Here is a 60,768-nt window from a genome sequence, read left to right on the forward strand (position 1 = left end):
TTTTGTTCGTCTTTGACAAGGTTGCATAATGTCCAAAACATACTCCGTAGTGTGTGGTTTAAAATGTATATGTTCAGGACGAAAATGAAAACACCCCCGCTTAGCAAATGGTATCATCCTCTTCTCAACCGCTACTTCTCCTCTGTACCTGCACCGCTCCGCAGCCCAACCGTCGCCCAGCACGACACGCACGCAGAGTGAGAATCCATTTAGTTGTAGTGTTGTGAATCAACTAAGTAAGTTGCTTCTGTGTCTCACACTTCTTTCCTTTTACAGAGAGTTGTTCCGATTCCGATACCATATCGGTGAGTACTGGAGTCCAGGCACCGTTTACCAGTTAGCTCCGTTAGCCCGGTTAGCTCCGTTAGCGCCATTAGCGCGGCTACAGTCGAACTGGAGGGGTCCGTTTTTTTAAACAAAAACAGCAGCGCAACAAATAAACTGCGTACCTGTGTAGTGTGTACGTGTGTCTCTGTTGTTAAAGTTTATCGTTACTTTGAGACTCATTTTAACAATCGGGAGTCATTAAAACATGACGTCACGCGTGTCTTTTTTGGTCAGTCGTCATGGAAACATGAAGCCCTGCCAGTGGTGCGGCGTTTGGACCAGAGTGAAAAACGAGCTGAAAAACGAAACGACATATCACTCTATACCACCAGCATGTGCGAAAACGCTCACTGTGGCTTTTTAAATGAATTGTTATTTATTCCTAGATAATATCTGTTATTTTTCAGTTGTGTCTGACTATCAAACTAGACAATAAAATACATTCATGCAGGCGTAGTAGTATATACTACACACACACACACACACACACACAGAAGGTAACACACAGGTATGAGATGTGTGAAAGATAACTCCTAGCGTTACTCTCTCTCTCTCTGTGTTTGTGCGTGGCCTGCCAGTGACATACGACAGTTCTCTAAAAGAAAAAAGACAGGTCAGATGAGAGACTAGGGACAGTCCATAATGACCTCTGTCCTGTTTTTTGTTTTTTTTCTTCTGAAAAGTGTTAAGCTAAAGTAACAGATCTAATCTAATGACTGTTGATACAAAAGGAGGCACATGGAGTTAACGGTCAGGAAAACCAGCTGAGTGAAGAAGGTTTTGTGTTTGTTACAGGGGGTGTCTGTGTGAACTGTCACAATAAAGCTGGTGTTCTGGAAAGGTCTCCAAAAAAAGAAAAAAAAATCTGGATTTTGGAGTTAGCTGAACCAATGTTAAAATGATAAAGTTATTTTTCAATAGACATATTTTTTGTTTTTGTGTGAAAAAAGGGTGGATGGTGGCAGTGGGGCTCATTGGGTGCTCAGCACCCCTATAGCTCTGACTCTAGAATCGCCCCTGGATGTAACTATAAAGTCCACGGCAACGAGGAATACAGAAATAAACCCACCCGTCTGACAGCTTCATGAATCAACCCATAATGCAAAAATACTTTTGCTCACATCCCATGGAGAAGAAAATGTTTGATTGTCATTACAACTGAAATCTGCTTCATCTCCCTATGACTAATGGGGGAATGAAACATATGATCTGTGTAAAAACTGTTCTTTCAGTGGTAGTTTTTATAATCTTACAGAAACTATATTATAGTTTTACTGGAGATGTGTGAATATGTCTGAACATGTCTCTCCCCTAAACATTCTCAACAATCTCACGCATCCAATGTTGACCACCAATTGATGTTTTCCACTGGAGGAACTTAAAGTAACTTATGTAAAAATTCTGCAATAAAATGTCTGAATTTGACTCAACCTTTGTTGTGTATTTTGATGAGTTGTGTACTTGTGTTACAATGTTTCATACAATGTTTAAACCCAGAGAAACCCAAAGGTTACTAAAGGCAACGTTGCATTTCATTAGGTCAACTGTTGCTATAACTTCTGGAATTGAATCAGAGGGACGAAGTAAGGAAACACAGGAAAACATAATGTGACTAAAAATGTTATAACATTACCTTGTCCGTGAACATTTTCAGCCTGAGTCACGTGAGATAGCCAGCCAGATTACTTTACTATACATAAGCCGTAAGCTAGAGAGAAAAGTCAGGCACGCAGGGTGTGCATGTCTGTGTGTTTGGATTCAGGTCAACCTCTCACTTAACTCAGCACTCACCAGAGACTCTGGCTCTCTCTTCTTTTCCTCTCTTCTCTGTGATTTTGTCTATTTAGTGAAGTACATTTCCCCTCCAGAACCATTTACTGTAGCAATCAACATTACAGTACATAAACACCCGACAATGGCGGTCACCTCTGCGTCTCTGTCTCTTTAGTTTAATCCATCTAATAACTGACCTGTAACAAAAACACATTGTAGTTTTATGTGATATTACGTGCTTGTAAGATTATAATTAGATCTCACAATATTAGTATTAATATGGCATTTATAAAGGTTATTATGCAGACTATTGTTAGTCTCTCAACCAGCAAGATGAGCTCATAGTCAGTACAATAACTCAGTGAAACCTTCCTGATCAGGTAAGAGTGGGTCTATTAACACACATTGATTCAAGGAAAATAAATAATTGCAATTTATGTAAAGCATTAGCAAAATCGGAAAGCGTTCAGTGACCGAACTGTAAAATGTACAGAAACCACAAACAACGACTTTACAGTCAAACATTAATTTACCACAAGACGCAACAACAACAACAACAACAACAACAACACATATGCTAAACCATGGCAACAAGACACTGCACAAAGACAAAGAGGTTCGGGAGTTGGACCAGGTGTAAGTGGAGCTGTGTTCAGCAACACAATAGAAGCGAATGGAGGAACCTTAAAAAAGACTGTGTTTGCATCGTTCAAAGCTGAGAGCACTGAGAGTAACCGGAAAGAAACCAGGAAATCTAAGTTTGGACTTACAGTAGTGTTTTCTTATCCTAGCCGACACTTGTTGAACCTGTAAACCATCAACCATATTATTCAACCCTTGGAAAGTTTGTATACCTGACGAGGCTGCAGGGGAAGGAGGATGAAGAGGGAGGAGGTGTTGCGGTGATTGTCCAGTCAGCCTTTGCTGGTGTGGGGGCCTGCATCTCTCGCTCTCTCTCTCACTCTGTTTTATGCACACTTTGCATTATTGTGCGGGCAGTCTTTAGTTTCTTCATTCCTGACTTTGTGGAGTCAGGGAAGAAGGTTGTCTTTGCAGACAACAGGCTGGCTGGGACGTTTCTCAGTCACATGCAAATTAAACCAGAGTTGATAAACCTGCATGTTGGACTATTTCTTGAGTTGCACAGTGAATTTGTGGAGTCTCAGCTGGCTGCTGGGCAACCACACGATCATGACAACACTCCAGGAAAACTCTTCTGTTAACATTTAACAAACAGATTTTTGAATTCTGGCCATCGCATCACATTTAGTGGATGGATGTGAAAGTGGTATAGAGCTTCTTTTCTAATTCTCAGAAGAAAGCACATAAGCATTTTGGAAAAATTGTCGAACTATTGCTTCACAACTCAGAATATGGGAAAGTTTGTGGTCAAGTCCTTACAATCAAAAACAACTATAAACTGTATTGAGGCTTTTTTTCAAGCACCAGTCTCAATGAAAAAATAAAAAGACAGCATTTAATACCAGAGATACCAGATTCAGCGGGGGAATTAAGGCCACCCAGACAACATCACTTTATGATGTGAATACGTGCTGTGCGCAATAAAAAGGAATCCAAGGATAATATGTTTCCTTGTTCATACCACAGAGGAATTAAAAAGAAATCAGAAGAATCTCCAAACAAAATAAACATGGTATTATTAATGTAGCACTTTTCTTAAAGTGCCAAAGTTTTAAGTGTGGTAAGTGACAGAAAGCAACAAAAATCACCCAACAAAATCACTGTTTCTGTTACTGTTTGTTACAAAGATTATGGGCCCCCAACCACCAACATGTTCCAGCTCATTTGAAGTTGGCTTTGAAGGTATTAAAATCACTGCCTAAGGATGTTGTGTTTGTACTGAAGTAGGCTTTGCAGGTCAGGGGGATGTTAGAAAGGGCAGTGCAAATCTATCCCAACTTTGAAACTGGAAACATTGCTTGTTATGTTAGTTAATCTGTGTCTATGTGCCAGAGCATGTATGTTTGTGGTTACAGATAGTCAACAGTTCACTGCTTTCAGGGATCTTCCCTAAAGCCCTGAAAACCTCAGTAACAAAGCCACATTTTAAAAAAAAACAACCTTGATCCATCTATATTAAACCACTACAGGCCTATATCCAACCTGCCATTTTTTTGTAAAATCAATGAGAAAGTTGTCTACAAACAACTCAGCTGCTTTCTTAAAGTAAATAATTATCTGGACATTTTCCAGTCTGGATTTAGGCCTCACCACATTACAGAGACTGCTCTTATCACAGTTCTCAATGACATTAATCTCACCATAGATATTGGTAAAGTCTCTGTCCCTTCTTGCTCAACCTAACTGCTGCATTTGACCACAACATACTTATTGACAGACTGGAACGCTGGTTTGGTCTCTCAAATGTGGTCCGGGATTGGTTTAGGTCCTTGCTTCAGGACAGAGACTATTTTGTGTCAGTTGGTGGCTTCACATCAGAGCATCCCCCAATAATGTGTGGAGTTCTGCAGGGGTCAATTCTTGGACCTCTGCTGCTCAATCTTACATACTTCAATTAGTTGAATTTTTTTTTTTTTAAATTCACTGTTTCTTATCATATGTACGCAGATGATACACAAATTTACCCAGCTGTGTCACCGAATGACTTTGGTTCATTAGACCCCCCTCAACAGTGCATTGCACAAATCTGTAAATCTGTCTAAATCAGCAATCAGACAGCTTCAGCTGATTCAGAATGCTGCTGCCAGGGTAATGACCAGGACCAAAAAAGCTCAGCACATTACTCCAGTTCTCAGATCACTGCATTGGCTACAAGTTTCTCACAGAATCAACTTCAAAATTTGCTTGCTCGTCCATAAATCAATGAATGGTGCATGTCCAAAATACTTAGCGATCTCCTGACTGAGTACAAATCCTCTCAGGTCGGCTGGTTCTGGATAACTGACTGTTCCCAGAGTCAAAACCTAACATGGTGCTTTTAGCTTCTATGCTGCCCAAATGCGGAGCTGGAGACTGTGCTGTCTACTTTTGAATCTTAGCTAAAGACCCACCTGTTCTCCATTGCTTTTAATACATTTTCTCTTAAATCAATATATTTGTTAGTTTTATTGCTTGTACTTCGCGTGCCTTGATTACTGTTTTATTGCTTTTATTCTGTGTCATTTTGGCTGCTTGCTTCCTATTACTTTTTTTTAAATTTGTTTTCTATTGTTATTGTTTGTATTGTATACGTACAGTTGATGTATGTCCCTGGGTGGATGTTGTTGCCCATTTAATGTAAAGCACATTGAGTTTAAATGTCATAAAATATGATATAAAAATAAAATAGCCTTGAAAATATGTATGTCCTCTAAACACTGCGACATACTCAGAACAATCTGGAATAAGGGCAGCAATAAAATTTGCAATAAAAAACGAAAGCCAGTTCATTTGCTGCCATTGCAGTCTGCTTAGAAGCCTCTAAAAACGTAACTGCTTTGTCTCGACAAATCTGAAATGTATATATTACATCCAAACATGGCGAAACACTAAGATTTATTTACTAAAAATTATAAGTACTGCAATAAATATACAGTATCCTAAAGTAATTCACAGGTGAGTCCATAAAACCACAGAGTGATTCCGTTCATAGAGGTATCCCCCTTTATGTTGGATACATATTGAACACTACTTACTGCTGGTAGGTTTCTGCAAACCATGTATATATATTGATGCTTTACATTTCTTTATGTTGCAACTTTGTTTCTTTAAGTTCAGTTTGCAGTTTATGTTGTGACAATGCTATGCTTATGGTCTAATGAGGTTTAGGCACGGTCACCAGGATATAATGTTGCACCTAATCCCTAGATCACCATCAGTGCAAACAGCTGAGAGTAAGGAGAGGTTAAATACACGACAGCCTGACAGCAGGTGTAATTAATATTACTTTTTGTGTGACATGAGGATATCTGACAACACTCTTCCTTCCCTCAAAATGCATTGACAGTGCCAAATAGAAGACACAGATGCTTACGTAAGTGAAGCACATTTTACTCAATTAAAAAAACACCTTTTAACACCTTTGTTGGGTGTAAAATCAGAAACTGTTTCGAAAGAGCTGCAAGAGACACATCATGAAGATTCAAACCCACAACATCCCTGTTACAAAATCTAAATAAACCAAGTAATGAGATAAAATTGGCTGTGAATCCTGGGATGTCTAGAGATCCATGAAAGAGTCAAATGAACAAAATCAACACCCTGCTCTCATGTCCCATTGTCAATCAAGTGTTTTGGAACTACTTAACTTTTTCACAAGGTCAAAAGAAGGTGACTCATCACTCATCAGTTCAATCAAACAATCACACGATAACATCTTTAAGGTTTCCCTTTCATGTTGGTGGAGGCCTCATTACTGGCCTCACAATTACCTGCTAAGCTTCTGTAAATCTGTATGAGAGCAGAAACTAAATGGAAACATTAAATTACACACAGTTATACACAGTTGCTTCATTTGTTTTGCTCCTGTTCGTGTTTATTGTCGGCAAAAGGAGCTCAGAGCATTTTGATTCATTCAACTCGATTCATGCCAAAGACGCAGACTTACTGGATAACTGATCTTACTCAGATGAAACTCAGCCAGGAGGCATTTTGCAAGTTAGAAAGAAGAACTTTAGTTATCTCCTCAATGCCCTGGTGCCTAAGGCTATTAGTCATTACTGTCACAGTTAATGCACTATCTTAAAGATTTATTGAGTCTGCAGGAATGCTCTTTGCATTGTGAATTGATCCCTATTGTTAATGTTTAAAATTGAATTAACCCAAATCCTACCCACCTCAATGCAACCATTCTGAATGACTCACTGAGTCAATTATTTCCCTAGAGAGCTGGGAGACCAGGAACAATCAGATGATGCCAAATTTAACAGCCGATCCATATGTATGTGGGCATGTTTCCATACTCTCTACCATCATCGGCTATAGCTTCACCAGATTATGGCTTTTAAATGTTTTCTAGTCGCGCACAATCTATGTACAGCCCAGAGATGGAGATAAAAACAGTCTTTAAGCTCTGGTTTTCATAAATTAAATGAACTGCTTAGATTATTTAAGAAATAATGTTATTCGTGTAGGGGTGGGATAACTTGAAAGTTGGTGGAAGTCCAGCTGTGCAGCAGACCAACAGGGCTTCTTCTGCAGGGTGTATTGCAGGCAGCAACAGGTCAATAAACGGAATGCAGGGGGTTTATTCAAAAGAAAGGGGTCACGGTAGGGAAAGACTCCTGTCTGATGAGTTTGTCTCAGATCTTTTGAAAACAAAGACAACTGCCTGCTGAGATCTTAAAGTATTGATGTTTAAAGAGAAATGAAGAAAGAGAGAAAATGTTCTTGAGGCTTTGCGGACATAGAAGTGAAGTTTGGACACAGAGCCCATGTGCAGTACACCTTGTATAGATAATATAGATAGTAAACCGCAAAGGAACAGTGTCAAGCATACAGTGGCAGTTGTTAAGATATTGTTGTCATAGAGACAAGACGCATGTGCACCTTTTTTTTCTCTCAGCACACAAACGCTTCATCTCAAGGCTCCTGAGCACACAGCCAGCGCTATTCTGCATGAAAAAAATGGATGTGGACACTGTGGACCTTAGATAGCAGTAAAAATGCTGTTCCACTGACCTTAGATAAGGTCAGAATAAATAGTTTTTAGTCACTTTCTGCTGCTTCATGATAGCAATGCACCATCAATGTGCCTGACAGTTTGGATACTGAGTTTGTGGGAAAAATAACACCCATACTGTGACTTCATTTGATTGATGTTTGAAGGTTACTCAACAGTACACATAATTGTAACTGAATTGTATCTTTGTGGTTTTTGCCACATGAGTCTATGACATCAGTAGGAGTACGAGTTCTGCAAGGGGTTCCTGCCAAGACGTTTCTTATTTAATCTCCTGCAGCATAATCCTCTGCAGATTAAAGTGCTATGATCTCCCGATGATGGATTTAGTAGGTTGGTCCCTGTGTAATGTGTGGGGGCGTTTGTGTGTGACACATTTGCATTCATCAGCTCATTCTGACTCACCCTGTGATTCACACTTAACGTCTGACTTTAAAAAAATGTTTGTAGCCTCAGGTGGCAAAACAGAATCAGTGAATGTGACTCCCTCATTTAACTGCTGCTCTGTTGTGTCAGACATTTAACTCTCCAGTGTCAGAGCTGCACAGTGGCAAACAATAAGAGAACAAACGTGATTAACTGCAGCAGTTGTGAAAAAGAGTCAGAGAAGATCAGAGAGCTTTTAAATTAATAATACTTGTATTTTGTATACAATGAATTACAAGTTGTTTTAGGGTGCTTCAACGAGGTACTGCATTTGGTTTAAAGTATGTTATCTAATGATTAACATTGAAGAGTAAAACAGACAAACAAAAAAAGATAATGCAGAGGTTTTTTTAAAATTAGGAGATGGGTTTCTCCATTTTTGGGGGGCAGCTGTGGCTCAGGAGGCAGAGTAGGTTGTCCAGTAATCAGGAGGTCGCTGGTTGGACATGCCGGAAAGGACGGCTCCCCCGGCTACAAGTCGAGGTATACTTGACCAAATTACTCCTGATGAGCATCAGTGTATGAATGTGTGTGTGAATGTGACAAATGTTGTAAAGCGCTTTGAGTGGTCAGTAGACTGGAAAGAAGCAGTACAGAAATGCAAGTCCATTTATTATTTTTAGTGTATACAAAGAAAGAAAAAACAGAATTTTATTTATTTATTTATTCGTTTTATTTGTCAGGGACAGTGCATATTGAACATTGCTGTAAATATGCCAGAATTAGCCAAGAGGCTAGTTTTCATCTGTTGTCCCTGGCCAGATGTAAAGTGGCATCCTAAAATGAAGACGCAGGTTTAAAACAACAGTTTCAGTATAAAACATAAGATAAAAGTAGGACAAAGACATAAACAACAATAAAAGCAGGACAAATACATTAGCAACAATAAGCAGAGCAGAACAAAGTGCAACAGAGCAGGGACAGACAATAGACGCATACATAAGCAGGCACACATATGACATGCACAATGCAGCAATTTTGCAAGACAGACAAACAAAAACATACAAGAGCAATCACAAGCAGACTAATCTAAGGAACAAGACAACAATGATCTACTGTATGTGGAGGAGCAGAGCAGTTAAGCATCATACACATTATCTCTATTTGACTAATGCTGACAGATTTGATTGCCAATCAGCCATTTTTTTTAACTGTTCAGAGAACGACCTGTAGGTGGTGAGTTCTCTGATATGAACCGGTACAGTGTTCCACTTGTGAGCTGCTTTAATCGAGAAGGCGGATTGACTAAAAGCAGACTTTCTTAGTGGGATTATGCAATCTCCCCTCGTGACTACTCTTGTTATCTGATTTGAATTCTCTCTTTTCCTAACAAAGCAACTGAGTGGGGGAGGAGCCAAGCCATTAATGATTTTATAGATAAGACATATATTAGCATGTTTGATCAGGTTTTCCCAACTCAGAAGGTTTTGTTTTTCTAATATATGACAGTGGTGGAAACGGTTTGGTTTCTTGTCGAGAATTTTCATAGTTTGTTTATATAGTGATCCAAGTGGACCCAAGATTGAGTTGCTTGCCTGTGACCAGCTTGTTAGACAGTAGGTAATGTGTGAAATGATCATAGCGTTCATGTTCATGTTCAATGATAAAACTAACTTTTAAAATAAAAATGTGTTGCTTTCTTTATGTTGTATTGATGTGAAATTTGGTCTGTATTCTGTGTCCGTTTTCTGTGTTAGTGTTTCTTATTTCACTTTGGTTAAATACTACTTGTGTGTAAATTTGTTTTTTTGTTTGCTTTGTTACCCTGTTCTTTGTTGATTTAGTGTAATATGTCATCTTGTATTGCATTACGCTGCTCATTGGAAAACATATAAACTTACTGAACTTACTAATGAAACGAGACCATCAGAGAGAAGATTGACTGTTTCTTTTTGGTTATTTTTAATGCCTGCATGACACCAGGTCGGATAAGTCATAAAAGTTTAAACTATTTATGGCGGCGTGCTGAGGACAAATTGAGTGAGGCCTCACAGCCTGAGGAAAGAAGTGGCTCTGTAGTCTGACACGGCACTAGAAAGTTTACTTTCTTTGACCATTCACATACTGTATGACAGTTAGTGACACAAATGGAAACAATACTTCATTGGCATCCTGCAAACAGTTGTGTTTAAAAAAGAGAACTAGTATTAATTCGTCTTTCATCGCTTTCAAAACAAATGCACATGCTAGCCAAGGCATCTGTGTTCACAGGAGCCAAAGGAATCAACCAAAAAAAAAAGAAAGTTCTTTGTAGCAGCTTCAATAGTAAACTTTAAATGGGACATAACTCTGTAGAGAAGCACCTTCGTGAGGAATCACCATGCTTCCTTTTAGTGTGAAGATTGAACCTGTTTGAGGCTTCTGCTCGGTTCTTGAAATGCTTCAGATTTTCTCACTGCTCTTTTCCTCAGTTTCCCTCTGGGATCAATGATGGATCATCTTAATATCTTAAATTCACTTGTTGTGCTACAGTTTGTCCTTAAGCAGACAAATGGTTCCACTGGAATGTTTTTGATTGTTTTGGAGCCTTATTATCTGCCTTGATATGGGTGTTCCAACTTGTGTGTACCGGTCTTTCTCCATTTTCTGTCATGCATGAAAGGATGCAAACAAGCTTCCCATGCTAACCCGGAGAGTCTGGACCTACAGTACATGTCTAAAAATAAATGTTGAGAATATGCGAGGAATTTGTTGAGAGGGAACATGTCAGGAGGGCGAGTCTGTTAAAAGTGCATTTAAGCAATCATTGCTTTTTGTCAGTGCTCTGATTCCAGTGTTAACAAGTTGAACTTTGGACAATTAGTGTTATTGATATTTCTCTATTTTCACATTCAAAAGGAAATTAGTGGTATTGTTGGTCTAAAAGGATCGATTAACCCAACTTTTCCCAGTATTTACTCATTACATTTAACAATCTAAACATGAACTGCCATGTCTGACATCAGAAACTGTAGATGTGTACACTCAGATACAGCATGTGCACATATAAAATCACAACACAAACTGTCAGCTCTAAGATAACAGAACTACTTTTAAGAACATTTTGTGCGTCATGTCACACATTATACATTTTTGCATTGTTTTTGTCATTTAACATCGTAGCAGAAAAGGACGAAGTCAGATGACTGTTGCTTGTCATCATAGTCAGGTAACCTCTTGTAGTTGCAGGAAAGAATAACCGTTTGTTATAAAATATGTTAACTTACTGTAAATCACATAGGTAATGTAAGTTATGTACGATATGTAGCTTAAAGTCTACAGTGGCTTTTGGTTTCACACGGGATATGAACAGGTGTCTCCAGTTCTGTGTTTGTTTGATCCATCACCTTACATTTTTTCCACAATGATGTTTGTGCCTAAGATGACACTCAAAAAGCTAAATGCGGATGGTGTTTACGCAAAAAGACATGACTCAAGATATTAAGAAATCCGGTAGTTCTTCGTACGCTATTTGGTCAGTTATCCTTGCATGCAAGATTGAGACTGTCTTCCCAAAAAAAGAACCACGTAGCTACAATCATGAATTGTACTGGATCTGAGAGAATGTGTACTACACAAACAAAATTAAATTATTCTTCCGAACCCTAAAGGGGCACTATGTAGTTTTGAAGAAGAAATTCAAACTCAGAATTTTAATATTTACCACTGTTTGAAGCTAGAAAAGTGGCAGGGTCCGCCAAAAATAAATAAAGGTCAGTTTGTTCAGTCATGAAAACAAAGAGAGTTTGTTTATTTAGATTGTTTACGCCTAAAAAGTCAGTGAAGATCTTTCTCTTCTGAATAAAATTTCTTACCCAAAACTACATAATGCACCTTTAAGAGTTTAGCTTGTAAAAAAACTGGTGACCAGACTGAAAGAGGAACATTTTTCTTTCGAGTCCAGCTGGGGCCATTCACTTCCGTCCTTCCCTGTTTGTCACAGTTTGTCAGAGATTCTTGCTTCTGTGACAGTGTTTCTGTTCCAGATTGAACATGCATGCTTGACACTGCCAGCAGCTGACCTTTAGATGGAAGACGTACACAGGAATAAATTCATGGTGGCACTGGCAATCACAACTAATGAAGTCTGAACACAACAGAAATTCTACTGGCTGGTGCACAAAGCAAACATTTTGTAACAAGATTTATTTTTATGAGTTTGAAAAGCTCACCAGAAAGAAAATATAACTCACTCGAAGTGTTTTCCACAAAAAACAGTTTATTCCGCAGCATGTAGCCCGAAGGCATTTCAGCCTCAGTTATGTGACTCGGCACTGACCCAGTGATACAGAGACAGAATTCATGATTTGCACATAAGTGGTAAGCTGTTCTAGCTGTGATGCAGCAGAACATCATTTAATTTGACACTGTCACCGGGATCCAACCGTCACCTTATCTGAACCCTCGTTACGATTTCCTGTGGAATGCATTGATGGATTTTCTGCAGTCGCTGCTTTGATAAATCCTTCTATGGACCTTTGTTCTAATGCTCCTCAGGATCATCATGTGCTTTGTGGTCAACATTGGATAGGCATTCATTTTTCTTTATCAGGGAGCAGAGGTTCCCTCCTTGCTACTCTGACATGAATACCAGTTTCCCCAAAAGCTCCTCTCTGATTGGAGAATGAATACTGCTGTCAAGGTAAGAAGCCTGTACATTCCTGTTTGATTTCCTGCTCTTTTATTGAATATCTTTTATGTTCTCAACAGTCACTGTAGTAGACCTCATGTCTTCTTCATGTCTAATGCAAAACAACAACACTGTGAATGTGACTTGACAAAAGTTTACATAAAAGCACTGAACACTGTATAGTCAAATAAAAAATAATAATAAAAAAAACGTAAGAAAAAAGTAAAAAAGTAAGAAAGCGACATCTGCCATCTTGTTGAAATGTGCCAGATGTAGAGGCATTTCATCTGAAAGATTTCTTTTCCACTCTAGGCTCCTCACTCTGGAAATAAAACCTTTGGAATGGCCTGCAACATGGTGGACCAAGGATACAGCGATGATTGAGTCAACTTGGGAAGTACCAACTGTGTCCTTTCCAATCACAATGTTTCTAAATCCTTAATGAAAGGGTTTTTGTGGAAAGTAGGCCATAACCAGAGTTTTTTTTTTGCCGTAGCCACAAACCTCCTCTCACCTTAACCATGCCAATTTTACATGTATAGTGTAAACCAATAGTGGCATTGGATAAATATAGAAAAATGTTGTCACTGAACATTGTGCAGGATCTTTACAGAATCATCTATCAGTGTTCTTAAGAGAGAGTAAAAAATGGAACCAGTGAAAATACTCTTATTTAGATTTCTTGAAATAAGTCTGAATCAAGGCCCTATAACTGAAATGTTATTTGTTAAATGATTGTGTTTTATATTAGGTGTATTTAGATATGTTCACTAGAAATTAGACACACATACTTGGTAAGATTTTGAGTTTTGCTGTGCAACACTTGTTCTTGGTTAAGGTTGGGGTAAAGTATGCAGTAAAAACACTGTTAGTCTCCAGGGATTGAATGCAAGTCAACGCAATGTCCTCCTCAGTGAGGAAAAAATAATAAAAAATGTTGACAGCGCAAATCTGTTGCAGAATCCCAAATCCTTAGAGATTACTCCAGTTTTTTTTCCTGGCGTTGTTGTTCCACCACATAATGATACCATTGGGAATCCAATACCACCACAGCCGACTGAAATAAAAGTAAATGTGTGTGGCAAAAGGTTACATGTTTGAATATCTTGTGCCAAAATAAACATGTCTGTTATACAAACTTCGATGTCTGACAAATCATATTTAAGTCATTTAGACATGCTGCATGGTACCAAACCCTAAAACACCTATCTGCCTTAGCTGGTGTTGCATTTGAGAAAAGGCCGTGAATCAGAGTGGTCACAAATTCAAAGTGTCTCGTTGATGAATTTATGAACAAAACAAGGTCTAATGGTTGCTGAGTTGTTAAATGTTACTTGGTTTTAGATACAGATTTGTCATTTTTCCCAACACTGTTATCAACTTTAAGTAATTAAGCCTCCAAACTTTAGTGTCCCTTTTAGAAGAAATTAGTGTCAGGCATTTGGGAGAAGACATTCAACATTCTGTAGCAGCACATCCGATATTTCCTAACGTTAATCATTTGTTCTCATGAGTCAACTGGAAGTGTTTCATGCTCAACTATACCACAGAATTGATCCAACTGTGAGTCACGTAACCTCATCTTAGTCAGCAACCTTACATTAACGAGCAAATCTATTTAAGTGGACTTTAGTTGGTATTTAGCAGAAAGCTACTACGCTGCCATAGATCCTAGAGCCTGGACATACTGTATATTACATTGTAGACGTTAGCATCTCCAAGTCAATCTGCCAGATGATGCTGTCCTTATCTATGGTATTCATTACACATTTTTTGTGCCGCATCTGAGAAAGAACAGGTGTCTTTCATGTCATAATACTAAAAGAGGGAGATAGCCTTTGTTTGCATTTTAGCTTTCAGTATTATCATGTTTCCCCTTTGAAATCAGTCAAAAGGGAGACTGAATAGGGAAGCGGCGCGTTATTCAAGTCTAGATAATATGGCAACACCCATCCAAGTCCTTTTGTCGGTGCATTTGCAAATAAAGTGCCCCGCGGGAGACATTTGGTTTTGGCAGAACTATTGCATTACTCTTAAAAGTCTGGAAAGTGAACAAAAATGTGTTCTTTCATTTGTGGATATTGAATATTGTTCAAGACCTTTCAAGGACACAGAGGAGGCAAGAATTTCAAGTCAAACTACATGTGCCTGAAGAAGCAGGTGTGTCAGCGCAGAAATATACTGTATGTCTCTGTAGTTGCATACACAAGGGGTAAGCACAAGAATAAAGCCAGTACAAAGCATATTGTCCAACATTATGGAAGCTCCTGTGTGGTTCATTCTTCATTCTGATTAATATAACAGCTCACCAGATGGTCTGATCAAACCTACGGCAGACCTCGTGCGGGGGCGAGGCGCTGACCAATGTTCCCTTCTGAGCGGAAGCGCGGCTGCATAGAAACGGGATCCACTCCAGAAATAAAAGGCTGAAGTTAAGTGATTCATCCTCAAGTAGAGCTGAACAGGCCTGAAAGCAGCATTCAGGAGTCACACTGTGGAGGGGTGACCTTAGATCAGATGACGGGGGTGGAATCGTCGCGCACTCTCGCTCCCCACTGAGGTGACACAGAACAAGAGCTCTCAAGGCCCCCTTGTCTGACCGATTCATCCGCACGCCTCCCCCCACCTCCCTGCGGTCACCTCCTCCCACGGAGCTGATCCATCTCCCTCTATCACTGTCTGTTTGTCTCTACAGTATTTTGTTCAGTCTCCCACTCTCTCTGCCGAGCCATTTCATTCACTCTGGTCACATTTCTGACTCATTTGGGTTCATTTATGAATTCCATGGCACATATGATGCTTACACAGATTTTTAATTCTACCTGGAAATTGATTTATTTGTAAGGGACCATGGACTTCTTACATGTTCTGGGCTACCAGGCTCAAATGAATAGCCTGATATCAATAAGGTTTCTTTCTAAAAATCATAGTCATACTACAACACAGAGTTGTACAACAGAAGCCAAATTGTGGTTTGTCAGGAGTCTCACGGCCTGAGGAAAGAAGCTTCTCCATAGTCTGGTGGTACGGCAGCAGATACTTCTGAATCTTTTGCCAGACGCCAGCAGGGTAACCAGACTGTAGCTGGGGTTGGTGTCGTCTCTTTGTATCATTAGGGCTTTGTGCTGACGTATAGTAACCAATGATGTTCTGAGTGCTTTTAAACACCCGCTGTAGGGTCTTGTCCTGGGTCGTGCACAAGCCATGCCAGTTTGTGATGTTTCCAGTCAGGATGCTTTCTATTGGTTAGGAAGTAGAGACTTTTCTTTCACTTTTTATTTACCAGGGTGGTGCTGTGCTATTACCGTGACAGGTTCTCTGTGTATTTATAGTCCAGGTTCCCAGGAACCTGGACTATAAATACTTTGCTAGACTAAACTGAACACCATCAGTCAGGTGCACCCTTCATTATAAGGCAATCACAGGATTATTTAGCAGTTAATCCAGCAGTAGCATCGGTAGTAAGACCATTTAAATTTTCTTCTTTACAACCAACCCCGTTTTCTTGCTCTCAATATCCATCATCTCCATTAAACTCCTGTCTCAATCAGATAACAAACCATAACGTAGGGTTGCAACAATATTTTCACGGTAAGATAACCATCTTAGAAAATGTCATGGTATCACTGTAAACAATGACACTAGTACAATAAAACTGAATACCATGAAAAGGGTCACTGCAACCCATCTTGAATGTCAGAAAAACTTATCTGCAACACACACACACACACACACACACACACACACACACACACACACACACAGGTAGTGTTACCAGGTAAAAACACATTAAAATACTTTTTTTTGTACTTCCTTTTATGCACATTTGCTGGAGCCACATAGTGAAGTAAATGCAAGAGAGAAGTCAAACTAATTTGGCAAACTAACACTAAAATTGAATGTTGAAGACAGACAGACAGACAGACAGAGAGACAGATAGATAGAAAGATAGTGTGGTCATGAAATATGCTGCTGTCTGGTCCATTTATGGCAGCAGTGACATCAATTCTCAGGTCAGTGAAAGCAGTTAAAAGGTTGCGTGCATGGCGGTGTTGCTGCCCTGTATGCAGGAGGAATCAAACTGAAAGAACGAGAGGAATTCAGACTGCAGCCGTAACTCAATGTACTTATATTCATGAATGGTCCGTGCCAGGGTGGTAAATCATAAAACCAATTACAATTTGGTCTGCGACCTGCATTTAGTCCATAGGAAACAGTCTGTGGTGGATGGGTTATCCAAGGTGCTTCGTTTACATAAACGGACACAAATATAACCCTTTTATATTAACCCTATATGGCCGACGGATGGGTAAACTTATCTCTTCTCCGACTCCCTCCCCCCTCCTCTCCTCACCTTCTATCTCTACCTGTCTCCTCCTCCTCTCCAGCTCCAGTGCATCTGAGGGGGGCCTTCTCCATTTCCCTCCTGCCCAGAAAAATCAATATTGGGAGGCGGCCTGAAAGACCTTTCACAGGAGTATTACAGCACAGCCTGGCGCTCTGATAAGCCTCCTGTTACGTCCTCTCGGGACGGGGCTGGCCAGCCTCGCGCTCCCCACCTGGGGGGGAAGGCATTCTCCTCTGGCCGCAGGGAAGAGCGCCATAAAGGGCAAGACGTGGATCACAAGTCTATTGGTGTGGGCTATTAGTAACCTTAGAGCCCCTGACCTGTGACTAGGGTCCTGTGCTGATTCCCACACACACACTCACAGACAGAGTAGGAGGGGAAAAGCACAAAAAAGACGAGTTTATGACGATAAAGAGCTTTGTCACGCATTCAAGAGAGTAGATAATGCGTTTTTGTGTGTGTATGTGTGTGTGTGTTGTTGTTAATGTATGCGTCAACACTGGAAGCCAGAGAGCAGGGCATTCACAACCCTCATGACTCCCTTTTAGCCTGTCGTGATTCTCTTGTTGCCGGTCCTCCCACAGACATGCACACCTCGGCTCGTGCACATACACACCTGGACGCACCCGACAAAACGCACACCCACATGCCATTCTCGTAAACATGAGTCAGATGTCTCTCAAATGTGAGAAAAATGTGCACAAACAGGTGTGACACATGCTGACACTTGCAGTGAGCAGGGGAATCGAAGAGTTACAGTTACAGTACATGACAGCCGAAAGTGATCATTCACCTGCTCTTCTCGCATTCAGAAGAATCTGCTTTTCAAATTCAACATATCTCCAGCTCAAAGTATGTTAAATAACCCTGTTTTCGACTAAAAATCACAAGTTCTAATCAAATACTGATAAATTGTCAGAATAAATGTCAGCAATGTACAACACTGCTTTCAGTCTGGTAAGGTTTAGGCACAAAAAACACTTGGCTCGGGTTAGGGTTAGGAAAAGATCATGTTTTTTCCTAAAATATCTGCTTTTCTTGCCACAAACACAGCAGAAGCAAAAAAAAAAAAAAGGTGGAGGGGAAGGTAGTGCCGTTATTACAAGCCAACAAAGTGCTGACAAACAGGCAGAGGGCTGACTGCAGGTATAGTCACTGGATATTGTTAAGGACACCAGGAGCTATTTCCAGTGGTTTTAGTGTCAACAAAACCTGGTGTATTTTAAAGAGAGCTGCAGACATTTCCAGTGGTGTTTGTGGTGACCAAAACCAGCTTTTTTTTCATGGTAAATTGGAGAATCTCCATCCATGAGTGTGGTGACCAAAACTGGTATTTTAAGCCAAACCATGATTTTTTCTAAGCCTAACGAAATGGTTTTCTGCCTAAACCTAAACAGAACATAAGCACCACATGGTGACAAAAAAATAAATTTAACTTCAATAAATGCAGAGTTACAACATAAAGAAATATCCAGCTTTAACTTATCTGTGATTTTGCAGAAACATGATTGGGTTGGCTAAACATACTCCAAAAATGCAGTGAGATGGACAAGAGAAACAGGCAATTGGCATTTCAGATACAGTGTCTAAAGTTTATACATCTGAATTTTGGCTTGTTGATCCCTTTACCAAAAGGACCAATATTACACCAGGCTACGTGTCTGTGGTAGATACAAGAATACAAGACTAACAATACAAGTATACAGAAATATGTTCCCGAAACATGTTGAAGCTGTAAACTTACATCATTAGTAGCGGCATGTCTTAGCCTGCCAGGTTTATTTGAATGTTTGGTGAACAATATTCATGTTGGCATGAATTAGGATCAAGTGGCAGATCTCTGTTTAACAAACAGGGTTGCAGCATGTTGTTTTGTACAAAGTTGGCCGGACAACTTTCAAACTTTTGAGTGAATTTTCTAAAAAAATAAATATTATTACAAACAGACTCAAATTATTTTTGTCATTAACAATTTCTGTATTATAAGTGAATATTCCAGGAACACATATTTGAGCCGTTGTCAGAGGGTTGTGGTGTCTCATTGAGTTTATTAACCATTGGCATGTAATGTTGGCTGTGAAGACTTTCAAGCTGTTGCTACCATTGTACAGTTGCACGCATTGTTGTTTCTGGATTAGACCAAAAGTAAATCCTTTTTCAAAGTGACTTCACTTGAACTGCTGTTTGTCAAATAGAGTACTTTGCTCTTATTTGCTCTTAATCATTCTCAGAGCTGTTATCTAAAGCAGAACTGGTGGGGAAAAAGCACGACTGAAAACACATTTTTCAAAATATAAAAAAACAACCTCCTTTTTGAACACATGTCCAAGTCGCATTCATGAGTACATAAGGGACTGATCCATCAAGTGCACTCGCACAAAGATCCATCACGCTGGGGTCCAAGTTCAGCTGGCGTACAGTCACAAAAACAAAAAAAGTTCTGGTTGCTAAATGCTCGTCCTTCATCGGTTTGCGCAGCTGGGAGTCGTCTGAGGGAAATGACAGGAAAGTGGCAGCTCCTGGCTGTGAGGTACAACCCAGGGAGATTATGAAAGTTGGTGTCGGGAGAGAGTCCTTAAGGCCATGTTTACCAAAGAGAACTACTTCCACAGTGGCTGGGGTCTTTATGGGGTCATTTCCTGTTCTAAAGTGATGCCCAGCAGTGAGCCATGGATATGATATGCCCTACACAATCAAACCCTTGGGTCCTATCTGCTTTGCTAGCACCCTGTAAACTTTGGTAAACTAATTTTTAATCAAGGGAGGGATCTTGCTGAGCGTGCTTGATTTGTTTTCAACACTGCCTGGTTTGGAGTTCATACAACTGCTCTGACACAACTGTTGCCACGGGTACTAACTCATAACATGCTTTTCTTTTTTTTTCTTTTTTTCTCACGTGTTATCATTCAAGGCCAAAGTTGTTTAATATTTTTTTAGCCATGGTTCCTCATTCTGTTTCGTCGCAACTATGACCACAATCAGAATCTCTAATCAGCTTCCTCTTACAGCACCAGGGGAAAAACCTAAGGCCCGTGTTCAAGAGCTTGAAGTCTTGAAGCTGCGATTGCTACCAGGACATAATTATTTAACTGGCAGTCGAATCACTCATGGTCATGGGAGTGCCCCTGAACCAATCATTTGTTATGTGTGATTCCTTAAACTGACACAGCATGATGGAGGAGACCTGTGTGACCTTGGGAAACAGCTGAGCAACATATCGTCCATATACGTGCTACTGGCTGACGTCAGTTGACTTGTTGGAGTCACGTCGCACACAGCACCCAAAATCATGCTTTCTTATGCCCATTCAAAGTGACACAATTGCACATTCATCGTAACATGTCTGTGAACAATGGACTTTTCACAGCCTTCCTGTTGTTTCCTGATAGCGAAGATGAAATCATAACATTGGTCAGTGTGATGTATGTCCTTGGCATCCACAAAACAGTTGATAAAGTACATTTATGGAAATCCCAAACCACTGGCCAAGTAAGACAAACATTTGAGTGCCTATGTTTGAATATTTAGCTGATAAAAAGTGATGTCAGTGTCTGGACAAAATGTGGTGAGGTCACTATGTATCAAATTTGAAAATCCTGACAGTATCACCTCCAGTGGTGGTATGAAAAAAGACACTGTGGCAGACATTTTCTCAATACAAAAACCATCACATGAAAAGGCCAGACTGTCCTCATCAGAAAAACAAACCATATAGGTCAACTGAGCAGCTTATCATGACCCGTATTTATGTTTCTTGTTAGGCTGCAACCTCTAGTGGCCATAGCAATTATTACAGCAGCAAAGGAGGAAGTCAGGCGTAGTAGTATAAAGAGCAGAAAGTCTGCACGGGGAAGGATGGTTGGGTCAAACAAGCACAGGTCTTTCACCCATGGGACGTATGTTACCTAACTGAAGATACATAACAGTTATTTTAAGCCAAACCACAATATTTTCCTAAACATAACCAAGTAGTTTTCATGTCTAAATCCATCCAAACTACTAGTGTACGACGCAGGTACAGTATGCGCAGCAGTGGTAAGCTTCAAGTTATGTTTTTTTGGTAACAGTGATATACCGTTCTTTTGGGAGTCAGTGTCAATCAACCTTTTCATTCGTATATGTGTGAGGATGTGTTAGAAAAGGCAATACACAGTTGCAGTCAGTTTGTTGTTCAAATGTGCAGCTTTAGAAATTCCTAAATACAAAGGTTCAATAACTGAGCCTCGTGGTACACCGCACTTACTCAATGATGTAGAAATAATGAGAAATGGATACATTTCTGTCTGTCAAACAACCAAAGGACAAGTCCAGAACAGTCTGTAAATGCAGCAAAACATTTTCACAATGCTGCAATTGACTAGAGTAGCACTTATGAGCTTAACATTCTTTGCAATCATCGCATAGGTGGCCTGACATATGATCGTTTTTTTTTTTGTTTGTTTGTTGTTTTTTTTAATCATGTCCCCTTCACCAGGGTTCTCCAAATTGTTTTCCAAAAATGAGTAATTTGGCATAAACTGTGTTTTTATAGAGTAGGTTTGGGACACTTCTGACAGGAGTCTGGTTGGTATGTTGTCCAGAACGGGTTGATGATGGAAGGTCTATCATTATATCCATTAGCTCATTATGAGCTCTTCAGTTCTTGTTGATGTCAGCAAACTTTCACTGCAACAAAGGCAAAGCATGATTTACTCAGGGGATACTTTAGAGGGATTTAAAACGTTTCTTTAAAGAATAAGCTGCATATGTTTTTCCAGGATGTAGGTTCACCTGTTGAAGCGGTCTCCAGACCATGACAATGAAAGCAAATTGTGAACTAGCTTTATGAGGTTAACTGAAGAGGCATTCATAATGCAATCAATACTTATGAAAATAAAATATATTTTATCAAAATATAATATAAATATAGTTATAGTTATATTTATTATAATATGCATCTTTATTATTCATCTCTTTCCATTAAAGAAGAAGAACCGTTATCCCTGAAGTTATAAAACAGATTGGATGTAGAAAGTAGTATAGTACTGGCAATCAAAGAGCAAAAGTCACAGCATGCCACATTCTTTCTTGTAAGAAATACAATTTATCAAAACTAAGAAAAATCTCTGTGTTTATGTTGAAGTTGTGGAAAAGCAATAAAATACTCAAGGTTGTGTTAAACTGTGTGATATTGGCAACACCGTGAGGCTGTCTTCGACAGAAGGCTGACTGAGGCCAAGTATCTATTATTGCTTTGTTAAACCATGGTCAAGGGGGACTTGCATTTCACAGTTATATGCTTCTGGGAGAGCTGAAGGGTGAGAGATGTGATTTACCAGTTTTTAAGAGAGAGCATTGTTCTCTTTATTAACTTACCAACTTGACTCGTGACACATTGTTCTTGGCAGTTTTTCCAAGTTATCCTTGGAGCTCAGTGTGATTTAGTGAATGAAATGTGACAACTTAAGAAAATTAATCTAGCTAAAAAGGCAGTCAAGCGGGAAAAAAGACCTTAAAAAGCATATTGCTGAGGAGCAAAAGCTTTTGTTGGATAAACTCTAAATTCTCATTACTGGATTTTGAAAAAAAAAACAAAAGGTTGTTTAAAAGTCTTAAATCTCTGGTGAGGAAGGGCTGCATGTTTTCTTTCAGGAATTATAAAATCGTTTAAAATAGAAAATATCACCATCAAACCAAACAAAACAGTAGAGCAAATAGCCAATACTGCGATAACAAAAGTACCACAACTCAATTCAATATTGCTGTGCATGTGAAAGACTCGTCCTACAGTTCAATCCACTTAAATAAATAAATAGTCTGTAATTTCTTATTATGAGTTGGCTATGATGTCGGGGTAAAGCTGGTAAAACTGACATACATACATAGGGCAATGTTTTCCCTAAAATTCAATTCAGTGATTTAACTTTTTATCTAATATGACTTTACTACAAATATAATTTTAAAAAGTTTGCAAAAATATTGGTGGGGACAATTCTGTCCTCCCGAAATATTGGTATGTGCAAAACTATCCCCTTGGTTTCACTTGCAGTTTGAAACTTGTAGATTTCTTTCCCTGAGGCAGTAACATGTCTGCAGGTGAGCTATTTTACCTAAAGCACGTTTTCAAAGTGAGTGTGCCCCAAGTTTGATCCCACTTTGAAAAAAGAGAAAGGCTTGATCAAAATTCCTAAAAAAATGACAAACAAACCAATAAATAACAGTTGGATACGTGTACTTTATTCATATCTCATATATGTTTCTTTACATTTATACAAAAATACAGAATACAGTAGAGTTTTTACCCAGAATACCAACTGGGCAATAATTACATTTGCTTTTTGGCACCCAGACTTATTTCCTGCCTAGAGCCATTTGATTCACCCACTTAAGTGGGATGGATTGGATCACTCGAGCCCATAAGCACTGTTCAGGATGCAGCTCTGCTCGCTCTCAGACCACACAACAACCCACATAGGAACAGTATTTAAGGGCAGTCATTCTCTCGACTAATGCATGAAAATGCTCGGTTTCTGGCCTCCATGCATCAGACATACACACTGTTTGAGGCTCTCGCAAGGACAGGAAAATGGGAGACCATGTTATTTATTTTTTTTGTTCACAGCTTAGACCTGTTGCAGCTCATGATATTCCTAGACTATGTATAAAAAGCAACTTTTGACATAGTATACCTTGTTTGTTAGTTTGTGTGTGGCTCGATTAGCCTGTGTGTATGTCAGAATACTGGGCACTGCATGTAATAGTCTTCATGTAATGAAGCGAAATCTAAAGAGTCTCAGGTCTAAACTGACAGATAGATAGTATGCTCGAATATTGTTCAACAATGCATTTTTGAATAGAGATAATTGGTTAAAAGCTTTGAAACAGCAGTATTTTACCACACCAGTTATTAAAGATATTCCTGTTCAAAGTACTGTTGCTGTGGACTATATGAACACCAATGTGGTATACTCATTCTAACACAGACTTAGCTCTAAAATGCCATAGAGAATATGGCACAGGTAATATGTTGCCAATAATAATGATAATAATCGTGAGTTTTCTTCAAAAATGCATTTTTGAATAAAAAAGGTTATCTTGCAGTTCAACACAACAAACAATACTTTACCACACCAAAGAATTCCAGCCATTGATGCTGAAAGGTACTGTTGCTCTGAACTATATGAACACCAATGTGGTATACTGTTTTTTTTTTTTGTTTTTTTTTTTTCTTTCAAACACAGATTCAATTTTGCACAATATACTCTTGGGTCCTATAAGAAAATTTCCCAACAAATAGTCCCAAATACACATGAAACAAGCAGAGTTACCGGTTGAAGTGTTTCCTAAAGGTCACAAAGGCTAAAATGTAACGCGTGGACAGAAGTGTCACAACCACTGCAGTTTATTCTGTTCCAAAAGACTGTCTGAATCATAACTGGGCACAGGTCAAGCAGACTAAACTGGTAAAAAAGAGAGAATGATCGGGGATCATATCTATTGGGTTATTGTGGTGAGATTATTCTAATCTGCCCTGTAATGATCTCTCCACTTTCTGCTACCACACGGAAATATAGACAGGCTTTGGACATTTACACATGGAGTCAATCACACTAATCAAACAAGGCACAAAACCAAGAATGGACATGGTACAATGTAAGACCACAAACATGATAGAAATACTCAAACTAGATATAGAAACAGATGTTTGTGTCCTGCAATGTTGTAATTGTCAGCTATTCACAGCAGGGCAGCCTGATGGGAAAGGTCACAGCCAGCGTGTCCTGTCTACACTCCTACCTCTTTGACTGATTGTCATTAATACTCTTGATAATGATTTAATACCATCAATTATTGATCTACTTCACTTTGCGTTTGGGCAAGGCCTTGTGGGAGTCGACCCCCTACTTAGATGTTTTCAAACCCTTTTCTCCTCACAGCTCTGATAAGATATGTTATCACTGAGATCAGGAGCACCTCCAGCACTGAAACTTCTCAGAAGATCTCAGTGAGCATAAGGGAAAGCAAGCAGGGGAGGGGCACATTGATTTAACATTGGAATGAGCCTGAGGGCTTCTGTGGTTGCTGTCGTTAGATACAAGTGGATTGAACAACCTCATGCCAAGTGTTTGTATTTGACTTCCAGTAAATGATCCCCTGCCCTTCATGTGGATCTTTGTATAGCAGAAAGAAACTCTAAAACTCACCACGCTTTGTTTAAAAAAAAAAAAAAAAAAAAAAAAAAAAAGACTTTGAAAGTTATACCATTGTGTGACAGTTCAGTATGTGAAGGAGATGACAATGCACTTCCTTTGACAGTGTATTATGGCGCAACTTTAAGGCAAAATTGATATTTAGGTCTGCATGGCATTCCCACGTGGCGAGCTTTGTGGATTGTGAAAACAACTAAGGTGCATGTCTGTACGTTTCAACACCAGTGGAATCATCCTTCAGCATTTCATTAGCATTTGAATCTTGATAAATGCACTAACCAGCTTTGTCAGATTGTCTTTAATGGGTTTTATTATGCAAGCACAACACTGATACTGGACAAAGGCAAAGTCAGTGTGAACAGATTACACCATGTGAGTTAACAGTCTAGACTAATGGGTGGGAATTGTGAGTATATTTGGTCATTCAGTGAACAGTCAAGATTTAATAGCTTCATTTAAGAGTTTACATCATATGGTATTTGCATATTGAGTCTAATTATTTTTTGAGTTTCTTCCTTTTATACATTTTAGTGATTTAATTTGTTTTCCTCTCATAGAGGAATGGCCGTCCAAAATCTCTCCTGTAACAGTATTTGCCTTGCAAGCATAAAGGTGAGATAAGTAAAAAATAAAGGCAGTGTTGAGCTAACATTAACTATGGGAGGCCCATCTTTGTCTTATGTGTATCGGACACCTACGCTCTGAATGAACTTAAAAAAAAAAAAAGAAGAAAAATCCTGTATCCACAGAAGTCATCCCTGATACTCGTGAGCAGAATGTCATGGCAGATTTCAATGGTCTAAATGTACGTTAGTCAAAGCAGCATATCTTGCATAAATGTGTGTTTGTTTCTCTCCATGTAATCCATTCACACAACCTAAATCACCCGAGTCATATATACCGACAACAACATCATATGAGGAAATGTCATTTGTTTAGGACTGTCTTTTATGGGTTTATGACGTGTTAGTATACAGATTGTTCTTTAAATGTGACCCATTAGTAGAGGTGCTCTTAAATGATCTCTTAAAACATTTCCAGCAGCAGCTCAGTGCCGCCATCAATAAATAAATACATCACACACCCCCATTGGTACATGCCTAAACCAGACAATGTGACTACACCTTGGAACTACAATGTTTTTACATTATATTCTTTGGGAAAACCCCAGACTAGGAGGAAACTGTAGAGCTGTTGAGGATGTGGTTAACGTGAGGGTCACCGGAGGTAGTAATTCATGCCTCAGTTCATATAAGAGATTACCAGTGTCAGTCACTCTCTGCTTTGCTTGTTTCAAGATGAACTGATGGGCCCAGAAACACAGGCAGACTGTAGTAACGCGCTGAGTGAGAAGCAAAGTTTTCCCAAAAAAGTTCATGATGCAGCAGGGACGGACTCGGACAAAAAAAATGGCCCCTTGATGTTTTTAGCCTGAGCAGCCCATTGCACCGGCCTGTTATGAATCCATCTCTTCATGCACTCCTGTTCTCTGACATCTGGGATTAGGGGGGTAGGGGTTGAGGAGGAGGATATGGGTCGACGTCGCATCTCTCTCACTCTCATTTTTGTGTAATGGACTGCTCAAGTGGTCCACAGAGCGACCAGGCCACCGGGATATCTCCCCTATCTCCCGATGGCCAGTCTGACTGTGGTTGGACGATTCACAGGAGCCAGAGAATCCAAGTGGGGGTGTGGTATGGGTTGTTTCTCTCTGCTAAAATCTCAGTCTTTTTCAAAAGCATGGGTTTAATGCAGGCTTACAAGAAAGGCAAGCTTATCCATATGGTAGCAGGCGTGGTTTAACCAGAAGAATCATGGCATTGTGAATCTGCCATCGTGAATCTGGAGAGCAGTCAAAAATGAGCCTTTTACCTCGGAGATCTCATTATGGAATTCAGCTTCATGTTTGTTTTGCATCACCTTTTGACACCAACAGGAGAAAGGAGTAGAGCCCTGTGAAGAAGTGTGAGAAGAGGTTTTAGAGCTCAGAGTCACGCAAGGATTCAAACAAGATTTTCTTTATTTCCAGAATTTCAGAGTTTTCTTCTGTCGCTCTAATTTAACGTGATATGAAAAATCTCACCAATTACGCTGAAGAACATCGAAGGGTAGAGAAGCATTACACTGTTTCAATGACGTTCAACTTGTTTCTGTAAATGGAGAGAGAGAGAGAGAGAGAGAGAGAGAGAGAGAGAGAGAGAGAGAAACATTAGACATTTTTCAGCTTTCACCTCCCACAGCAGGCACTGACTGATGTGCAGGCAGTCAAGGTTAAACCTCTCATGGTCCCTCGCTGTCGAAAACTAATCACATTTCTTTGCTTAATGTTTTGCTTTGGAATTCCTGCAAACTTTCATTCACTTTCATTTGAGCAGGTGTTGAGAAGTCTACAGTGATAGATTCTTTCTACGAAGCATGTACCTCTTATATTCAGGGCCATGTTAACCTCATGGGAAGACCACTGAGTTAAAGTGTGCTGTGGGCCCTATTTAAGGGGTACAACCTTTAATTTAGTAGCGTTCTTTCATAAAGTTCGGGGTCTCACAAGAGACAGATTTCTAAAATTTTATTTTTTAATTTGGCACAAAAAATTACACAAAAAAAATAGCTTTAAATAGCTTGTTAGGATCTTCTTTCCATTAATCTTGCGCTACTCTAGGGTTTGAAGAATGCACAAGGTTGCTAATAAATATTAAAACAAAAGTTCCATTGCATATCTGTCATTCCAAAGTGCTCCTGCTTTTTTCTCAAGTTGTGATACTTAGTCACAATAAAAAATAAAGTCTTAGTTGACTTTATTTTAGCATATGGCTACATTTTATAGCACTTTTATCTGCAGTACTTTAAAGGTGACATATGTAAGAAATGGCCACCTATGAGCAGAGTAACAGCTAACTGCACGGCTAACTGTGCTAACGAGCTAATGACAGCTACGTCTTTGACATCATGTCAAAACTCGTATTGCATCACATTCTGTTTTTAAGTTATATCTTGAATATTTTTTACTAAAATTCTTACCTATTGCACCTTTAAGGTTTTTGCAGCTCACTCATCCATTTACAGCATTCAGATTTTCAGATGTTCTGATTAAGTGCTAGCTTTTAACTTAAAATGATCCATATCACAAAACCACTGAGAGAAAATACTCAAAAAGTGATTAAATAATGTTGATGAAGGTCAGTCATCCAGGTCATGGTGATTCTTCGTGCTATATCGTAGGCAAATGAAAAGACTCCTGTTAAAATGCTCGTAAAAGAGAAATAAGCAGCTCACTTTTCTGATATTTCAGCATCTAGTGGAGGTGCAGTCCCTTCTGTTCCTGTGAAGAGTCCATCTTCTCCAGGATTCTGTTGAAGATCCTCCTCGTTCCTTCGTGATCGGACCTGTTTTGGGAGAAGAAACAATTTTCAATGCCAAAGTTCTCAGTTCCAGCTGAAATCAACACAACTCAGATCAACACAGTCTGCACAGCATATTCAGAAAGTTGAAAGGCTGTCGCCGGCTGTCATAAATTCCGTGGAACAGAGCGGTATCTCCCGACAATAAAATTTGCCACTCATAGTCATATCTCAGCTCAGGAAGTTAAACAGCTTAGTGTCAGAGGTCCAAGGACAGCTTACCTTCCACACGAGCAGGAATACCAGAGCTAGGAGTGGAATGAAGAGTAAGGAGAGAAGGCTTCGCTCCACCACCTCAGGCAGGAAGTGCTGGTCATGATCTGTGACAGGAAAGAAAAACAAAATATCACTTTCTCTCCTCGTTTTTAGTAACAAATCATCATTAAAGAGACTTCAGTTTTTGTTATGGCTGTTACTATTGGGCTCTGTTGATTATAAACATATAATAAACCATGAATTTTAATACAAGGTACCCCAGTTTAGTCTTAAAAAGCCCCTCCAGACTTGTCCTCAAACATCTAAAAAATAATCTGCTGTGGATTATATATTTTGTCCTCCCTCTCCCTATGCTTAAATTTCACTTCAAAAGTTTCAGGTCTATCCTCAGTGTCTGAGTTCTTCAACATCACACTTGAATAAATCTCATATTGAGCCATGACTGGCGTCCAAAATAGACGCAATGTCACAGAATCACGCTGCGACATACATGTCATCTAACTCATATTTAACCTGAGCACAGAGAGCCTTCCTCCTTTAACAGCCTTATAGTGTCAAACTATAGCGTACATCAGTCTACACAGTGAAGCTTAAGCATCTGAGTGATAACATAATTTTGAGTGGAGGGGGATGTTAAAGCTGTATTTAATTAGTATGTTCGTGAAATCCATCCACGCTGACATAAATACAGTATACCAGACAGCCACACAGTTAATATCTTTTTATCAGCTGCTCTCCATTTTACGGGAGCAAGCATCATTAAATGGTTGAATAAATAAAATTCATTTTGGTTCATTTACATGACTGGGACATCCATTCAATGAAATAGACTAACTTTCGAAAATCAAGTAATATCTGTAAGGGTCTCAACAATGAAAAGCCTTTTTGGAGCACACATAGATAAGACATGAGATACAGGGCGGGATGAGGAATTTACCCTGCAGTGCCGTTAATCAAGTAACAGCAGCTCCAGGGGAACGGGGGTGATTTTCTCTAGAATGTGGCAGAATAATGTAGCCAATAAAAGCTACCACTCTGACACACCATCTGGACTGGTTTTACAACCCAGTCACACAAGTGACGCTTGTTTTCTCAGATATACTGAGAATTGCAAACTTACGTGGTGTGCAGCCTGTTGCACAGTCTTTGGTGCTGGACGGGACTGTTTCTGTGGGAGCAAAACAAGAAGAAGAAGAGACGGATTGGTGAGTTCGGGGTCACAAGAGGATACAAGCAAAAAAAACGAGAGGAGGGATGAAAAAGGGTGGAGTGTTAGTGCTGTATGATGAAAACATTTCATTGTCAGGTGCTAAAAAGTCAACTCAACGCTGCCTTTTTTACCCCCCCCCCCCCCCCCCCCCCCCCCCCACACACACACACACACACACACACACATAAAAGATCTGATCCGACCACTCTGGCAAAGAAAAGCCAAGCGCTTGGGAAGATTGGAAGATTGCTCTGTAATCAACACGTATACAATCAGGTTTCGGCCCTTTTCTTCCTTTTCACATGCGCTGCCTGGGGACATCTTCCCTCAGTCCTGTGACTCAGCCGTGTCTCAATGGGCCGTCTAAGCACTGAGACCGTTTTGAGTTTTTATCTCGCAAAGTTCTTGTGAAGAAATAATGGTTCCTGGATTAAAAGCTTCTCGAACCGGCCACAAGAGATCTGGCCTAAATAGAGCCAGTTCACAATAGTCCAAAGAGAAGTGAGCTGGTTGGAATGCTGCTGGTTTGAATCTGTTTAGCAACTCAGAAAATGTCTGTGGGAAGTGTGACCTACATCAGCAACTGCCACTAATTGTTTTCCCAATAAAACACTTTGAAAGCATAAAAGTCGGTTAACCCAAATCGCAAACACACTCATTATCTAGTTTGTGATCTGGGATTTTATGGCCACCGCAGTATGGTGCTTGTGGAGAGAAATTTAATACATATGACTTCTGGACAACTAAACGGTCATGTGTCTTCCGAGAAACTATTTTCCGGTCGAGCTCGATAATCCGCAGAGATCAAGAAAAACAACTCATTCTTTTTTATGAGGGAACAGTCCCTAAAAAACGGTTGCAGCCTAGTCCCCAGCATAAAATGTAAAAATTACACCAAGATACTCCAAACCAAATATCTTGAAATTTGTTTGTGTCCTATATTTGATATCAACAATTGTCGCATAACGTCAAGGTGAGCAGTACTAAGCGACTTACTACACTATACTATTCACACTTTACTATAAATTAATCAATCTACAAGTTGTAATGTTAAAAATCAGAATAATTTGTCTCCATGTTCTGCCTTATTACATGTAATGTCCTCTGTAGACCTCTGTAGTCTCAGTTAGCCATTTGTTAGCAAACTCCTTTTTAAGACACGTAAACACTTTATCATTCAAATGTGAGGTATTAACTTAAGTTTTTTATGTTGTTAAGATGAACATCTCTTACTCTTGTGTTAACCACAGACCTTATTTAAGGCATTTCACAAAGAAACCATTTACTTCAAGAAGAGGGAACTGGAGGTGCTGAACTGCAAACATGTTTGCCGGGTTTTAGGACTCTATTGTCGAATCCAGAGACCACTGTTTGAGACGTGTTTAAACATTAAGCGTGAAACCACGGGACATTTCTAACGAGGAACCACAGGACCACAGTGTTTATGAGACATAGGTTCCTTTTTCAAGCCGTGTTTGTGTAAAAAAAAAAAGCAATTTTAAGCCAAAACACGATCTTTTCCTAACCCTAACCAAGTGGTTTCTGCGCCTAAACCTAACTAGACCATAAGCACAGCGCTGTCACGTCACAAGATTCAAAATTGAACTATAATCGCATAAACAAAAAGTTGCAACATAAAAAAAATAGTACATAAGTTTCAACATATCCGTGGTTTGCAGGAACGTACACTGCCAATATTCATTCTTTTGATTCGGTTCACTGCCCATGAATGTTGGCATACATCTCTATGAATGAACAAGAAGTTAAGATACAATATGTGATTTTTTTGACCTTTTGAAAGCTCGACTGTTCCACAGTAACATTTGGAATTCTGCTGGTATTAATGTCAGGAAATATTAAGCAAATGAAGGATTATGTACTGTTGGCCGCCACTATCACAGAATGTGTGGTTGGCTGCTGTATCTTTCTCCTGACAGAATCAAGGAGCCAGCTTCAGTCCAAACCCATCTGTGCTGTGATACTGAAACTCACTGTGTCCCAGATGTTATCTCCAATCTCACTGTTAAACAGAAGTAGTGTAATTAGCTTCACTGACATCTGTATTCTAACCAGTAACACTTCTCTGAGGACACAGTCTTTGTGGATGTTCTGAGTAGTGAGATTTTTGTTTATGTGTTCTGCAACACAACTGGGCCCCATTCCGTCCAATTTGTCAACACCCTGTTGTTGTACTTTGCCAAAAAAAATTTTGGTGTAAAGTTCTGACCCTTCCAAAACCACATGAAGAGACAGATCCAAACTCACTGTGGTATCAAAACATCAGCTCTCGCCAAAGAAAGCTGTCAGATCTTTTGCCACTCATTTTACTGCAGTATCCTTTGGCTTAAAGCATCACAGACCAGATGGGATGAACTTGAGTGCTCAGCATATAGTTTGTTGCGGGGACATTTACATCTGGTTAAGACACACAGTGTACATCAAAGCTTCTCTTCACAGCAGGCAGATCTCATAGCTGTGTCTTTTGTTTTTGTTTTAATTAAATCTGTTTATGTCTTTCCATAAACTTGTGCTGACCCATCTCATCCCATAGAAGATTGAAGATTGGTCCTTGTGATCAAAGAAAACCATCTTCTGCCCAATATACAGCTTAGAGGACCAAACATATATATATATTATAAATCCCAACTGACAGGGTCTATCGTTGAGTTGTAAAACTGGATGAAAGTACTGCAACATGCCGGCCAAACATCAGTGAAATCTATTAGGCAGAAACTATCTGTCTTTTTGACAAAGACCTGAACCACTAAGCTTTCAAAACTCAATATATTTTCTCTTCTGAATTTTCTTAATCTAATCAATAGATCGGCTAAATATTTCAGCACAAATGTGCTGTATTAGTATATATGGCTTGTTTGAGGAGATAACTTGAGTTTCTCAAAGATTCTAAAAGTTTAAATTATGACAATCATTTAAAGGTATAGTCATTGATTCTGAGGAAAGACTGTTGATATTTGACACCAAGACATACGCAGACCTACTGTAATTCACTGATGTCACAGCACATTAAAATTTTAGATTTGTCTTTGTCATGTACGCCAAGTTACCAACATATTAACCCTGATAACAAAGACAACAAGCAGGGCACATAATAAATATTTACCTTTTGAATATTGTTCTGTCGTTGTTGTGTGTGGTGTGGTGGGACAGGGAGGAGGATCACAGTCATCTGAATCTTCTCTATTCTGTGCAGCTATAAGGAAGTCTTTGACGAAGTCAAAGTACCGCGCTGTCTGCCACCTCTCTTCCCTGTAGTGGCACTCAAAATCATACATGATCAGATCCTGCAAGAACAAATACACACAAAAAGTTAACTTCAAGGGGTGTAGTTGAAAGGATTAACTGGCCTTTACAGCTGAAATCCATGCCAAGAAACATCGAGATGTTTCTTTTGGACAGTTCATAATGAAATTTGCGGGTAGCTGGTCGGGCTCATCTTGCGATAAACATGCTATGGCATTGTAGCAAAGGTTAGGACGATGTAGGAGGACTAGTGTAAACGATGACAATTTATGGTTTTCAGCTTTAAATATTTAAATCAATGCTGCAAAACTGTTACATTTTCAAAACTTCAAACATGTACTTTGAAACAGCATTAGACATGTTATTTCAGATTTTATAAAGGCATATGTTATGGCTGTATGTGCTCCCTGTGCTGTTTGTCCCTTTTCCCCTCCTCTCCTTTCTAGCTCTACATCTTGATTTTTCAGTGAGGTGCCCCTAGCCTGGGAGAGAAGTTCATTGTGATGGCTTAATAAAGACAAAGTTCATACAGTTATGTATTTTGTTGAACAGTGATAACTGTTCTCAATCTGTTCTTGGACAAAGTCAGTATGTTTATGGTACAGCAATGATGTGAACTTACCAGAGTCCCCAAGTTGAGCCGTAGTTCTTGGAGCATTTGGATGAATATGCTAATATCTTTTCTATTGGATGAAATGTTTCCAAACTTATGTGCTAAATCTTGTAAACTCTCCTCCAAGTAGAAGACATTTAATTTTACCCAACACATCCCACCCTGTAAGAAAAATAGCAGAGACAAGGCATAAAATGAGCAACGGCAAGAACATTATTCTGTACTGTGCAAATCAGATGTAACAAGAGAGCCTTTGAAAGAGTGAATATCCTCCAAAGTCTGATAATCCTCCCATTCAGATGTTACTGTCACAGTTAAGACTGCAGATGACACAATAGTTACACTGTACAATAGTTAAAATGTCAGCCAAGGTTAACATTAAGATGTAGCTAAGGGAACGGTTACCACGAGTGTGTAAACATGAAGTTTGTGACAGTATGTGTAATGGTAGGAAGATCTGAGCATTTGAAAATTAAAAGGTTTGCAATGAAAATTCAAGTTGGAAGTGTTATTATGCTAAATTTCACACAAATCTGGTTGTTATATTTTGAGAAATGTAGGTCACAAGCCAACAAAAGGATGGACAAAGAGTTTAGCATTCCCCGATGATTTGTTGTGGGTGGATGCCTCCATGTCTTACCTCTTCTTTTGGAATGTAATGTACAGGAATTCTGTAATCTTTAGGAATATTCTGTCTCTGTGAAAAGAAGAAAACGACAAAAACATTAAATTGTAGAAACATTGCATTGAAATCCTAAAAAGTAGCAACACAACACATAAACCTGAATTTGGAATTTAAAAAAACTGTAAACACACAATGACCTAATCCAAACCTGCCTGTACGTTAACTGATAGCATGTCATTTTGCTGAGTCCAATGCATTCTTTCTTTCTTTTTTTGTATGCTAGCATGTTTTTTACAACTTGACGTTGATTTTCTGTCTTTGCTTATGAGATGTTTTTTGACCTCTGTACTTATTAACTTTGCTAATGGTAGTCAATAAATCAATAAGTCAATCAATAGAAGATTTATTGCCAACAATTTTGATAATTGATTAATCACTTTTACAAGCAGAATACAAAACATTGCTTCTTCCAGCTTCTTTAATGTAGGAATGTCATGCTTTTCCGCTTTCATTTGTTATAGTACATGAAGGGTATTTGGTTGGACAAAAGCAGCAAATTATATACATCAGTTTTGGCTCTGATACATTTTCTGAAATTTTATTGAATAAATTATTAATCGATTAATCATAAAAATAATTGGCAGAAAGATCCATAATGGAAATAATCATCAACCTTTCACTTGAAAAATCAATCTGGGCAAGTTTTAAGTGCTGTTCTATTTTCTTGCTTTTATGTTTATACTGTCCATGAAAATAAATGTAGCGACAGTGTCACATAAAGCGGCGTCATTGTTCCATGTTGTACTTACAACACTCTCTGTATGAATGTTATTCAATTGAGTTGAATTTTGAATTATTTACATTTCTTTAAACTTAAGTCAAACAGTGTTGTCCTTACCAAAATAGAGAGTCTAGAGATGTCATCTGTCACTGGGTTGACGTCAAATTTACTTGAATGTACCCCAAGAGTGATGAACAGCAGTAAATGGACACAAATCCGTATCCAAATCTGCAAGGCAAAACGTTTTGACAATTAGACACAACTTCTACACAAAATGAAAACAACATATGATGCAAGTATTATTTAGTCTATAGTTAATAATCAAGAATGGTGCAGTCATTAATAGCAGATTTTACAGGTGACACTGCAACCCACCAACAGGTTTTTAAAACTATTAGAGTTAAAATGACCTGGAAACATCAGTGTAACTACATAAACGGACAGACATTATAAACACAAAGCAGATGGCGTGTCACTGCAGGTCAGCAATGAACAACAAGTTTTGAATTACAGTGATTTTACAGCAGTTTAGAGCTGTTGCTGGCAAAAAAATAAAATAAAAACCAAATGTTGGCTCATTGTTTCAGAACAGCAACAAGTGGGTGGGTGAATGATCACTAGTATGTTGGTTTTGGACAGACTCTTAGATTCAGGTCACGTTTCACCTTGATTATTCATAGGTCATGCAAGTCTTTGCAAAAATGTGGTTTGGACCAAATGGGACCAATCAGATCATGCAATGAACAGTGTGATAGCATGAGAAACGCAGCTCAAACGAAGTGCAACAATTACTGATTGGCTGATTACTGAAATTCTTCTGGGAGCGAGGCAGTTGAATATGTGGGTCTTTGAACACATATTTGTGAACTACACTCACGCCACAGGAAATGCCTTGACTCCAAAATAGAAACATTACACTCCTGTAAAGCTGTAGTCAACTAAAGGGAGTTCTGAACGGCAGTTAAGAGACAATAGGCCTTTTTCACAGCTGACATTTTGACCCGTCATCGCAGAAAAAGCAAAGTGTTACCGTTAAATTTAACAATGGCGTCATTCCATTCAATCGTCTCACTAAGCCGTGCAAGTGCGACAATGAGCCAGCATGCACAATACCAGGACATGGAAACTGAAGCATCTAAATGGCATTCAGCCATTATTCATTTTATTATTTGCACATGTGCTTTTCCTACTGTGACCTGTACATATTTCGTCTGTGTAAAGGGCCTAAAAAGCTTGATAACAATGAGTGTTAACTGGACTATCGTCTGTGTATGCTGAGGTCTAATTTTTGTAGTCTTGTTTAACTTTATTTGCTATGGCTTAAGGGCCACTAAAGAAATATAGACTGGGTAAATGATTGAGTTAATGAATAAACATGTGAATCAAATAGTAAGGAAAAGTAAATTAAAGTCAGCTCAGATTCAGGGGTTCTCACCCGCACCAAGCCCTAGAAGCACATCACCCTGTCCCTCATTCATTCTGTCCCGGATCCTGCAGCCCTCTGACATGCCTACACGATGGCAGCCCAGAATCTGCCGTGTTATGAGTTTCTGTCTGCCAAGTGTCCTTGTTTTCCCTGAAAGGCGCTATAAAAATGCAAGTTGCTTCAAGGCATCTTTCATACAGATGCCTGAAACTGACAAAATAGCAGTTGTCATTCTGTTTGTCTGGTTTAACATGTTTCAGACTACCAGTGAGCTTTCTTCAGAGGCTGCCACGCAGCTGGCTCTCACCCAGCTTTGCTGTCAGAAAGGTAGATTTCAGATAACGTCAGAACGTGTGATTGATTTTTGCAGGAAAAAACGAACGAATGTCACAACATAATTCTACTTCGGGTGGAGCTGCTATGAAAGCATTTTTGACGGTTTGATGTTATTTCGAAAAGAAGGTGTTATCATAGCCTGGATGTCAAGATCTGAGTGTGTCGTGTGTGGTAATCTGATACAGTTTGCTCCTTCACCAAGTCTGTCAACAGCACTGCTCAGTGACAGATTATGTAGTGATGGTGCCGTTACTGATGGCTGACGGTCATTGACAACTGAGCCCTCTACAATCATTACATCGTGATTTAGCCAGCAAACATTGTTTCAAGCCTCTGAGGCTGAACACAGCCTGGTTACAGACACGCAATGCAGAGACAAAGACCCTTAGAAACCAGGGCGGGGATGTTCGGCAGCGGCTTGCCAGGCAGGGATGTGAGTTAATCTGAGTCCTGGGTGAGTTCAGTTGGTCAGAGTGACAGTGGTGACTACGGTGGTGTGCAAATGAGCAAATCTGGCCTCACGGCATATACACTTAGTAAGCACCCCCCAAAGAACAACGTCATCGTCCATCATGATGTTTCACTGTGGATGTCGTCATATGCCAAATCAGTGGACATGGTCATGTTGCGACCTGCCAAGTCTAGGGTGATCAATAAGTAAATGAGTATTGATAGGAATAGTGAGTTTAATTTGGTATATTCATATTTACCTTAAATTCTACACGCTTACAAATGACTATCAAACTTTGAACAACACAATATCGAACACAGGGTAGGTGGTATCTTAATCATCTATGATATTTCTGAGAGTTGCTGAGAGTAAGATGGGTTTTGCGCATGATGAATGAAGCCTTCAGGGTAATGTGTGAAACTATTGATAACTAGCACGCAGTGTTTTTACAAGTGGGTCCTTGTTTTGCCCATTTCATGCCTGCACATGACAAAAAAAAAAAAAAAAAAAAATTGCAAGCAGTGCAAGCAGTGCGATCCCTGCTGTCTGTTAACACTATTCTGCTGATTGACAGTTGGTGATGGCAGTGAAGAAGACTGCTGGCCAGCAAACAATAACACATCCATGTTTGCAATGCACAGATTAAAAAGTATTTCTAAAAATTGGCAAATGTTTTAGCCTCTAACCCTAGCCCTAGCCCTAAATGTTCACACCTAAAGGAGATACACAATGCCTTTTAGTACTGAATGTAAACATACTTTTTGTTTTTTTATAGGGAAACGCCACAAAGGAAATGGGGAACTTCTTGGTGCTGAAGACAGTTTTGTCCCATGGTTGTAGGCCTGTGATCTGTCTCTCCCACTTTACGGCCTAATAGAGCTGCACCCGTTTACTGTCCGTTAACAGCTGCCGTTCATTTGGCTGACCTCCTACCTCTCCTCTGCTCCGTGCCAGTCAGACCACATTATGCAATGGACCCACAATCCCCCTCTTAATAGAGATTAGGGCGAGCCCAACCCAAAACAACTCAGCAACCTTGAAAGTGAACCTCCTCTTTTGTGAATAAAGCTTTAGAGTGTTTCACAAATGGGACTGAGTGAAAGGGATCATAAGATCATAGTGAGCCGAGCCATGTCTAATCTCCAGGCACTTCAACCAGTACAACAGGATTTTGCTGTTTAGTTTATTTAAGCAAGAGTTAGATGACCCATGCTTGCTCCTTTGCAGCAACTTGTTGTCTCTATCTAATCTATCTCACAGTTGCACACATTCATACTTTCACCTCCTACATTTTCCCTGCCAGTTTGGCTAATCAGATCTGTCATTTTCAAAATCTTCAAGGCAGAGTCCTCCTCCCACGTTCCTCCTGTTACTATATATTTGTCAAACAGAGCCACAACAGGAAGGGAATGGAACAATGATCCATCAGCAGCAGGAAAGGCCGAAGGAAAAGCGCCATGTAAAGGGCAGATGGGATGTAATTCAATTCTGCAGAGCTTCCAGCGCTCGCCAAAACTATCAGTCTTTGGATGACAGATTGGGGTGATAAGCAAGCAATGTTTTATTGTACAAATGTGTAATTTATCAGTTATTCCTCAACCTCTGCATGCCATAAACCACATTTGTACAGGTTGGTATGAAAACGGAGATGGCCCTACAGTAAGGTCAGAGATTTTGCATGTAGTCAAGTTGAAGTAAGAGTTGTTCAGTGGAGCAAAACCTGAAGGTTTTCCCCCTGAATCATGATAGATTCCACTATATTCTCTCTTTTGTAAGAATTAAAGGAAGCAACGCACATGATGCTGATATCGAAATCAACAATGGGATCTTTGTCTTCTTCAAAACATGAGGGCTGATTTGATCTTTTTGCTTTTACATTATCATTATGAAGTCAATGTTGATGCACAATGTGATGGCTATAACAACAAAATGGCACCAATGGCATTTAGATTGGTTCCCTTGATGCCCTTTAGGATATATTGTATATATATATACAAGTGTGTGTATATAATATATTTAACTTTAGGACTTTTTTAGGATACAATGTTGTCTGTCCTGGACACAAAATCTCAAATGGCTGACAGCTCACACTGATTCGTCCTGTTTTGTTGGAAGTTACGACTGAAGAAAATGGAAATGATTCAGTCTTTGCGACAGCTACAATAAAACCATTTGGAAACGCTTAATGGGGCAGAAGTTGTCTTTTTTCATTTTAATTTATCAGGATAGCAAAATACAAAAGCCATAAACAAACTTAATTCACTGACAGTTCCTGGTTGGCAGCTCATTCCACTTGTTCTCTGTTGACAGTAATTATGATTCTGAAGAAAACAATCTATGCAGTTACCTTTGCAACAGCTGCGCCAACAATAACACCACCAGGACAAATTATCTCAGGTTATTGCAACTCACTGACAGTTCCTGGGTAATAATGCAACTGCTGCAAAAACTAAGATGTGTTGAATATCCTCTTCCTCACGCACACATTTGTTTTCACAGCCTGAACTGACTCAATGAGAAAAAAAATCATATACACTTGTTCTTGTCTAGTCTGAGCTGACACACGGAAGCTTGGCTGTTGTTTCACTCTTTCAACAGTACCTGGGCTGTATTAAAATATATCCCATAAGGAAACTTGCTACAGATGAATGAAAATGAATGAATTTTGTGTCACAGTTCAGCAAGTCAAAATCCTAGTTTTAGTCTTTAGGGGACGATGCAGGTTTACGTTTTTTTTTTAAAAGGTCACCAGATAAACAGCTTTTTAAATTTCGCCTCAAGCTGCATCAAAGCACCAGGGCTGACTGTTTACATTCATGTATGTCATAGACCTAAAGACACTTTCACTGGAAGTGGTTTCAATGAATGGGAATTTCACTCAACACTTTCCCTGACACTACCCTGCTTTATCCCTGCAAAGTTTGTTTAAAGTATGAGTCAATAGGTGGTGGCCGCTAATGCCCTCAAATGTCAAACAAACAAGATCAGACAGCAGATTAAATGATATCCTCTCCATACAGCCTGGAATTCAATGAAAGCAGAATAATAATAATAAAAAAAGAAAATGACAGTTTGGTTCAGTCAGAATCCTCCTGTCATCTTGACACAAAGTCAACGAAAGAAGAGCTGTCACTCAAAACTCTGCCACTTGTGAGCTATAGATCGACTTACAGTTTGGGCTTGCTATGACATTACCCACGTTGGTCCCACGCTGTCAGACATTTGTCTTCCTTTCTAATCGATGTCATTTTGAAGAAGAAGGTTCAACAAAACTGCATGGAAACATTTACAGAAAATCAAGGATGGTTCTCTCTACATGTGCACTGAATGCAGGCTGTAGAGATAAGCCGGTAAAGGGGTAAAATGTTCTGAACACATCTGCTCTCCTCACGCATGAAAGCAGAGAAGCTATGACTGGCTAGCAGAGCTCCTAACTGAAATTCACATAATTTGCTGTCATCCCTGCGGCTTTATTGTGGGAGTGTGGTCAAGTAATTATGGCAGTAAACCCAGCAGCGTGTGATGTGTGAGTGATGACAGCAAAATTAAAACATTGTCTCCTAGAAGTTACAAAAAAAAATGTCTTAATGACATTGTGTTGACAAAGTCTGGAGTCTGGAGTCACAGACGGGTGGTCAGAGTGGATGTTGGGCATAAATACCACCAGTCACCAGTTTTTGGTTAGGTTTGGGCGACAAAAGCACTTTGCTTAAGATCAGGGAAAGATCGTGGCTTTGGTCAAATGTTGATAAAAACATCTTATGTCTAGAGTCACTGCTGATTTGTGCTGTATTAAAACAGACCATAATCTTTCCCAAACCTTAACCAAGTGCTGCCAAAGCCTAAACACCTGTGTCAATGAATTTCTTATTGAAGCGTTCATTATTCACAATTTTGTGACTTGCCAGGTACCATTAAGGATCTTTAATGGAAAGCCTGGTTATGTTTGCAGTATGTCATCTACAAAGAGCATTTGTTCTTGCAAATTGGTTGTACATAAACATAATTTCTTGGAGACAGGACTCCATATCAGCAGCCTTTCTCTGGGTCTTCATGAGACAGATTGACACGCATGAAACAAGCCAACTGAGAGCTACTAATGTTAGAGGAGCTGCAAGTTCTGACGGCGAGCTGGAGGTTCAAATCTCACTGGAGCTCTTGGTGCTGACAAGCTGTGAAGCGACGTCCCGAAACACTTGTGAACAGATTTTCAGAAAATTTGGTGGGCAGATGGGCCTCAGGGAATGAAACTACTGATAAGATTTTGATGGTTCTCCAGATCTGACAGTTCTGTTTGGATCTGCTTCCAATCATGGCTTGTGCAGCATTGGTTTTGGTTTGCACTCTCCCAGGGAGCTTTTAGTTTTTAAACCCTATGACATGAAGAAATGTCTGACTCAATAAGTATTAAAGACAATTTCATGAACAGTCACTTTTTTGCAATTCAATATTTTTCTACACTGTTTCATTCAACCATTAAAACATGGCAGCAAGTAACATTTTCTTGTGTTGATTTGTATTAACAAATGTGTTAATGTCATTGGTGATGAAGTTTAAAGCCAAAAAAAATACCATGTGACGTTTATCAACACAAATATAATTTAATCCTATGATTTATGACCTTGCTCCAAAGGTGATCTGTCCTCCAAGTTTTGTGGAAATCAATTAATATGTTTCTGAGAAGGATGATAAACAGATAAACTGAGGGCCAATTGATTGGATTTACCATCTGCATCCATATTTATTGTACTCCTCTAGAAACAATGTGTCTATCTGATTGGCTTTCACTCACTAGAGGTCCACAACAGACCTACCATCAAGGATGTCACACAAAAACTTCTGCTGTCTCAGCACCTCCTTGCAAACACTGGCTACCACTGTATGGATCTGTCTGGACTGCTCCTGTTGGACTTTCTACTACCATGTAAAACATCATGTTCTCATGTTCCCTGACCACCATGATGTCAACTGCAGCACTATTGATTGGTTCTATAATGACATTTGCTCTCGTGGCAGAGTGACTGCATGCAGTTCAATGGAAAGACATGAGTGAAGGTAAAGTACGCGAAGGCAAAGACATCACTGCCCAAGAAACCGTGGCCCTGTGACCTCTTGAGCTCACAGAAAAGGGGAGGGGATGAGAGAAGATGGAAGGACCAACTGACAAAAGTGGACCTGCAGGTATGTTTACGATGGTATGAGATCAAGCCAGATTTCATTGGTGCACTGACTGTTTGTTCCAAATAAACAGGGGCTATAAAGACAGACAACTTTGTGTGAATGACAAGGGTAAAAAATGTACATAAAATTTAGTCTCAACACGTCTGAACACTAGCCAAACACTGCAAGCTTCATTGGAAGCTAATCTGATTTTAGCCTAGGCTAATCTTAGCCATAAAAGTTAGTACCTGTGCTACCCAAGAAGAAGACATTGGCTTTATATCTAACTATTTCAAGGAAGGAGTTAAACAATAAAGAAGCACAGAGCTGTAGGCGATCCATTGTTGCAGGGCAAAGTCAACCTTCATTAAGGTAAGCGATACCTGCTCCTGGTGTATTGAAAACCCTTGGCTCTAATATTTATAACAACCTAGCTTTTGACCGGGCAACAAGAATCATATTGTTACTGATCATTCCACATGAACGCTCAGTCTGTGCGACTTTTTATTAAACTCATACACATATGGCAAACTGCGTTGTTGTTTCTTAAAACATAACATTTTGTGAAAGTCATGTTCTGTGTGAAGGTGTAGAAACAACTTTATGTAAAATCCCAGAGTTTTGGGTTGGACATTTGCGTGAAGCATTGCTCTATATGTTATATTAGAGCTCCTCAAATTGCATGTCTATTTGTAATGCGGGGGCTTCCATGTGAAGGAATGCTAGCCAGCGTGATTCTGAGAAAAGAAATGTGTTCTTAGCTAACATGCAATGGAAAAGCAATATTGTAATTCATTTTTCATTGCTGTCATGCATGGGATTAACCTCTGTGGACATGGTGATACATCAACATTTACATTAGGGTTTAACCGGGTCATGTCAGATTCATGGCCTCGGTCCAGTACATCTGGGTTTTTGATTGCTCCATCTTGACCTTCAAGAAAATGCTGACAATGGACATTTCTCAATACTAAGATAAGGATACTGCATGTACTTAGAGTGTATGACTAGACTAGGAGAATTAAATAGAGGTGCAGCCACTTCAGTGTGGTTCACTTAAATAAGTTACGGTAACACTTTATAATAAGTACAATAATAAACTGTAAGTTTAGTTAATCAAACTTTAGTTAACAGGTATTTCACTGATAACAAACAATGCAATGCTTCTATTATGTGTTAAGTGTAAAGAACTATAAGTTATCAGTTGAAACTTTATAATAAACAGTTGCTTAATAAAAGACTTTTATTGTTTGTTAATAGTTTTATCAAATAGAGATACACCATTTTTTAAAATAAGGGTATTATGAGTGTTACCTAAGTTACAATGCTCCAATGCTACAGTAACCTTCTCATCTTCAAAAAGTAGAGTTTCTATGACTAATGTACTTTGATTTATTTTATCTAACTTCTGAAATTCAATATTCTTGTGGATATAAATGTAGTTTGTCACCTATAAAAAAAATGCAGCTTGTAAATAAAAGACTGTTGAAATAAATGTACCTCTTGAGGTTAAACAATCTTCACATAATGTTTTCAACATTATAGCAATAATCTGTGCTGCAGTCCACAGAGGAGTATAAAACATGCTGTTATGAGACCGAGAAGCACCGCTGAGCAATGGTTACCATCTTATCGGGAGATGTCTTCTTTCAACAGGGGGATGATGGTGGGAAAACATTTTGGTCGGAGAACACCAGCGGAAAAACAAACACATCTTGTTTCTGGAAGGTTCAAAAATGCTCATGGACTCCAACACACAGCCGAGCCAAAAACATCAATAAGCAACAAGGCTTCAGTGAGAAAAGTGAGATGACTTCAACTTCATTGAATGTTTGCCTGACACTCTCTGGGTGACCTTGTGAGGCTGCAACCCAGGCAGCACTGACAGGGAATGAAATTATTTCCCATGCTGAAAACAGTCCCAATTTACAGCAGGAACACAGAAAACGATGCTCTGAAAGCAAATAAGCCACTTTTACGCCTACACCGGCAGAATCAGCTGATATCACACCAAAAGAGCTGAATGGTCAGGTGAAACCCTCCAAAGTAAAGCCCTCTTGTCCATCATTGTCAGGTGCATTATGGCTCTCGAAGGCCTGCGGGCCTGCTCTCCCCCATCATGTTGATGCTGAGGATGATTACCCCCGTCTCATTTTCCACCACCACTTTGAACCCGAGGCATCATTAGCTGAACAGGCTCTCCAGACCGCCGGCCTCGTGGCCCTCTTAACCACATAATCTCATAAAAGCAGAACACAGGACCTTGCATGACATTAGTCCTCCATGGCAACATGCAGCCTGTCTTGTCTGAGAGATGCTTATTTTATCCTAATCTTTTGTCAAGATCATTGTTTTGAAATTCAGCGTGTAATATTAGTTCCCATGTTTCGAAATAGGGATTAAAACAGGGCAGATGTGAAGGCTGTGCAAAGAAATTACCAGGCTGCTATTGCTGTCCAGATGTTATAGAGTTGATCCAGGCAAAGGTTGACCAAAGGTTTTTAGATCATTGTTTCATTCATTCGTTTATTTTTGTTTTATTTTGATAAAGTATTTTGCTGTTTGTGTTGGGATTTTTCAAACACAAAATAATCATATCAAACATTATTTTGCAAAGACAGTTCATTGTTCAGCACACCCACTGTGTTCCCAGAAAAATTGTGGAATTTATCCATCCCCCCCAATTGCTGAAATGTTTACGATATTTGTTGTTTATGACACAGTTTGCAGCAGTCAGTACTTTGTATATGGTGCCAACATTTTCTACTGCTTCATGCCGATTAAATCATGTTTCTCTCCCACACCGTACTGGGAAAAAATCGACATGTCACAAGCCACCAGCAAGGAGCTCCGTCACATTCACGTGTCAATATTTAACATCTTAATGAATAAACGGCACAGAAAAAAGGCCTCAATACTCAGGAAGCAACAACCATAAAAAGTTCAAAGATAAGACTATAAACAGCTGCCTAAGTACTCTGATTACTCTGTGTTGAGCCTTTAATGAGTCACACATTACCGCCAGTAATATTTGCAGTTAACACCAACTCCGTTACATATTAAAATATTACTTGTTTAATATATGTTAAGATCGTAAAATAGTACAGCAAATAACAAAGACTTGAGACCTAAATTTGACATGGCTCACTTACTTGAGAATCGAATTAGCATCTGAGAACATTCAGTCTGCGGCTGCTGCAGCTGTCTGCTGAGGTGCACTTACAGCTTGTGGTACTAACAAAATACACTTCAAGGTAATAGAGAGGAGCCAGACAATGACGCAGTTGTGCAGAAGCTTTGGAGGCTTTTCTTGGAAGTAAAGACTGTTGCACTCTTAACAATTATCTCTAGATGAACATGGTGATTTTTGTGTATTACCAAAACATGACCAACGTTATCTATGAAATTTCAAATTGACCAATGAAAGATTCTTTTACAGACGATGACGAGCAAATAGGGATGCATTTAAACTATCCTTTTTTCCCCCAATACCTAAGCATAACCTGATACACCCCTGATACAGTTTTTGGTGAGGTAAGGTCTATGGTTAACACAAACTAAAGAGATTTTCACATTTTGTTGTGTCAAATCCAAAATTCAATGGAAGAATCCCATCGGCTTTTTTGTTGAAGGAACCAGGGCGAACAGCTACCTCACTGCATGACACTCATTAGGATGAGTTTGTACATTTTGTGCACCTGGGTCTTTTGTGGTGTCACAAGTTGAGTAGACACCTGGAAACTTTACAATAACATTGATGAGGAAACTTTCTTTCATATGGATTTGGCTGAGACCCAATCCCCACATTACAGTACAACATCTACCTCAATTTGCTGAAAAGTGCTGGCAGTCTGCAGGGACTAAGTGATAGAAACAATGATTGTATAGAGACATTCATGAAGAAACTGTATTCAGTATGCTTCTGGCTGATACCTGATTTGTGAATAGGGTCAGTAGCTGGCTGAACTTGGGCCAGCAGATTAGATCGGTGCGTCCGTACTTGCAAAAGGCTGAATGCTTGAAGGGCAGATCGGCAAAAAAGGGAACAAACGTAGGAGAGATAAACAGTGTGAGACGTGAGTGAATGCATTACTGAAGGAGAATGCGAGATATAGACCAGAAGTAATGTGAGGAGCATGCTGGATGACTGCACGTGGAAAGATGGCCTCCACTTGTTTATCTGCCCTCTCTGTAAAGCTACATATTACCGACACCTGGACCGACAGGTGCAGAGATCATGTGGGCTGAGATCAATTGCTCACAATTACCAGTAAGGTGCCACACATACTGTAGCTGTAGCTAATGGTACATTATAAGGTGCTCTGAGCAACAGAGAAATGGCTCATTTAATACAACATGACAGCAACAGTTTGTTTTGGGTGACTAAGCGCTCTGGGGAAAAAAACAGGAAACAAGAAAACTTTTTCAAATGTTTTAATGAGATGAGTCCTCACCATGGCTTTGGTGGGAAACTTGAGAGAACTCCCTTGTGCTAAAGAGTGGCTTTCAAAGATGAGTCGCGGCCCTTTAACCAAATATTAATATGAGTGACGAATAGAGGATTAGAGGTTTAGGGTCAGCAAAGGAAACGATGTGAACGGGGAAGAAAAACAGTCCAGAGTTGCTATTCTGCTATTTTCAGGGACGGACACAAGACCCCCATTTCAAACTTGGAACACATCAGTGTCCTGTTGTCCTTTCATGCAGACTTTCTACTGACATTTGTTGTTTGAGATGAAGCAGAAGCTTAATCAGATTAGACTTGTCCTTAGAGCCCTGTGTGATTAAAGAATGATGGCCCTGGTTATGTCAATTTACTGGACGGTCAATCGCTCTTTCACTGCAAGAAGTGCTGTCTTTCTCATGAGTGAACCCAGCCGTAATTTACTCAAATAAATAGTTGCCTCTTTATGTTGACATGTTGACTTGAACTGCTGATGCTTTGATTGCAATCAAGTCGTCTCCTTTGGTGTCCAGCAGGAAATCTGATCTCCTTACTGAGAGCAACTTTGAAAGCGGGAGGATCAAGATAAAGTGTTGTTTTCCTTGAAAAGGAAAGGCGCTATTTTATGTTCCCCTTACAGTCTCTTTATTTAGTCACATAACTTACTGTGTCAACAAATAACTGCAAGCAGGGATCTGGTTAATATGCACTAACTGCAGGAGGGGAATTTGGCCTGGACAACAAGGAAGAAAGTTGAGTTGTGCAATCAGGGTTTTTTTTTTTTTCATTGATGCCCTGCCAAATTTTTACCTTCACAATTCTCACCCACAGCTCAGCTAACTCACTACACACAGCACTTGCAAAAAAGGTACTGAACTGTAAAAAATCCATGATTCTGTTTCCTCGGTCCCACAAGATGCAAACAATGGTGCTGCTGATAAACAACATGTGCTTCTACTTTGTTTTGATTATGAATGAAACCGTGACTTAGATGGTGATAGAGAAGAGGGGAAAGTGCCACCCACTTAACAAATAACTTATCAAGAGGAAGGCAGTTAGTAGAGTTCAGCGCTCCATCAGGTGTGTCTGGGGGCATGTGGGTGAATAGGGAGTGCAAGGAAGCTGTGAGTCTGGAGTGAATGCATTGAGATCAGTGGCATGCAATGCAATGTAAAATATTGCTTTCAAAGGGAAAATATCATCCCACGAATGGCCAACGCTAACGTGACAAGATTCCAAAATGAATGAGTTGTTGATCCCGCGGACCTGCGTAGATAAGAGGAGTACAAACTGTGAATCACTGCAGTCACAAGTGCATCACAAGTCCTCGAGCATACAGTCATAAATGTGCACAAAAAATGATGGGCTACTAGTTCCACTAGTTCAGCTGCGGACAGATACACACAAACTTATCAGTTACAAGATATTATTTGGTTTCTGTTGCCTACTGAAACTTTCAGCAAGAAAACATCGTTGGCATTTTACGTTTCTGCAAACCATGAACACGTTCAGAATTTGTACGTGTTATACCAAACTGACATTTTTACAATATTTGTTATATAATGTTTAGGTTACATGTATACAAAGTGAATTCAAATTGGGAGGTTGGGCCTTTCTTTTTTAAGACATTTTCCGAACCCTAACCAAGTAGATTTTGTGCCTAAACCTAACCAGAGCATAAGCACAGTACTATCACAACATTAAGTACATTTGCAACATACAGAAATGTGAAGTTTCAACATGTCTTTGGTTTGCAGAAACATACACATCTGGCATTTGAGAATTTTGTCTTCTTTTGTTAAACAAGTTGGAAAGGATGAAAACACATATTGTGGTTGAGTATTGTGAGTTGTACATAAATTGCCCTTTGAATTTGCCCCACAGTTAAAATATTCTTGTTGCTGCAGTAAAGGAAACACTGGTCCAGATCAGTCACACTGAAGCTGACAAAAATTGCATTTAACGGCCCTTAAAACCACAGAGACAGTTTTCAGCAAATTGCACAACATCTCAAGCTTAAAGCAATGTGGTTAAAACCCATGTACACTTCAAAAAGGTTTCTTAGAAACTGTGTGACTCATTTCTCTGTGTTTTTTAACTGTATCAACTGTCCTCCGTGGCTCCTCATCCGGTCTTGGGGAAGAACTGACCATGTGCAAACTCTAATTTCTGAACAAGAAGATGCACTATTTATACGGAAATGAGACAAAACCCATCTCAATGCCCTCCAGCAGCAAATGTTCAGTCAGATGCACACTGGGATGGCTCATTGCTTAAGATGACTCCGTGCTTGTAACAATATCCAGAGGTCCCGCATGCCTACAGGACCTCGAGCTACTGTTAATTATTTGAGTTTACATGAGAGAGACCCGAGGCAATAAAAAGAGCCTGAATACAGCACGACCACAAGACGATGAGTGTGCTCATTAAATCTGATGTTTCCTTGCAGAAAGGATAGTTAATCCACACATCACTTCCATCAACTTATTTTGTGTAAGCAGGCTGCTGCTGCGAAGAAGGGAAGCCTTTTAGATGAAAAAAACAAAAAATCATTCTCAATCCTGTTTAAGTAAACATGATTAACCCTCTAGGGGGTTTTAAATTCAGAACTGTCAGTTCTGTGCTTTTACCGTAACATTATATCCAGATGTTACAATGTACTGTAGCCTTGCTAGGCCAAATGACTCACAGTAGGAGAGCTTATCCTCACACTCCTTCAACATTTCTGGTAACTTTAAACAGAAAGAGTGTGAGGGTTACATCCACAGCTCACTGAAAACACTAGATGCATCTGCTCTGCAGTCAATAATTTGAATGATTTAGTCATCTGTTCATTAATTGTTTTACTTGATAAAGAATTGATTAATGGTTTAGACTAAATTGTTGTAATTACAATTTGCCAGTGCCCTCAGTGGCGCTCCGATCACAGCGCCAAAACCCTAAGATACGTGATTACCAACATAAAACAGAGAAAACAAGAAAATCTCATTTGAGAAGCTTTTTTTTTGGTATATGTTCAATGTTGGTCCAGCCTGTAAATCAGCATTGCAGTCTGCAAAACACTGGACATAGAAATGTCTCCCTTTCAATGTGAACAACACACAGCAATCTAGCATTCTACAGCAATGAAGAATTTAAAGGGAAATGTAGAGTATTATAGCGAGTAGGAAGTGATTTGCGACACGGTCCTGAGGGTTCAGAGGAGAGAAAATGAGAGGCTGCCATGTAAAGTGCTGACAAATACATCGCAGCAGCTTCTGGTTCACACCATCCATGTGACAGTGATTTCCCCTCTAATGTTTGCACGACACCCACTTCATGCGCCTTTTGTACTGAGACAAGCCCCAACTGAGGCCTAATAAATCTCTGAACCGATCCAACCGGTCACTTCCAGCCTGCACAGCGGGTTGAGAAGGCCTGCAGGAGCTCTTGGCTGACAGAGCTCAGCGTGTAGTGGTTCATGGTTCAGTATTAACATTGCTTCAGTATGTTTTCTTTCTCCTGGCTGACTTTCTATACAAATTACAAAACTCTTTACCAACCAACCATGCAAAGATAAGCACTTCCATTACCTCATATGACACATTTCAAACGATTATCTCTCCGTGGTCATATACTCCAAACATCACAGAAATCTACCGCAGCTACACACCAGGGTTTACAAACAAGCCTTTCTGCAGGTATTTCCTGCAAAATACTTTCACCCAAAGACACGCCTCCTTTAAGACAGGGCTTAGATTAGACTGGGCACCAGGGACTGCAGATGGGCCTCTCCAGATCAGTACCCTGAACGTCTTGTTGCTGCAGAAGCAGAAATAAAACATCAAGTGCTCTGACACGAGGCCTGGGCTCTCTGACAAAAGAAAATCCTATAACTCAATTGTTTGTTGCATTTATGGATTCTGCATTTTTTTTTTTTTTCCACAAGGGGAAAGCCAACGTTTAAGATTGTGACTGGACAAAGCTCAAAAGCTAATTATGACACTTTCCACAAATTATTCAGCTTTTTCATTTCTTTGTCTATTAGTTTTATATTTGTTATACAGGTTCTTGTAAATGTTTAAGGCCTTCAAAGTTAAAAAGCCACACAAATGGGAGCTCCACTCTCCCATGGCAAACACTGCTCCTAAACTGCCCAGAACCCCCTTATCAGAAGTCCCACCGCTATTTCTGTGACTTCTTGACATCACAATATGTCACCATGTCACCAATTTATGTCTATATTCATGGCAGAAGTGACGCTAACTGGAAGCTGAAAACACAACGAAGTCGACCGGAGGCATGGTGAGCTGTGCTGGCTCAGGCATGTGTGAGCTGACCAACCAGAGCAGACTTGGTACTCAGGAGGGGCGGACCTTAAAGAGACAGGAGCTGTGATTGACCATAGTTTCTATGATTTGATGATTTGCCTTCCTGCTGAACCACACAGCAACCCTGTGAATCTCTCGGTCTTTAACCGAGCTGTGAAAAATTAATTCAAAAAAAGAACATAGTATTAAGACTAACATAATAAGTCACTTTTCAGTTTCAGAAAGCACACTCTGTTCAGCTGTGGCTGTGGAAGTTTGTGGTGTCCCAAAAATAGAAAAACAAATTGGCTCAGTTTCTACCAAGTGTTGTGTTTGTCCTGTTTTAATCTAGATGGTGCAAATGAGGTTAGAGTCCAGCATCTTCGATCAAAATCAGCTGTATGTGCAAAAACACAGAGCATCTTTTATAGATTTTCCATTTCCGTGCTGAACAGAGCCAGCTTTGTCATCTAAAACATCACCGTGCTTGTTGATGAGAATCTCTGCTGTTAAAAGAAGGATATTAGTGTTTGGCTGGGATCTAAAAATTTTAGACCTCATCCTCAATATTCCAATACACTCTAAATTAATTAACCGTTTAATTCATACTCCATTAAGTAATCAGACTTCCCAGGGTACATGGAAACAAGTTGTACAACCAAACCAAATGAATTTAGTTTTACCAATAACGTGACCCTGGAGATCAATGTGACTGAACCTCCTCAACCCGACACAACCTCTGCCACGTCGATCCTTACAGAGAGACAGCGTAACTGTCGACATGTTAAAACCTTCCTGTAAAGAAGCATTGTTCAAACCCACGGACTTTAACTGGAAGTCTGAATTATATGATTGCCAGAAATGTATTTGTTGAGCTGAGTTACACAGAAAAATTATATCCAAGACATCCAACTGTCGTCTCATTTAATGCCGCCAAAAAGAAGAGAGAAGGAGAGAAACATCTTGGGTGGGAAAACAAATGTAAGTGGACTACTTGGAATGTTAAGTGACGTTGAAGCGCTGTGATTCAAGTAGTCAAGCTGAGACACAATAATGTGGTAGTGATGGATTAACACAAAGTGAATAACGTGAGGAAAGATGTGCAGACTGACATGAGCTGTGATTAGAACGTGACTCACGGGGTCTATTTGATATTCAGCACTGACAAACGAGCATCCACGAGCTGATATATCGGTTTAAAGCGAGAGAGGGAATATTTACTGGGCTCTGTTCTTGGCTCCGGTAAGGTGTCATAAATCACCGCTGGCAGCTGACGTTTCCAGATGTGACAGAGATTATTAACAGCACAAATGTAAAACAAAGTTTAAATGGGGCTATTAAATCAGAGGAAATCATTATTTGATTGTACAACACCATCCTCGCTCTGCACTGGGTGACCATAGCCATACAGCACTGGAGTGTTACCTTCAGCTGTTAATGTCTTTATTAATCTAATAAGACAAATCATTATCTGGGCACTTGCAAAGCTGATTTAATATTTGTTACACGTGCTTTTTATAATCAAATGTGCCTCAAGTGATTCATTCAGCCGTGATTACTGCCAACGTACTTAAGTCACATCAACACCCGCATTGCCACAACGCCCACTTCTTGCATGCTTCCCTGAACATGTGACGTAAATCTAATGATGCAGAGCGGCCTGTCTTTTCTTTTCATGCTTTGCACTCCGGTCTGCGCCTACCTGCATCGTTAAAAAAACGAAACAATGAGTATTTCCCGGACAATCAATCATAAAAACGATCTAGTATACCCAGGGGCTTCTGATGTCACATGCCGGTCCTCAGCAAGTCAGAGGCCAGAACAATAAAGCTGAAGCAAACTGAGCATACATTATGTGAGCAGCAGGCCTGTGGTTTTACAGCATGTGTAAGAGCTGGTCAGCTCTGGCTGGACGGCGTGTGTGTATAAATCATCCCCGTGCTTAAATGCTCCAACTGGATGGAAACATGTAACCTGGGCAAATACTTCAAAAACCAGCGAGCTGCACAGTATATCATCACAGAGCTGAATAATTTAAGTATTTTCATACATCTGTTTCATTTTCATACATATATATGTGTTAAGGGAGGACAGAAGGGTGCCACATACACAAGATTTCTCTCTAAACCTCCCACAGCCTAAAGACCTGGGTGACTGGTCTCTTCAACACTGTGCTGGCATCAGAAAACTAGCGCTCCCTACTGGTGTCAAATGTTCTGTGAAGGTGTGAAGGTCTAGACATGCTCTCCCACGTTCTCTCAAGCACACACCTCGTGTGCCACAGCTTGCCAGTGAACAGTCACCTCCATTCAAGTGGATCCAAGCTATTTCATTCATAATTTATAACAAGAACCTTGATTAGTTCACTATAAATTAGTATTTTTTACACTTTAAGCCCCTGTGGAAATACGAAAGGAATAAATAGATCCCTGCGTCATTGAGGGAAACACTTTCTTGCATTTTTACAACAGAACCAAGACACCTAACACACAAATTGGGATACATCCTCTCCATATTTTCCACATGTGATTACGTGACAGTGTGAAGCACCAGAAGCTGTGGCAAGGACAGTAAATAAAAGATGAAAGGTGTCTGTTCATGCAGCCAGGCACACGGCGCAACTTACTGTATAACTTCATTAAAAAAGCATAAAGGGGACTCTGCTCAGAATATGATTAACAGCGGCAGGGATGCAGAGATGCCCACCCTTCCTGCAGGAAACTTCAAAGACTTGTATTCCCAGATGCATGCACACACACACACACACACACACACACACACACACACACACACACACAAACACCCTGTCATATCAATATTAATATGTTTCATGTCCTTTATTTTTTTTTTTATCTGCAATAGTGATTAAAAGGAGCTTAAATTGTCAAGCAGAGTGATGTAGAGATTAGTCCGAAACCTGAAATGCGCATGGTTCAAACAGCCCGGGGGATGAAATGCAGGTTAAACCTGCCTAAATTGTGTTTGCACGCCTTCTCGTGCGCACAACTCGCGCACAATTGTCTTACAAAAATAAATGTAAGCCAATTTTCAAATTGCAGAGTTCCTTCGATGGAGATTCACTGTCTTTAAAACCATTAAAAAGGCGTATATGTTTAATAGTAGTCGGTTGCTTTAAGGTGATCACCTGCTGGAACAGATGGACGATAAAAAACCTTTCAGAACATGACAGCCGGTGTCTGAAAGAAAAACTGTGCGTAATTTCTTGTTTTTGATTTGATTGAAATATTACGCGTGGTCGTAAAAGAAACATTTAGTCTCCAATGTGTGCGTTTTTTGGATCAGCCACGTCAGAGGCCACAGATTATGGTGTTAGTCACAGAGCCTAAACTGGCCCCGCAGCGCTCTTAGCGCCGGACAGCGGCCGCCCTCACTCCCAAGATAGGCTGAGGAATTACCCGAAGGGCTGCCTGAACCCGTGGACAGACGGTTAATGAAAAGGTATTTTAATTATTTAGATGCTTAAATGTGGGTTTCAAGCCACAGAGAGCTAAACTGAAATATATTCAGAGAAGCAGTATTCCATACCTTGACCTACACCAGCTAATGATTTGGTGACCAAAAAAATGACCAAAAAAAAGTCAGTTCCACGTTTGTAAAAAGTAACATCTTTAAGATTTAGAAATCATCAAGCCTGGAGTTACATCTTCGGCTGTACGGATGTCTGCGTAACGAAATCAACTCATATATATATATATATATATATATATATATATATATATATATATATATATATATATATATATCAGGCAGAAAGGTGTAAAGTCCATCAGCCTGTACTATATCCCCGATTACAAATGCATTAATTCAAAAGAACTGCATAAGTAAGACCGTTACGCAAGGTGCCAGACAGGCGCCGTTAATAGAAACTTATTGATCGGGGAGGCATTAGGTGCGCTGCTCTTCCAACTAAATTAAGAAGACGTGGATGTATGAACTCCAGCTGTATAATGTGTGGACAGATAAAAAAGAAAAGCATGTTTGGAAACGCTGCGTTACGGAAGAAAGCAACACCTTGCCACCACAAGAGCCAGAAATCTAACCCCACCGTAGTAAAATGAACCGCCACCGAACAACTTTGATCGTGCCCGCGCGTAATAGCCGGTTAATTATTACAAGCCGGTTTTGTCTCCTCATAAAACTACAGTCAAAACGATGAGCATTTGTTTTTAAAATATAAAAGGCTTGTGTAAGTTTGACTGCTCGAGAGCAGCGGCAGCAGCAGGGGGAACGTGTCCGGCTGCTCTGCGTCACGCCGCAACGCCAAATTTCCTCAAGTAACAGACAAACACAGTCAAGCACTTACTTTTGACTTCTTCATATGGAACGACAGGAGTAAATCCAGTGTGTGCGAAAGCCTATTTTATTTTACTTCTACGGGGAGGAAAGGGGTTGTCATCATCCTGTGTGCACATATCCAATGCCTAAGTCAGCAGTATCCAGTAGAGGAGAAAAAAGCCCCAAAAACAAGAAGAAGAAGAGGAAGGAGAGCGTCAAAAAATGTTGATATCAAACTTTTAACCTTTGCAACCTGCAGGCTAACGGCGTGTGGCATCTAGCCCATCTATCTACAACACAGATCCAGACACTGAGGGCTCGCAGCGGCGGAGCGGGACAGCGCGCAGAGGGAGGGAGTTAAGCCTTTATAATGATGCGTAAAGAGCAGTCAAAGAGCCGCCCTCTGACGAGCCGCGGTATGAAGAGGTTCACTCCAAACCCACCACAGCCAATATAAACAGATGAAACAAGGAAACAGGTTCAGAGCTTCGGGTTGCTGGTTGCTCAATAGTGAGTTTATCGCCCATAGGCTACCAAGTGCTTGTACAAGTCAATTAACCCATTAATAGCCAAAGTTAAAGTTTGAGGCGATGGTTAACAGTGTTTTATAATAATGATATAATTAGATTGGATTAAGAAACAATGAAGAAAGTTACTTTTTATGGTTTGTTACAGTAGAATACACAGGCAGATCTGATCTTCTTTTAAACTTTTCCGTAAAAGCGCTGTCTTCAACTTTGATGCATGTTTGCACTCACATGCAGACACACACATCAGTCCAACAATACATTCAAAATCTTTTGGACCAACAATGTGAAACATGAGCAGAGTTAGCACATATTCTGCAAATGAACTGTGAGATTACAAAGTGTCAAATAAACCTGAAGCGCTGGGTTTGAGGAAGTGTAATGACAGTTACAGTGTATCAATTCACACCACGATCTTATGAAAAACCTTTGAACTGTGAAACAGGGCCTTCCCCTTGTGTGTGTGTGTGTGTGTGTGTGTGTGTGTGTGTGTGGGCCATTTAGTGAATGAGTGACTCAGTAACCAAATGAGTCAATGTGTGTGTGTCACAGCATCTATGGAATAATGGGTATTTTCCACAATAGACCATACAAATTCAATACATTGTAAACAACAGGAGTGAGAAACTAAACCCTGCAATGACTTGTGTGACATGACTTTGACATGAGTTGGGTTTTTTTTGTGTGTGCATACACTTAACTGTCTCACATGATCAGAGAGCAACCCAACCACCAGAGTAAATGTTGGCCATGTACGTTGTTGCAACTTTATGTTTCTTGAGGTTCAGTTTCCAATTTCTATCTTTTAGGCACAAAGGGTAGGTAATATTTATAGTAGTAATATTAGTTATAGTAATAGTAGTAATATTTTGGCTTAAATCACGTGTTTTCGTTGCCACAAACACAGCCGTTGATGTCCCAAGGTCTTGTCAAAAACACCCGGTTTCGTCGCCACATAGACGTGTAGAGTTTGTCCCGAGTTCTCCTTAATAGTATCCTGTGGTTTCTCACTTACAAAAGTTGAATTCAACTTGAACTGCGGCAACTTTCTTAACAGTCTTGTTGCCTGTAACTTAATCAACAAACACCCTCCGCCTCAAGATATGAAAGTCAGGTCACGAGGGCCGCCGATATGAGGGGAACCCCAGGTCAGTTGCCCCGCGTCGTAGGACATAGAAGGGCCACAAAGGGCCTGAAAATAATCTGTAACCATTAAAATAATCTGCTGGAGAAGCTTTCGGAGATCATCTTGTCCTGGGCACGAACGAGACTATCAGCGGTCAATATGGCACGTAGTCTTTGACACGTACAAATATGAACGTATCAGTGGTTTGCAGAAACGTGGAACTTTAATCTTAGATTATTAAATAACATTTTTGTTTTACAGTAAACCTGTGTCTGTGGTGCTCACTAATAATTTAGCAGTAGGATCTTATGGGGGCTACATGTTGTTTACATTGTGTAATCATTGTTTAATGCTGAATTTACGGTGACCTATTGTAATGGTATTTAATGGCATTTCCTGTCTTGTCCACTGTGGTAAATTGTGGATTATTTATGCTTTGTTCCAAGAAACTCAAAACTAGAACATTTCTGACCTCCTACTAGAAAAAGTTCAGTGAAACTCTGCTTAAATGCACACTGTGGCAATGGCGGCACATGAAGATGCAGCGGCCGGTCGCTCCTCCAACTTTTTAACATATTTTTTAGCTTTATCGCTGACACATGCAATGCTTATGGATCAAGAGCACTGGACTTTGAGACCATCACAGCCTAGAGGAGAGAGTTGGAATAAGAGCCATGCTAATCCATCTGGGTTCAACGCAGAAATCAGAGACTTTTGAGACCACAGAGACCTGTCTCCACCACAACATCTCGGATCAAGCTGTTACGCTCGAAGGGCGGACCGTGTTCTGAGCCAACAGAGTGCAGGACTAGTGCGGGACGAGGAGAGGTGGACTGTTGTTGCGTTTATAAGATTATAACATTGATGCTCGGTGCTCACACACAGTCAAAGTTGATAGACAGTGTTTTCCCAGATGTTGATGTGAAGATGCCGACCACATTATCATCGCCATCTTGTTGCTGCTGCTTACATAGCTACACCATGAAGCAGATTCAAAAGTCAGTCTGTGTAAATTTATATTTGTATTTAAATAACTGTATATAGGTTTGGATATTTGTGTAGCATGCAACAGTTTACAACCTTTCATTTAGTTATGCAACCCTGTGTTGTATAATGATGAATAAAGTCGGAGTTCCTACTTGCAAACTCGGGACACATCCATCTCCCCCGAATTCATGAAGAAGCAGTTGTCTGACGTCACACAACAATGGCAGTACCCATGGAGAGGGGGGTAGGATGTATTTATAGTATTTGTATCTGAATTGAATATTTGTAAACGTTTCCAAGTATAAAAGTGTGCAAAATAAAATGTCTAATGACATCTGTAACGTCATGCGTCATTTGTTCTGTGTTTTCTTTCTATATGAAGGAGGCTGCTTTGCTGACAGTTCAGTTGTGTGTACAAAGAAACATCAGTTTGTTACGGTTAGCTGATTTACCGGCTGTGAGAGTGACGGTTGGTATTGTTAACATCTTGTGAGTCTGTGTGTGTGTGTGTGTGAGGCCTCGTCATGGGAAAACGTTGTTGTGAAGACACTTTATGTGGTGGGAATGAATTTGGAAGTAATTATGATTGCCAGGTGTGTATATGTTTGTCTGTGGACAGATTTTGTCAACACCGTAGCACCACAACTGCGCAAGATGCAGTCACGAAACCTTATAGTTGTGTTGATAAAGATGAGGGCAGAGTTTGAAGATGGGTGTGGTCCGACTCACGAGTATTGAGTATTCGTAATGACGAATACAGAGAAGTCTGGGTTGGAACGGGAACGCGACGATAATGATATCAACTTTTTTTGCCTACGTTCGGCGCCGAGTACTTGGAGCGCTTGAAGGTCAGAAGTCTGAAATTTCAACTGGGAAATTCCGACCTCCAACTTGCACTGGAACTCAGCATTAATCCGCAGTCACTGGGAACAATTTTAGTATAGTGACATTTGTGTGCAGGCCTTGTTTTGCATGTTTTGAGGTCAAACCATTGAGGAACTAATGAACATTTTCACATATTTCCATTTGCAGTGTTACAAAGATCATCTTTCCTTTCAATCCCTTGGTACATTTAACCCTTGTGTGGTGTTCATATTTTTGTTATTCAGCCAGCGTTTGTGGGTCTGGTGGACCCGCTGCAGTTTTGAGTTTTTAATTCAACACAATCAGACAATTTTATGTTAAAATTTGCCCTTTACCTTTGTTAGATCACATTTATGAAGTGCTACTCGTTTTAAATAAAGATTGGTTTTGCAAGACAATAATTAATCGTATCATTTTTCTTTTGATAAAAAATGAAAACAGGTCCCACAGATAAAAAATAAAAATACATTCTCAGCCTCTCGCTGGAGTTGCTTTGGAGGAAGACGTGGAGGCTTGCTAAGTTTTTAAAAACAAAAACAAACAACAACTGTACGGTTAGTTATCATTGAGCACATGATAACTCTATCAGCACCCCGTGATTTTAATGGGACCTACACATGTTGACAGAGTGCATTAAATTATCACGATCAAGGCTGTTAGAGAAGTCTGATCCAGCGGAAGTACTGGCAAATTGTAAGTAAACATCGTGTGCTAATGGGCTTATTCTGTACAGACTGCTTTAAAAGGTTTGGAGACATGGTCCGCAACAATGCAGTCTGGGAAGTCTCCGCTGAAAAATGAATGTGACGGATGTCAAAAGTCCCACGTGTACATGGTGTAAACATTTAGCCTCAGTCGTCCTTCTTTATCCCAGAGTACTCTCTTTTTTAAAATTTATTTATCTTTATTGTCCCTGACAAAGTCCATTTTAATGCCACTATACACAACAATTTACATTTTATGGCAGCTTTTCGTTCCATTACTGAGGGCAGTTGACATTTTTACAAAGCAGTGAAACTTATTAGGAGGAGGGAAGAAAAATGTGTCCTGGTTTGTTTTAATCTGCCAATGTTTCACCTCAGCTTTGTGTAAAAAACATTTTCTTTCATATTTTTTTTTCAGTGTGTCTATACCACTTGTGCCAAACAGAAAATACTCATGAGAACAAGTGAATGAAGTCCATGCAACCCTCACAAGTGTTATGGTTGCCTGAACACCATAAATGCCTTTATCCATCCATCTGAGACCGCCCTCACTAGAAAAACTTGAAGAATAAGTTAAACCAAAAATGAAAATACTCACCCCCATGCTGCTGGAATGTCCGATGAAGTTTCTTCTTCCACAAAACATTTCTGGAGCTTCACATCATTCTCTGAAACAACTGAAGTAGATGAGGACTATCTTCATCTGACTTTTCATCTGCATGAGGTTGTGCAGATACTGAG

At 39.8% G+C, this 60,768-nt stretch overlaps 1 protein-coding gene across 1 annotated transcript; it reads right to left on the minus strand.

The window, feature by feature from the left end:
* Window positions 1–23,318: 23,318 nt before the first annotated feature.
* On the minus strand, window positions 23,319–56,157 carry kitlga (kit ligand a). The gene is made up of 10 exons (XM_084363478.1): window positions 55,848–56,157; window positions 35,535–35,645; window positions 34,652–34,708; window positions 34,021–34,173; window positions 33,259–33,439; window positions 30,048–30,095; window positions 28,934–29,031; window positions 28,587–28,696; window positions 27,397–27,463; window positions 23,319–27,266 (listed from the first exon to the last, which is right to left on the minus strand). The coding sequence occupies exons 1-9, from the start codon at window positions 55,860–55,862 to the stop codon at window positions 27,433–27,435; spliced, it is 804 nt and encodes a 267-aa protein (XP_084219604.1). The 5' UTR covers window positions 55,863–56,157; the 3' UTR covers window positions 23,319–27,266; window positions 27,397–27,432.
* Window positions 56,158–60,768: the final 4,611 nt, after the last annotated feature.

This window comes from Pagrus pagrus (genome assembly GCF_965226575.1).
Source record: "Pagrus pagrus genome assembly, chromosome: 10".
In the NCBI taxonomy this organism is placed as follows: Eukaryota; Metazoa; Chordata; class Actinopteri; order Spariformes; family Sparidae; genus Pagrus; species Pagrus pagrus.

Excerpts from the sequence above, each read along its gene's own strand:
- kitlga (XM_084363478.1), bottom strand. Across the intron at positions 33,440-34,020 it reads GGCTCAACTTGGGGACTCTG|GATCTGATCATGTATGATTT; the intron begins GTAAGTTCACAT and ends TTGTTCTTGCAG. Across the intron at positions 29,032-30,047 it reads TGCAACAGGCTGCACACCAC|ATCATGACCAGCACTTCCTG; the intron begins GTAAGTTTGCAA and ends TTCCTGTCACAG.